Consider the following 61,504-nt stretch of genomic DNA (forward strand, 5'->3'; position numbering starts at 1 on the left):
TTTGGGGCAAAGGACGAACAGCCTTTGCCTTATATACACTGTCAACAGATGCAGTGTTAAATACAGCCAGCATTCACACTCCACCTCTTCCAAAAATGGGCTGGAATAAACAAGTCCTATCCTTAATACCCGGAGGCAAGCCTAAAAGCTTTCATACTGTATGGCCTGGCCAGAGTGCCTCCAGTCATGTAACATTTGCTACAAGAAACTACAGAGACACAATTAGAACAATCAAAAGAAGCAGAAAGCTCACCAAAGTATGCCTCAAAAGAGAACCAGTCAATCGCAGCAGGCTTATTGGCAACCAACTTGAAGCAACCATAAGATGCCTGACCTTAGATTATACACACAATTTCCAGAAGCAGGAAGGGTAGTCGTGGTACAATATGAAGCCCTGGCAAGACCTATTCTGGAATATTTAGTACAGTTCTAGCCACCAGTTTAAATTAATCTTCCTACAAAAAAGTGTGGAAAGGGTTATCGGAATGATCAGAAGAATTAAGAGTCTTACCATATGAGAAGAGCTTGACTTAGTCTAGCAAAATTCAGCTGGGAATGGATATGATTGATGTTTTTAATTATAAGGAGACATAATCATCAATGAGGAAGAAAAATAAAGAATACACATAAACTGCTTATGTTGAGGTTGAAATCTCTGCTCAGTACACATAAAACTCTGATCAGGAATAGCAAGATGGAATGCCTTAGGAGGAATGATAAATGACATGAAGTTAATAGTCAACCATGTTTGGCAGTTGTGCTTAAATTCACTGCAAGATAGTTGAGCAGAAGTCTTGACAACAGCCAAGTAGTCTCATAATTAAAGAAGTTACACTGCACAGCTTAAACCATAACACTTTCGTGATTACCCAAGACATGTATCAGGAGAGAAGATACAAAAGAAAGGCATGTGAGCACCCAGGAAATCCCCATCAATAAAAACCGAGGTAAGATTTCAGGGAAGGATGTACAGCTGAACATCTAATAAATATTGAACGCTGCCACAGGATACACAAACAATAAAGCAATCCCTAACCACACAACTGAGAAAAAAGGGGAGGGGGAGGAGGAAACTATTTAATATAAGCTGCCACAAACCAAGCAAAAAAAAGTGAAGAACCTTTCCAGCTTTAACACATGGCACTAATCTACATGCTGCTTACCATGACACACTGCAGAACTACAGTCTAGGCTCTAACAGAAACAGACCATATGAAGGAAAATTAGCATAAAATCAAAGATGCAGAATGTACCAATTCCTTCCTAAAAAGAAACAATCCAGTGACTTACAGTTTGAGAGAAAGGTTTCCAAAGCCCTCCCAAAGGAATTCCTCCTCCCTACCACATGTATTCAAGAACAAAATCATTAAACAAATGGTTCCACAATCATCAGAACAGATACACCCGACTTTCCAATGATCAGCATCTTTTGTTTGAAAAGTCCTTTGATTATGTCTATGCTACCTCTATGATCTGCACCAGTGAATGAACCCAATCCCTGAGCAAACCATAGATTGGTTTGTCTCCATTGGCTTGTAGGGTGCAAGTCCTGAAGCTGCAGAAAAGCAGCCTCTGTTCTGCACCAGGGCTCCTCCCCAAGAACACTGCTTATTCCACTCCTGATTGGAGCCAAATCAAACTAGTGTATGTAACATGGGCAACTGTGTGTTATGCTCTAGAGCCCTATAGCGAAATCGGAAGGGAGCCAACCTGACATTGTAGAAGTTTTTCCCGTGGTTGGGAATATATGTAGCTGTCTTTCTTGAATGTAAACTCAGGCTGCAGCTTTACCATAGCAAAGGCATTCAGATGGTTTCTTCTTCCCTTTTCCTGGCATCTGCTTTCACAAAAATTGTAGAAAGACAATTCTATTAAGACTTTTAGTCCTCTTTCAAATTTGTTTTTCCTAATCAATGGATCTGAAGGTTACGGGTGGAGAGGAAAAAAGGGAGGGAAAGGCACAAACATGATCACAGAAAACTTATTTCCATAGTAAATGAGTAAAAAAACTGCACATGAAAATGCAGAGTCAACATCCTCTGTTTCTTTTGCACCTGCTCACCAACACAGAAATTTAATTCTTCTGTGACCTTGAACAAGTCACTCTGCCATAGAAAAATAATTAAGTCCATCAGGAAGGGTACTCCTTTCCCTCCCTAGTCCCTGTGGATCTTGTTTTACTTCAATTGCCAAGTAGAGGCTTCCTTTTACTATGTGGTTTTTCAGAATTTAATACAATGCAGCCTTGATCTTGGTTGCAGCTTCTAAATACTACAGTGATCCAATCATAACATGGAATTAAAAACGTAAACTATAAGCAAATTAAGGCCTTTAATTAATAAGCAGCAAAATACAGATGAAACCTTAACTCTAATCTTTTTAATCCATATATCACTGGTCTTTTAATAAGATGATCTCCAAATGCAAGCTTTCCGCTAAGTAACCAGGAGATAAAAATCATATGTTCCTATATCTCCTTACTAGAATTATAGTTAAAGATTTGGGCTTTATAAAAGCACGGGAAAAGTTACAACATTAGAAGAGATCCAAAGCTGTGTATCAATCTTTGGCTTATGTGGAGATCAATCCAACATTTATATAATTTTCAGGATCTAAATGTTAAGAGATAACAAACTAAACCAGCAGTTCTGATATGTGGCTATCAGGAACATCGTATGTAGTCACCATGTACAAATAAATGACATGATTCCATTTCAACTCCACTGTCATACACTGAGAAAATACCTGAGTTTGCTGAAGGTGCAGGTCACAACAACAACAAAAATTTGTGACCTGCTTTAAATTGTGTACACCTGGCAAGATGTGCACCAGATGGCTTTAAACTGGCTACAAAAGTATTAAAAAAACCAGCTGTATAAGGCTTTACTATCATAACAAGTTTATAAACATATGATGTTCTTATGACAAAGTCATTATGATTTAAGCAGTTTGGCAAGAGATTCATTAGTACTTCTCAGGATTGTATTTTGCAATGGATTTATCACAATAGTGGTTTTATCTTATATAGCAGAAATTATTACATAGCAGACAGTTTTATGAACCCAGGTATCTACTTTGGTGGGAATGGAACAGTAGATGAATCACAAGACTTTCTTAAAGATAGTCAGTGATGGAGTTAGCATAAGAAAAGCACCAGCAAACTAGCTGGCTGTCAGTCATAGAAGTACAGAAACTTCAATTCTCCTTCTGAATTTTGAGAAGAGTAAAACTAATTTATATGTTGACTTGTGTGCAAATGATTTTTATAGTGGATTTTTACACTCTTGCTAATTTTAACCTATAGATTATCTATCTGTAGTCTCTCTTTCCACAGTGGATAAATGAAATTTCTATTTAATACTACAGCTGCACCTCAGGGGAAAAGATAGCAGAGAAGTTTGTATTGAGAAGGTGCAAAACCCACCAAATAGTCCTGCCTTTCTCTGGTGAAACTGATTCTGAAACTTTTTTTTTTTTAAAAATACAGTGTAGCATCCTAGTCTTGTATGTGATAATTAGAGTAGCTAAATTCATTAAACAAAACAGATACTTTAAAAGTGCTATATCTAGGTGTCTGCAAAAAGATGCATACAGGAGTGCCATTAAAATAACTCAGCACTTAGCGAGCCAAATGTAAAAGCCACTACGAGCCAGTCTCCCTAGAGCCACTCTGGCCAGAAGTTCAGTCCCTGTACTATTTCTGATCTCTTCGTAATTTCACAAAGTGTCTCAAACACCATGTGAGTGCCATCACACGAGCTAGAAAACTGTATATCAAATAGACACTTATAGCAGAGAAATCTATTTTAATGTCCTCTGAAATAACACAAGAAAAAAAAATCTAAATTAAGCTTTTGGTTTCATCTTAGCCAAAGAAGCCAGCACTTAAAAAAGAAACAGTCAGAAAAATGGAGAAGTGAAAGAGAAATTCTGAGTGAGATACTCTTGTATCCCAACAAAAACATATTTCTTAAACAAGTGTTGCAAATTGCTTCACACAAAACAAAACAATGCCTGAAACACTACAGCAGCACTAATTGGATGAAAAAGGAAATCCAAAGAGAGGTATACTGCCCAGATCTATGAACAGAAAATGCACGATAAGATAACTTATTACAGTGAACTCTGGAAAGTTTAAAGAAAAAATGCTACCAAAAAAAGGCCATGAACTAGAGGTGGAAATCAACAGTTACTACACATTTCAAACCCAAGAGAGTTATGCAAACACTGTGAAAAAATAAATTGCATATTCTTCAGTTTCAGTGTCTAAAAGCTTGTTCTAAACAATTTTGCTCAAGTATAGGTTGTAGTCTAAATGCATTAACACAGTACTGTTCTGCAGCTAATTTATCCTGCTTTTCAAGAGAATAATTTATCTTACCTACTGTGTTACCATAGCTGGAGTGTTTCTGATACCAAAGCTAGTAATAGTTCCTATCAGTGCATCATAGGACTGCTTTCTACAGTGCAAACATGCATCTTCACTGGACAAAAGGACTTACCAATTGCTTGTAAAAAGCAAAGCAGTTCAATTTTTTTCTAAAACAGTTTCAGGTTTCATCCAGGAGTCTTTCAGAGTGCAGTTCAGACCCATCTTCCTTTCTAGTATTTTCTCTCCCTCAGGAACATTCCCCTTGTCCTGACCTCCACCAAACACCTGAACATCCAGTCTCAGTACTATGGTACAACCAATATGAAAGATGGATCTCAAACTCGCTTCTTAAAACACACTACCCAAGGTCCCTGGTCTAACACTTCATCAGGTGGATTTATGGCAAGAAACTGAGGATGAAACCAGGTCAGGGCAGTGCATTTACTGCAGAAGACTGAGGGGTAGATTCTTAACAGTGTGGCTATTTGGGAAGATGTGAGACATGAATGATAGGTCAAAGAGTACTTGGCAGGCTAAAATTCAATTTCCCTGTATTGACAGGTACTCAGGAAAGATCATGGGGGAATTGTTTTAAAACACTATCACTGCAGGTTTCTTACTGCTTCTTAAAATTATTAAGCATATCTAGCACTGGTGCAGCGAATCACTTGTATTTTACTTATTAAATATTTATCTGTTTTGTTTTATTTGAAACAGTTTCTTGGTAAATAACAGCAACAATAATATTTTTGAAGGCCATATCCAGTGTCTAGAGGAAAGCTCTTAACCATCCAGTTGGGACAGAAAGGAAGAAACTTGTAGGAGTTCCCTGCCTTTTCGAAAGATGTGGCAAAGTTCTTTGGATTTTGAGATATAAAAAAACCTGGGAATGGAGAAAGTTACCTCACCTCTGTATTAAGTTTGCATTCAAACAGCATGCCACTTTCCTAAGCTTTGCTCTCTCACAATGCCCATGTGAATAATGGAAACCACAAAACATGGGTCCCCAAAGATCTTCACACTTTTCTCATGAGGTAGGCATAGAAATATTCTTTCATTAAAAATTAAGTTTGCACTGCTGAATAATGTATATTATAACTTTCCATTCACCAGCCACGTTTGCGTGTGTTCGCAGCCCACAACAGCAACTTACTGCGTCTCGCTCACTGCGTCGTAATCAATTTTCTTCTGTTCCTTCTCAATGTAGGTGCCATATTTCTTCTGTTTGCATGCCTCTTTCTCTCAAACACTTCCCTTTTCTCAATTTTGTTCCCTCTTTTCTGTCACTTTTACCCTAACACTGCAGAGTGGGTTTTCATCTCACACCAGGTCACTCCACTGAAGCACCATCTTGGGGCCTGTTTTTCACTCCCAGCTTCTCATTCACCACCCTCACACTTGAGCCCAACTGCCTTACTAAACACTAGCAAGTCTTTTAATATGCCCTGCCTTGCTTTTTATCCTGTACTTTGCAGTTAGGAGCCTCTCCTCTCCCCTGCCTCCCTCAGGTGAGGACAGGTCTCTCCCATACATCTTTCCCAGCCCTGAGTCATCTCTCCACCTCCCACTAGCGAGCTGCCTCTCTCCTCACAAAGCTGTTTGGAGTTGCCCTCCTGCTCTCTAAATGCTTCCTCACCTGCTTGGGGGAAGCCCCCTTTCCTTCTCCTCTCCTTTCAGCAGCCAGCTCTCCTTTGCCTCCCCCTTGGAAGCCCGCAGTCCTTCCCAGCCTTGCCCTGGCCCTGGCCGGAGGCCCCTTTCCCTCAGGGCAGGGGCCTGCCTCCCCTCCCGCCATTTTCCACAAGTGCTGGTGCACAGGCCGTCCCCTTCTCTCAACAGCTTGCTGATCCCCACTGTAAATGGGGACTCATCCCTGGCAGCGGCAGGCAGCGTCTGTGAGTGAGCTGAGGGGAGGCACCCCAAGGGCTGCCAGAACAGCAAAATAAAGATTTCAGCCTGGGCGGGCTGTCCCTCAGTGTTTGGGAGGCACTCGAGTTTACTTCAGCCTGGCTCTGAAAGTTTGGGGCTGCCCAGACAAGAGATTTGAGTGAGGATCAAGCTGCCATGTCTTTGGTAGAGGTCGAGTTTGGGCCCTAAATCAGTCGACAGCAGAGAGGGCCCAGCCTGCTCGCATGGCTCCCCAAGCCCTTGTGCTTCCAGAAGCTGACTCCAATCACACCTTGTTTGAGGTTCTGAAATGTTTTGACAGTTGTTATGGTATGTCCTATTTCCAGCTCGTACAGGAAGCAGACATGTTGAAATCACAGAAGAAAGCAAGCCTGTTTGTCTTGTATTTCTGGCTGAGGCTGGAAGTGGAGTGCCAGAAATCAATTGTGTCTCATCTATTGTACAGGGAAGTCTCTTGCAGCTTCTCGCATCGATGTGCTAACTTTGCGAGGAGCTTTGTCCTAATGAGATTCCCAGCCCAACCTGGAAGAGTCAAAGATAGTATCTTCTAATAAGCACTGCAAATTCTGTACTTGGTCCAAATGGATCTCAAAGGCCTTAGCAGCAAGTAGGGTATAGCGAGTGATGTGCCTGATAACTAAAGGCACCTGCAGTAAAAGACTGGTTGATATTTAAGCCTTGGGTTACATGCCATGAGAGGCTGATTCACAGATGTTTTGATACCATCATCCTTCAAAATATATCACAGGCCACCGTACGCTTCTGTCATCAAACTCTTCATGAGACAGTTTACAAAGGCAGTATGGTTGCGGAGACCAAATGTGGATGGACCTGAGTTACAGTTTCACAGATCTAATGAATTTTTTAATTAAATCCTCCTCTTAATGATATAAATATGTTGTCCTTTGATACTCTATTTATTAGAAACCTATGGTTTGATGAGTGTTCCTAGCCACTATTTTCTTCAAGGACAGTATAAGCCCACAGTACTAATGGTACTCTGGGGTTAAATGGAAAAACATAGCTAGTCAAGAAAACAAAATGAAAGTTGAGACATTAAAAATATCCCATGTTGCCTATGAAGGGTGCACACTTCTGAAATGCCTAGGAGCTAAGATTGCAACTTTGCAGGTTCAGATTAAGAAAATCTTTGTACATCTATGGCCATCAAACATTTTAACTGTGGTAACCTCCAGTGATGTAGCTCTGTGCACTGAATCAAGTTACAAGACTGATAAAAAGTGAACAATACCAGTTTAGGAAAAAAAAATTAACTAAAAATCATTATAAAATTAACATTTGAGTATTTTGTAGTTCAACTTCAGATGGAAGATTATAGCCAGAACTGGCTGTTGTTTTCCCAATCTTTTAATTGACAGATTAAAAAAAATGCTTTTCCTTTAAGAGACAGCGAGCATCTGTGGATTCCCTCTGTCTGTGTTTAATTCTGCTGAATAATAATAAATAATAATAATAATAATAATAATAATAGATCAATTAAAATATTCAAATTCAAACATTTACTAAACACAAACTCCTCTTCCTCCTGTGTGGAAGTGGAGTCTTATTCTGCATATGCTAAATCCGAGCTTTTACATTTTTTACTTGCATTCATATTTACATTCAAGGACTCTATAAAAATCTGATAATACAATCCCTGTTTTTCCTTCTACACTAAGAACATTATTTTTCTCTTGGCATTGCAGCTACTAGTGACTTCAAAATACTATTACAATTGTAGCCTGTGATATAGGAAAGCTACCAAAATCAGAATGCTTTATGTATAGTGGGCTGAAAAATCTTTATTATTCTTTATTATTTATTTATTCTTTATTATCAGAAGATAATCGGTCTAAGCATATTTTGACTGTCAATTCTCTATGGCAAGAAGTGTCTACTCTTCTGTTTACAAGAACAGTGGAGCTTTTTTTCCTGTGCCCTCACACATCATTGTAATTAGCACAATTGGTACAACTCAGTCAAATCTATTAGTAGCATAAGCAGTGGCATTTTATTGAATTATGTGTTCATGTCACAGTAGAGTTAGGCACTTTTAAAATTGTCTAAAGTTGTTCTTAACTGATGGAGAAAAACTTATGTCATGCTGTTATAAACAAATATAAATATGAAGTTAGAGGCTGTATAGAAATAGAGTGAGTTATGGTGATGAAAAGACCTAACAACAGTCCCTTGATAAACACAACATTTAATAGCAGTACAATATGAATTCCTTGAAATAGAGAGATGAGTCTACATTGGAGGGATTAGAAATGGTCTTGTTTGGAGAACGTGTGGGTGCACGGAGCCATGAACATGTGTCTTCTGGATTTGTAGAGGGAAAACTTGAAGGGCATCTCTAGGTCCCAAAAGTGCTCATATGTGGGTGAATTCCTCTATTTATTCAGAGTTTAATATTTTTGCTGATGGAAATTTTTACATCAGCTGACAAAACCCCCTCAGTCTGTCTTTGTCAATCTGAATCTTAATGCAGCCAACTGTTCAGTTCTCACACTACATTTGTGGTGTAAGAGTCTAAGAGCATGGTGTGTCAGCCATGGGATTATTGGTCCTAGATTTTGCAAAATTTCCCATACACACTTTTAAAACAACAGCAGATAATTATGAGAGTTGGCACATACCACAGACATAGTTGTTTTCAGCAGTTACAATAGATGTTTTAAAAACATTTCCTTATTCAAACCTTTAGTTAGTTCAGGGCTTTAGTTATCTTTAGTTAGTTCCTGTTGTCTCCTGCCCTCAGTGTATCCTCTGGATACGGCAACCAGCAGGACCTCCCTCTTTCTTGCCCTTCACCTGCGTATCTCACCTTTTAGATCACTGCTCCAGGTAGTTTGCTGGGCTGCCTCTCTAATCTGCTGCCCCTAGAGCTATCTGGCCTTTGCAAAGTCTTCAGAAGAATCATACATCGAAATAACTATTCCATCAAAACTGAACCACGTCTGGAAAGCTGGTTGAAGTCATCAACATTTTATTTCAAAAGGGAATGTGGATAAGAAGTTCCATTGGTATCAAAATGTCATATTTAAGGAATGATGATGATGTCACTGTCATTTTACTTTCCTTTTCTCCTGTCCTCTCAAACTTACCTGACCTGGGACTAAACAATCAGAAATGTTGTCACTGTAGCTTCTCATGCTAAAAAAGCACAAATAGGCTGACCTCAGCACACAACAGAAATGGTTGGAGTGACAAAAGGTAAACAATAGTACACATGTGATCTTGACCGATTCATTTATACCCATACCCCGCCTGCGGCACAAGTGGCCACACATCAGTGAAGTGATAGAAATTTTCCTTTCTTTTCTATCCATTGACTTCCCTACTCTGTTTACCTAAGCAGCAGGAGTCATCTTAACAGTTGTTAGATAAGATACAGAATCTAATACATGTTCTTGTCCCTCAGGAAAGACTTTTAGTAATTTTGGAATGAATGTCTTATTCTCTCCAAGATACTCTGAATGTAAATTTGGAAAGAGGAATTTCTCCAAATAATTATAGTTTGAATGTTGAATTCCAAATATATTTATTTCCTTTGCTTTTTTGTTGGCGCACATTGCATACATGCTGTAAGAGATTTCATTTTTGTGGTTGCTATGGTAAAAAGCAGTCCCCAGTCCTTTTACTTAAAACCCATGAACTGCAATTAACTGTTTAATGTTGTAACATACAACAGCTCTAGTAACACCTTAACAGCTTTGAGCATGATACTGCATCATCTCAGCAGATGGTGATTTTTGGCATTCTGTGTTTTCAGTTTATTCTTCTCCTTTATAATCCTTGCCATTATGTCTTTTGACAAATGCCTCTGCATTAATTGCAATTTGATTATACTGAGGCATTCCTCAGATCTTTTTGTATTTCTTTTAAAGATGGCAAATACATGAAAAAAATGTTTGTACGTATATTCCTGGCAGCAATTATAAAAGCAGATTTTAAAGTACCTTAAGAATGTTTCTCCTCATTGGTAGCCATAAAAATACAGTCTTGAAGTACCCTTAGTGTACTGTAGGAGCCCTACACCTCAACAGAGAAGGAGACATAATTGATTCTTTTGTGAAGAAAGAGCAAACCCTGAGTGTTTGTCAAGAGTCTGAATTAAATAAGAGTTACGAAATTCAACTTGTTTTACCAAAGGGAGTTGCTTTTTATTATTATTTCTATAGAGCTGGCGACTGAATTCCCCATGAATTTTGCTCATTGTTTTAAAGATTTATGACTCATATAAATCCCTTTTAACATGGAGTTTCAATCATATTTAGAAAAAAGCTGACTTTGTCCAGACATTATCAAGAGCAAGATTGTCTGGTGAAACTTTTCCAGCTACTTTCCCACTTTTACCCATATAATATATTTGTATTCCATTTCTAACTTTTTTTTTTTTTTTTTGGTCAGTTAGAAATGGATTCTTTGGATTTAAAAAAATCAGGACTGTTCTTCATTTTATGTATTAAGCAGGCAGGACACTTCAGATGTGTAATTCTGCAATACAGGACCAAGTAAACTTTTTTTTTGGTATCTTCGGCAACAGCATTAGCATTTCTTCTTCTTTAGGAAAAGAAAACAACAGGGAAAAAGGAAAAGAACAGTTTTCCCAGAATCATAACAAGATAATTTTGCAGCTTCAAGTTTTAAAATATGAATGTCTCATTCACAGCTATTTCCTGGCTGACTCCAGGTTTCTATGATTATTATTTATTCAGTGCTGATAGTGTGCTTGACATTGTGCAAATATAGAAAGAGATATTCATGTGGACTATCTGCCAGGATTTCCTAGTTGTTAGTGGCAGTGTTAGCCTCTTTAAGCAAAAGCTTGAGGCTGTCTTTGAAACGGAGATGCTTATCCATGCTGTCAACATGCAGCTTTATGCATATGACCGTGGGAAACGCTGCTCAAATGCACTCAGCAAGGCTTTGGAAGGATGGACCCAGTGAAGTTTAATTTAATTAGGACAGCGGCAGCGTGTGGTAGCTCTGACTGATCAAACCTTTAAGACCAGTCATAATAATTTCAAAAGCTGGAAATTTTTTAGGGAAAAGTAACTGGGAAGAATCAATCCTCCTGATTTGACATCTAAAGAATCAAAGAGAGACTGTTTGCCAGGATGATGCATGTTTGTAAAATCCTGTGTCTTCTGGGAAGTCCATGAACTCTTTTGTAACTTGTCTGTAGGACCTACTGACACCTTATGAACTTAATTCACCTGGACAGTGATGCTGGCGTCCCTCAAGTTGTTGCTGCCATTGGCAGACTGTGCATTGCCAGACTGACACCTGCCACTGGCTTTGTCAGAAACAGTATCTGCCAAATAGTTGCAGTGAAGGCTTTTGTCAAAGGCTAATTTCTCAGGTTAGTGGCATTTGACCGAAAAAAAATTATAAAAAATCTTAGTCTAAATGGGAGTATTGTCTCTTTACTAGAAAAGAGTTACCATCTTTGGATTTCCTCTCCAATGGAGCCACAGCAAAATCATTCTAATAGATGGGATCTGTAGTAACTGGTTCTTGACTTCATACATGAAAGAGCAGAAGGTTTGCTGTTTCATAAATGAAGAATATTTTCCTCATGATCGCTTAAAAAGATAACAAAGCCCCAGAAATCCCACAAAAAACCCCAACTTGCAGTGAGTGAAAAGGTGGAATGCAAATACTTATCCTTGTTTTCTCCCTGGCTAGGATGAGCATTTCATTATCTGATCCTTTCAGATATCCCAGCAGAATGAATGGATGATGACTGTAAGCTTATCTCTTTGTCTGAGATGGTGATACTACCCGTCCAAACTAACACTCAGAGGCCTTCATTAGAGCAACACAAGTCATATACAGGAGTCAGCATCAAAAAGCCCCATGTCCACAAATGAACACATCTGCCACGTGTTGTACAGAAGCAGCCAAACCAAAAAGCCTTGTAGAAAAATAAACAAACCTCTGAGGGATTTGAAAGCTGAAGTCAAACATATTGAGCTCAGTTTAGAACTGTGAAGAAAGTTAAAAAGGATATATCAAATCTAATGTATAAATTACAGTTCCTGTATTAGTCATAGTTATTATCTCCCAAATTTTGTTTGGAAAAGGAAAGGGAGTGCTCAGGTTCCCTTGCCTCTCCACTCCCCCAAAAAAGACTTCCCTTCGCTTGCAAGCAATTTTTTACACTAAGCAAAATGCCTGGTTTACACTCGGAGGAAAAGTTTAATTAATTCTCGTTTTACAAATCCTCCACAATATTTATTCTAAAGATTGGCAAATTCCAGGAAGTTCACCCATCCCTGAAAAAGAAGTTTTGTAAACAAATCTGGCAACAAATTTATTTTAACAGCAGCAGCCCTGCTAATCTGTCAAGATGTAGTTTGTTTCTGATACTTGATTAAATTCTTTTTGCTTGAGAATAGAAAGTAATTTGCTACAAATAAACCATTTATCCAGGACATGGTGACTGCCCCTCTGATACTTCACAGAGCATTTAATTCAACAGAAAAAAGCTAATAGTATGATGTTTAGCACTTTTTTTTTCTTTCTTTTTTTTTTTTATTTTTTAACCAGGAGCAAGGCTAAATTTCTGTATTCACAGAACAGCAACAACATTAGAGGTTTCAGGGTCTGTAAACCCATTTATGGTGTATCCTGCAACCTGCACCAGCATTATTCCACATCCTCTGGACACAAATGAAGGAAGTGTTTTATGCTGTGGTTCCACAGGCACTTTCTTGCCCAGACTCCCTATTTCCTGGCCATTTGTTCCTGGCTGTGTCATCCACTTGCCCAGTTCTTATCCAGCATCAATTCATGGATCCAGTTCCCTGTGCGGCAACACCAGTAGTTGTGCGGGCACATTAGCCTGAGGTAGCCCAGGCTGAGATCGCAGAATCACAGAATTGGTTTGGCTGGAAGAGACCTCTGGGATCATCGAGTTCAACCTTTGCCCTAACACCACCATGCCAACTAGACCATGGCACTAAGTGCCATGTCCAGTCTTTTCTTAAACACCTCCAGGGATGGTGAGTCCACCACCTCCCTGGGCAGCCCATTCCAATGCCTAACGACCCTTTCTGTGAAGATATGTACAGCTTAGGCTGGTTTTGTTAGGAAAAATGTCTGTGTCCAGAAAAATGGTTTATGCAAGGAAACAGTCTCAGAGATTTGCAAATACCAGTAAAGCAAAATGGCTAACCCCCCCCCAACTACCATTAGTGTCAACTGAAACAAAAGATACATAGGTGCTGCTGTTAAACATGTATGGACATTACCTTTCTTTGCATTAAGACTGTCCATCCAACTGGACTGCTGGGTGTGTGAACATTTTGGGGTGTCCACCTCTTGATTCTTAAAGAGATTTGGCGTGTCATCTGACTGCTGACCCTCAGCGTAGGAACACAATTTGTGACTTTATTTTATGTCATAGCTTCATAAAGCTGTGTGTGTCCTGGGGTAAAGGCTCAGCTGGTGCAAATGTCAGTAGAGCCATGACAATTTGTCCCAGCAGGTAAAATGTCCATCCTTCCTGCCACTTCCCCAGCTCCTTCAAACCTAAAATGCTGATCCAGATCCAAGTGAAGTCAATGAGAGCTTTCTCTCTCTGGATCCAGCTGTAGGCAAGTGTGCAGCCTCTTAAGTATGGCAATTAAGATATTGAGCTAATGTTAGTAATCCTTTCCGGCCTGCCTAGAACACCCAAACTGTCTGAGCTAGCCTTCGTCTCAGGCAAAAGCCTGAGGAAATCAGCTGGGTTTATGTTGCATCTGAAAGGTCAGTCTGTGTCCCCATGGACTAAGAGGTATGGGGGAATTCCAGAATTTGCTGCCAGCTTCTTGGTATTTATTTCTGGAAGCTGTTAGCTTAGATTTTTTTTTTTTTTTAGCTAATCTTAGTTATGGGGAACTAAGATGATAAGAGTGAGGGTTTTAGGAAGTCACATTTCTAAGTGTTTTAACATGTGTTTATAAATGTACCATCCATGCTTTTCAGGTTCCTTTTTAGATGGAATTTTAATTCAACATTATTTATGGACACTCAGGACAGTGCACATATTTTACTTCTTTTCTAATACCACATGTAAGGACTTTGCTAAGTGAACTTCCCTTTAAAGCAAAGAAAATACCCCTAAAAAATCCTGGCAGAGTTTGACATCAGTAACTTTATACACTACTATTATTGTGAGACATTTTATTACCTAAATAATTCCTCATTTGGGGGAACTTGTGATACACATTTTTTGCACCATATTTAAAATCAGTGTAGAAAAGGAAAAAATCCCCGTAAGGATTTATATTTGATGATGTAAAATGATAATTTTTTAAAATATAAGCAAATTAATTTAGAAGCCTCTTGCTTAATTGGGATTCGTGCTCTTTAAAAGAAAATGGAGTGATGTATGTCTCAAATATTCTAACCATTCTCAGGCTGAAAAATAATATTCTTTTACGTTACTGACTTTGATTCTCTCTGTGATTTAATCCTTTTCTTTATGTGGTCAGTGGGTAGAAATAGTGGGAAAGTCACAGCCACAAGTGATAACATAGCAATTAACTCAGAGGTACTGGTGGCACATTTAAGTAATTTTAAGTCAACATATGTAAACACTACGTTGCTGGATTGAAAATCTGGACATTGTTTGCAGCTGGAAGATTTGATTGCTTAACTGATTTTGATTTTCAAATTGTTTTTGAAAATTGACCACTGGTTTGAATCTGCTCCAGATGGGCAATGACTGAAAATTGTTATAATCTGGCACGTATTTGGTGGCATAGATAAGTGAGTTGATGGCCTCATTAAAAGTATCTCAAACATATGCACTGATTAAAAAATGCCTCATCTCTGGCTCAGCAAGGTCTTGGCTGAGGGGAACTGAACGGCTCTGTCACCACTAAGGGCTCTTTCTGGCACGGCAACAGGAGGAAGTTCATAATGCTGTTGCACACAGAGGTGAATATAAAATGTGTTATGGTCCAGTGTGCCTGCCTATCAGCGAATGCAAGATGGTATAGACCAGCGCTTGTTTACGCTGTGGTCAGTGGGAACTCTTGTGTGAGTACATGTGTCCCCCCACCTGAATGAGAATCACACAACTGAGATCATGGGTTTTAGGAGTCTGAAAGTGGTATTTATTTTTCCACCAACAGGTCATCAGAATTATTACCTGTCTGGTTAAAAAATGGTACAGAGAGAGAAGCATCCCGTCATTCTGACTGCTACTTGCTAAAGCACTGAGTACTTTTGCACTTTTTTCACAACCTCTGAACGACTGTGAACAGGGTCTCTCCTCCAAAGTGTTATGACTCAGTTCTCACAACACACTGTCATTTTTTTAAAAGGAGAAAATGTACCATTTTCAATAACAAGCTTGGCAAACACACTGACCAAAATGATGTCCCTGGCACATAATGTCCCTGGTTTTTAGTACGCTTTGTAAGCATTGCCTACACGAATTAAATGGCTCTTTTCTGTTTAGACAGCTGGATTTCCGTGTGGCACTAGATGGCAATATTCCCTCAGCTCCAGCTATGGTCAGGGGAGCCCTACACAGCAAAGGGACGTATTCTGGTCTTGTTTCCTTGTTATCACCCATGCAGCTCATATTATAACAGCCAGGTTTTATGTGATTGAGGTCAATCTGGGCTGCAGAAGATTTTTTTCTCTCTGTGCCTTCACCCACCTACCTTTATAGCTTCACAGTTCTCTATCAAAACATTTGTTGGACAGCATGCATAGTGTGGGGTCTTCTGTTCTTCTGTTTCATTAAGAAAGCTCTCTGTGATCTCAGGCTGTTGGATGATGTTGATGCTCAGATCCACAGGCAAGAAGTATCTGCATCTGGAGTATTGCACTGCTTTCCTGCTGCCTTTTGCGTATTAATGTGGCAGCAGACTCAGTCAAGTCATTACTAAGATACAGTGTTGCCTCATGTCACTTGTAAGTGGCTTATTTTTTTCACTTGTGTTTGCTCTCAGATAAAATAAGCATAATCTAAACTCAGCAACTGTAAAAAAGTGATTCTGTCTCTGTACCCAGATGAATTTGGCCCTGTCCCTGTGTGATGTTTCTAAAGGCTTTCTCTAGTCACAGAGCTTACAGGCAGCAAGGAACACAGCCAGTGATGAATATTGCATCTGTCTCCTTTGCATGATTCAGATTTTGTTTGCCTTTAGATCACTTTATTCAGGCCCAGGTTTATTGAAATTGCTCCTTCAAAATCAGGCTTGTCATTGATCTTTGTGAGATCAGGATTATTATAATTCCTTTCCCATAGCCTAGATGAAATAGTAGTGCTCCCCAAATGTAGAAAGATTCCAAGGATGGGTTTAGACAATATATGTCCCAGGCAAGATATTGAGGTAGAAACTGAAATTATTGTAGAAAACTTTTTTTTCTGTTTGCTTACTGTCATAGGACCACCCAAGCCTCCCCTTCAAGCCAATGCCTGCCACTTCCCATTCAGCCCACCACACAAACTTTTATCGAACTTATAAACCTATGTCTGTGCTGCCACAGCTGTTCTGCCACATGCTTCTTAGAGCGAAGACCCCAAAACCATATCCACCGCCTCCCTTATCATCTTATTGCACATCTCTGTGTCCTCAGATCAGGAGCCCAGCTTCAAATGCCCAATCTTTTTATTTCTTCCACTCCTCAATTTTCCCAGCAGAGATCCAACTTTTTCTCCACCATGTCCCTTCACTGTCTCATACGTCACAGTCCCAGCTTCAGTCCTCTGCCTCACTAGTCTCTGTCCTCATGTCCTCATGTAGCTGAGTAGATCATGGTACTACTGCATTGGGTATTGCTAAGCATCAGAATGGAGCAGAAACAAAAAACGATATGGTATCAGGCAGTATCAGGCTGCTGCATGCCGTCTGATCCATGGTAATGGTAGGACTGAGACTTTATGCATGCTGTGGTTACCATCAGTCAGTTGATAGGTAGTCATTTGATGGGGACAGAAGCTCACAAGAACACCAGAAGCACAGAGCCCTGAGCAGTCACCTTGCAGTTATTTAAGGTCCTGCATAAAAATGTATTATCCTCTTTCAGACACTTCAGTCCAACAGCCAGACTGCAGCTTATACTGTGAAACAAATGGGGAAGAGGGTGAAACGTCCCTCCTTACTCCCTTACACATGTCTTCTAGGTGCCAGGTACAGCCACAGAGGAAGGCAGAAGCCACATTTTCCCCTGGGGAAGCCTGTACTAGGAGGTATATGCAGTACTTATTTTTACCTTACTGGCTTTGCCATGCCAGTACCTGGAGGAGAATGTCCTCTCCCAGCTATGGCCTGCCGTTGGGCTACAATCTGCTGAGGAGAAATAAGTCGATTCAGCACCCTTTGGGGCTTGAGGCAAAGCTCACTGGAGCCCTGGAGCAATGAGACAGAAAAGGACGGAGATCTGGGAAAAGCAGAATCAAGTATACAGCAAGCAGCTGAGGTAGAGTTTTGCTGTTGTTTTGTGCTACATCTGATTGAAAAATTAAAGAAAACCCATAGGAGAATACACAGCTACTTCTGACCAGTGTCTCTGGGGAAGCAGCCATTGGGAGGGGCTGGAAGTGAACGAAGATGGCTATAATACACCATGGCACCTCAGGTCAGTCCCCACCACAGCCTTGGCAACCCAAGCAAGCCTGGAGTGTATCCAGAACTGCATGCCCTTCTCTCATCGCACACCCCTCCTCTGGTCCCCTGGACAGCTACAGAGCCCAGTGGAAGATCTCAAACTTCTTGAAACCATAAACAAACAAAATTTCACGCTGTTAGGAAGTAGCGAATTATTCTCACTCCTCCTGTTCAAAGGATGGAGGAACTTAGGTGTAAAAAACTGTCTACCTCCAAGTGAAACTCCAGCACCTGAGCCCTCACCCTGTGCACAGCCATGCTGTTTTCCGTTAATTGCATACTCTTCTGGTTTTTTTATTCCTAAGCCAACAGAAAATATTTTATTTGTGCTAAAATGCAAGATTGCTTTTGCAAAATATAATCAAAGCCCTTTTGCTGATAAAATAGATAAGATATAGTAGGTTTCATGATGCAAAGGCCTGTTTAAGTAATTCTTGGTGACACATTAAAATACTTGACTAAGTGAAGTGCATCATGCTGTGTACATAGAAACCTCAGAGTTTCTGTACCCATATTTGCCCAGAGCATTCTTTCTTGTTGCATTTGCATCATTTGCTACTTCACATCCTTGTTTATATACTTACCAATCAGTGCAGGTGGCCAAGCAATTACAACTATAGACAAATTTGTAATATACAGTAAATGCTGCATCATGAGGTACAAAGTATTGCCACATGGGTTCAGGCTCTGATCCAATATCCAGTAAACTCACAAAGAAGTCTTCATTGGCCTCGATACATTTTTCACTGAATCCTTGCTTGCACTACAACTTTTTTTGGAAGACAAATCACATGATTAAAATTCAAGCGATATATGTGACTGGTGTGGACAAGCGACATAATTTCTCACAGGTGTTGAATGTTCTATACCACCATACATTTTTGATCTTGAACCACAAAACACGAAGTAGTTGCTGATAACATCTACTTTTGCTTAGGTGAATGAATATTGAAGCCTGTGTTTGAATGACTTCCATGTTGTGTTAACGCAGAAGAAAATGTAGTATTTTTAAGCAGCACAAGAACTTCTCAAAGAGAAAAACATTCGGCAACAATGTGCTTTTTACAGTCATGGTGTCTTACAGTCCTCGTGATTGAGACTGGGAGTGAGACCAAGAACTTTGGCCTTTCTGGACTTTCTGTATGGCCTTGGAGAAGTCACTTGAGCTCTTTATAGGGAGGATTCAACTACATCTGGAGCTTTCTTGAACTTATGTCCTTGTAATCATTTGTCTGCCTCAGTCCACATTTGTCAAGATGGAGCAGAGGGAAAGTGAAGGATCAGAACAATCTCCCCTATCTTAATGCCTTACATACTCCCAATCCTCCTAAAATAAGTGCTCCAATTCTTTGTGGCAAAAGACAGACTCCCGGGATTCCTTCTTCTCTGGCAAATACTGGCAGAACTTGTTTTCAGGACTGACAACAGCAACGTTTTCCGGCTTCTGCGTGTACTTACCTAGATTTTAGGCTGTTCTTTACTTAAACATGGGTCCCAAAAAAAGCTCTTGGTATGATGGAATCACTTCTTATTAACAGACACCTCAAGTTAATTATCAAGGAGGTAACTAGTGGGTTTATGTGTCTACAAGTCAATGCTAGAAAATAGGTGACCCAGATGTCTATCCGGGACTTTTTCGCATAATTGCATGGGTTACTAACCTTGCTAAGTTGGGATCGCTGTAGGTGATTAAGGTAGCCTGGGTAGTAGTCGTGACTTTTAGTTTGCTCATGTCACTCACAAATGGTACAGAGGAAGCTTTTAGCTGAGAAATCAAATGAAATGGTGCATAAGTTTTTGGTGTAGGATGCTAAAATACTGGTTTAATATTTTAGGAAAATTTACCAAGGCTGTGGATGGAGAAGCTGTACTGTTTAAAGAGAGAGGAGATGCAAATAAAACCTGACAGTCTAGGTAATTTAATTCATGAAATAACAATAATAAATATACTTGAACTGAGGTTGGATCAGGTGTGTGAAAATTCTCCTTAGGCTGCTCAATTTTTGGTGAGTAATTACCACGGTGAGAGCAAAACGTCTCCTTTCCTGTGAGTTGGCTAAGCAGAAAAGAGCTGCTACTCTAGCTGAAATAGCCATTAATGGGAAAATTATGTCGTGAACCTCTGATGCGTTTGAAAAGTGAGAGAACATTTCTTTCCTGTTGACAGACTGGAAGTCAATTGAGACTTAAACACATAGAAAAAAGATTAATGTCCTGAATCTGCACATTTTGTTATGCAAGTAGACTACTTCTCTGAAGCTAGCCTCTGTTCAAATCCCTCACTTTCCTGAGGACCGGCAATTGAAAGCTTGCACAGCAAGTTCTGCTCTATCCCACCCAATATCCCACACTTCCCATGTTCTTTCTCTCTGCATCCCTAAGACCAGTGCAGTCTCTCACACTCCAATCTGTTGGTCTTTCCCCTGGAACCAAGGTTCTTTAATTTCTTCAAAGATGTGATGTAGCATCTTCCTCACATTCTCCACCTCACCTGATAATCCAGAAGACATTTTTTCAGAATTGCATTTTTTCTGCAGTACTCTAAAATGCCCAGATTTCAAATCATCTTGAAAACCAAAGAATGATTAAAAACCCAGTTTATTCCTTGACTTTTTCATTTGCTCCAATTAATTTTTCTTCCCTCTACTTTGCCTGCAAACTCCCATGTTGTATTCTTGCTTGCGCTGCCTTGACCTCTCTTCATCTAGCTGCTTTATATTCCCAGGAATCTCATGCCTCACCTTCCTGCAGCAGCAGAGCTACTGTTGCCAGCCTCACAGGGGAACTCCTGCCTTGCTCACCTTTTCCTAACTCATCTGTTCCTAACCAGCTCTATATTTGATGATAGGCATATACTTATTTCTACTTGATTTTCAACCTGTTTGGGGCTCTCTTTTAACTCTGGCTGCTTTTTCACTTTATTCCTCACAACCTGGCAGGATGAATCAGAGAACCGCAGAAATCCACTCGGCAGAGGAATCTAAGAAGAGAGGGATCTAAGGGAGGTACTGAGAGATACTGGCAGTGACTGAAGGAAGAAGAAGGAGCCAGAGCCCTTTCTGCTTGTACTCGCTCCACCCGTATGAGCTGCCCTCTGCACTCTCCTCCCTCACTGTGTGCTACATGGCTCTGCCCTCCATCTCCCTGGTCGCTTCTATGGTCTCTTCTCACAATGTGCTTGAACTGTGAGGCTTAACAGGAACTACTTGAAACACTGGAGGCATATTTAGAGAGAAAACAAATTAACTACTCCATGGATATTCACATAGCACCTGAAACAATTACCTGTTGCACTTCCAGGTGAAGCTGGGGAAAGGCTGGCATTTCAAGCGCACGTGTATTCCAGATGCATTTGCCATCCATGTCTCCCATATCCCTCTATGGCATCTCTATCACAAGATGTGCAGAGGAAAGTCTGATTTATGGATATGGACACTGAAGTCTTGCTGAAAGTAGATTTATGTAGATTCTCAGATGAAGGAAGGACAAAACAAAGAAGATGGAAAATATATTTTTAAGAACCCCCCCCCCCCAAACGCTGCAAAACCCCGGCCTAAGAAGTAAGAGAAAGAAAATAAAAGGCAAAAATTGTGACCTCTGAGTTCTTGAGAAGGCGTGTCTATTCAGAGCAGAGGATGGAAACAGTCCTATCACTCAAGCTAGATACTAAACAAATTTAAACATATATCTGAAAGACTGGCTACTTTAAAACTTGACCCAAATGTTTCTATAGTTCTTTCCAGATTAAAAGAAACAGCAGTATAGTGGGATAGATTATACATTGCAACTAAAAGGAGAGAATAAAGCTAACAGCAATTTTACAGTGTTCTGATCATTAGTGAAAGATCACAAGCCTGGTTCATGCCTGTGCACACAGACCTCATCTTTGTGAGATGTCCAGTCAGATCAAAAGCTTCTTTGTGGACCCAGGAAATGCATATGAAAAGATGGGCAATGATCTGGTAGGTAAAGGGACAGGCTAGAATTTTTGCCAATATAAATACATTTACATTAACATCTTATCAGCATAACTAGGTCATTTGAGGGTGAGGTTTTCCATATATTTTTTTACTAACATAAAGTCTAGGCACACATTTCCTGGGGCAATGGAAGATTAGCTTCCTCAGTACTACAGGTTGATGCAGTGTGTGCTCCCAGATGATACTGGTGTGGCCACACTCACTTTAAACCCAGGCTACATCTGGACTTGGCAAGGCCGTAGAAGCACTTTAAAACAGATGCAGGCCAACCATCAAATGAGTATTTCTTATGATTCCCCAAACCAGTATCAGATATGTAGGTATGGCTCGGTTCCAATCAGTAGGTTTTACTGGTGGATCTTTTTCAGTTTCATTATATCAGCAGAATCCTCCAGGGCACATATGTGTGGTAGTTTAAGGTACACCTGCAGCAAGCATAGGCAATGCTCGCCCCAGTGTTAAACTAGCTGTTCATGTTCAGCATGTTCAATTAACGTGCTCATACTACACAAAACACAGGAGCATGGGACCGAGCTTTCTGAACTACTGCCAGCTTTCACTGGGACAGCCACAGAGTGTCATGCAGAACCATCTAGAGATGCTAGTTTAGCTCACAAATCAGTGTGGTTTCTCGAGAGCTGTGTTAAACCCGAATCTCTAAATTCTACCTCGTAGCAGAGCTGTTAAGTGTGTGTGAAGTTGTTTGAGAATTAACTAGATGAATTCCTGAGCAACCTGGTCTAATTAAGCTTGCTTTCAGCTGGGTGTTTGACTAGCTATCCTCCATAGGTCCTTTCCAACCTAAATTATTCTATGAGTTGAGGCTGATGCACCTACATTGCATCCAGTTCCAGTATTAGTGTCACCTCTATACTATGCTTGATGAAAAAAAATGATAGGACTGCCCTTAAATTAAAAAAAAAATAAATAAATTTACATGGGTATATTGTGGGCTAGCTTGCTAAATGCCTAATCTAAGGGAGCCAGTGCACTTTGCATAGTGGTCCATGCTGTTCCTGAGACAGCTACAGCAAAGCTAACTTTGTCATGTACATATACTGCAATCTCACCTCCTGGTATGCAGCGTGTGTAGTCTGAGTAATTCTCTGATAGCCAGAGAAATGAGAAAACTTCAGGTTCTTGGATTAAGTAAAAAACCATGAGTATTTGATTCTGGTGTGTGAAGAGAGCACCTCATTTGCCAGAGCGATGAAAGCAGCATGGTATTTCCAGAATTAGAACATACTAGATTCTTTTCATAATGTTTCAATAAATAAGATGATTGCAGTGAAAGGACTATTAATGACTATTTTCTCAAGTGTGACCCAGGTCTGTGGATGAGGTGTCAGCAAGGAGCAATTCTCTGACAAGCAAACAAGCTGATGTGTTTAGAAACTCCCTTAGAGACACGGGTCCTTTGTTTCGTTTCTCACTTCACAACATGACAAAGAGGAAGAATTAGGTGGAGCTGGTGTAAACTAGGGAAAACACACCATGATCTTCCTTCAGTTTGCATCCTGGGAACATGAACGACAGGATCATAAAGACAATGAAGAGCATGCTCCTTCTCCTCATTTTGCTGGCAGTAGTATCTGGTAAGAACATGATTTCATTACGCTGCTAAAATTAGAACACTGTTGGCTGTTATACTTTCTCCTGGGAGGGATCAGACATGGATGGAAAAAATCAAGTAACAATTATTTTCCTACTGAAATAGATTGAGCTCTGTGGTTACAGCAGTAAAATGAAGAAGAGAATTTGACTCCTTGCTAAGACACTTTGCTGGATGAGGCACTTCATGTGCAATAGCCACTGCTAGTGTGACAGTGTTGGAGTGGGAAAAGAGGTCAGCTCTCCAAGAAACAATATCTGGTATTAATCCTCCAGTATTCTCCTTTCAAATGTCAGTAACATTTCTTTTTGATGAAGTAAAACAAGCAACCAAACAGGACCAAACAGGAAAACACATGTGGGGAATATTAGTATGGTAATATCACTATCTTTGCCCAGTGTGAAAATATGGGAGATTTGCCAATATGAATGTGTGCACATTAGCAACTTAAAGTAGATCTTCAAACTGCAGTCCATGTGGTTCATGGAGCACTTGGTGTTGCTTGTAGTAAGCTGGCTGCTCAGGTAGGGTCACTTTGCTCTCAAGGAACTGAAAGAGTTCTGCCAGCCCTCAGGAATCTGTCAATATTCAGTGGTTTTCCTGATGTCCCCAAAACTGTGATCAGGACACTGCATATGAATCTCAGCTTTCCTTGAAAAATAGTGTTTTTCTAACCTGCGTGGTTATGGAGAGAGAAAATCTTGAAGGTGTGACTCAAGCACACTGTAAATACTAACAAATCACAGATAAATAAGACTTAAATATACATATAGTTCTCAAAGCCAGTCTCATGACTGCTTTGTCTTGGACTCAGCATTTTTCAATGTTTGGGGTTGGTTATTCTGATAAATAATGTATTAAATTGCTTCAGGCATGTTTTGTTCTCCAAAGTAAGGAGATAAGCAAGGTCTTGTGAATATGGAAGGAGGACTTCTGTAAAATCAGTTGGAAGAAGAAGCAGCCGTTTAGATGCAGTACCAAAAATACAGTTAAAAATAAAGAGCAAGAAGTAGGAACTTGTGATTTAGAAAGAGAAATCCTGAATAAACAGCCAGTGAAATCTTTAGAGATAATATAAAAATAGCAACTCTTTTCTTTCTACATTTCTAAATGTTATAAATGATTTCATTGATTTTATGAATGGTTTCCATTAATGAACTGTGGCTTGCTGAGGGAACTGGAGTCATCAGGTACTGTCCACAGGAGATTATATTCAAAGTTCAGCTCCACTTACAGAAATGTATTCCCAGAAGACCCTCTCAGCCCAGTCTCATTTGCATGGGCATTTTTTGCTGATGATTTTTTTCCAGAATCTATAAGAACACTGATAAAACCTCAGTCCTTCGCAGAGTCCTGCTTTCACTGACATGAATCAGTAACAGCTCAGCTGAACTCAGGCCTACCAGAGTGTCAGTGTGACCTGCTCAGATTCACTCTTACAGGCAGTTCCCACCTCGCAGTCTCCCACATCCCAGCCTGTACCTCATCCACCTACAGAGCATCTCCAAGGCTTTTTTTTCCCTAAATGCCAGAGTAATCCCAGCCAGATTGATGACCCATGGACCCGCTGTATCTGGAGTGTGGGAGCATGGAAACCTCCATGCAACTGTGGAGAAGCTCCAGGGTAGTGCCTCAGCTCTGCCTCCTACCAGTGAGACCCTGTGCTCAGAAGAGATCTTGCCAGAGGCACACTCTCCCACCACAGCCTAGTATGGCTGGTTACGGGAACAACACCCCCCATGCTCCCTCCTTCTCCTCCCCACAGTGCAGTGAGTCTTGCAGGCTGCAAGAGGATGAACTGGAGGTGTCTGATGGAGTCATGCTGCTCTAAGAAGTGCTCCAGGAAAAACCGCAAGGACAAGTGCCTCCTAGGGTGGGATGCAGGAAGACAGGAGACCATGGGATTCCATGCTTTGTCTTGTGGACTCATTTACTGCTATTAGTTTTGCCTCTCATGTAGCAAAGGCACTGGGATTCTAAGTCTTCTCTGATCCTATTTGAGAGGCCAGTAATGGGAGCAATGTCTATCACACAAAGGCCATATATGGACTATCCCTAAAATGCTCCACATTTTTTTAGGGATGTAGGGAGACAAGATTTTTGATAGTTTGGGGAAAAAGTCTTCTAATGTCATTGGAAAGTGTTGGAGCTGAACTCTTCCCCTCCACATTAAGGTCTGCTGCCATTGGAGGAATGGCAATTAAAGTGCTTCTTTGGTAGCGGATGTGGGCCATCCTTCCCCAGCCACATGAGAAGGGGCAAACAGAGATGGTTCTGCCCCACACCACAGAGGTATTGCAAAGCAGCAGGTTTCCCTTTGGCATTACGTCCCCGAGCTCCAGGGCTGAGCCTGAGCATCCAAGCGGAATCATGCTGCAGCCCTAATGGCCTCAGCCTAGTTCCCGTAGCAGTTTTTTACCTTGCAGCTGCCCAGCAAAAATAAAGACTTCACGGAGCTTTTGCTACAGTAATTGCTGGTGTATGAACAGGCTGGCCAGGTCCCTTGAGTGAGCAGTATCTGCCTCCCTTTTGGCACACAGTGTGTGGGAGGTTTGACTGAACATAGCCAGCTTTCTTGGCATGTGTTTTGGACAAGCCAGCGAAGCCCCCCCCCCCAAGCAACAGTCAGCCCTGCCATAGTCTCATGTGGAGGTACATAGCCAGTTTAGGGATGTGAGGTTACTAAGATGTTGTTTCTGGACATGCCCTAAAAGCTGTCATGATTTATGTTTTCTGGACACTCTTCATGAGATAAAGCACAACAGGGCTTTCTTAAAATAACAAAACCCAGAAGCTAAGTGACAGAGCAAGCAAAGATTTTGGTTTTGGGAGTCCAGAGGTGGGATTGAGAAGCAAGGAGCTCATGCAAAGCTGTTGGATGCGACAGCAGTCTGTGCTGCTTCTGGGCAGTTGTGAACCATAGGGTGCTTTTGTGGGTCGGCATCTCCTCCAAGGACTGGACGTTACTCTTCTGCGCTCAGAGCAGAAGACACAATAGAACAACACCCAAAGATGTTGCTAACTCACACTACTCACACCAGCCAGGTGTGCACATAACTATCCTAGACAGAATAAGAAGGGGGAAAATGGAGGAAATTGGCACTGCAGACGGCGTCACAAAAAAGATTGCTTCTTTAACATCCAGGTCTGTGTGATTCAAGGTGCTCTTTGATGTGATTAGTGCACAGAGGCAGCAATTAGCACAGGGGTGAAATTAAATAATAGAAACATATTTTGTTTCTTTGCTTCTATATGAAAGCATATATGAAGGCAAAGAATGCAGTAACAATACTACCTTAACAACTGCCACTCTAGATGATAACAATATAGTACTGAATTGGAGAAAAGATGGATTCTTTTGCCATTAGCACTGGATTCACTACCAATGCAATGCCAGCATTCATATGCAAAAAGAGAATCAGGCCATTTTGTGCTCATTAATGGTAAGTCTTGGCACAAGCTGTGTGCTCCTGCTAGCCTGTGATTCCCAGAAGTAATTTTACATTCATTTTCATCTTGCAGGAAGAAGAACCCGGTTGCTTAAGGGCTTACCTGCAACAAGCACTGTTGAAGAAAATGCAGCAGCTGGTGTTTCAGTTTATACCTTTAATGTAACTGTTTCTCCATTGTCTTCTGAAGGTGTTGCAATACCTCCTACCATAGTAAATTCAAATCCACTTACAGAGGCTTTTGATATTGAATCAAAAGGAGATCTTGAATACAGGGTGAGTTTTACGTTTAGCGTGAGCAATGTTCAGTCATGTAGGCTGATGTTTCCTGGATTACTGAGCACTGACAGCGCACAGTATCTCATCTTCTAATCAGAAAAGAATTGCAAATGCAGACTGTGGTAGTATTTGGACATGCTCTAATAGATACGACAAATGAATAGCAATAGTGATTATAATTTTTAATTGTATCTGGGCAAAATACACCAATCACAATAATTCCATTTATTCTGTGATAGAAAAAATGTGATTTTTGGAAAATAAAAGGTGAATAAGGACATTTAGGACCTGCTTCTGTTTTGAGGATTTGTCCGTAGATTTTCAATTTAATTTATATGAAGTCACTGTAAATTTAAAGTGGTTTAGTTAAACCACATGCAGTTTCTGTTTGGCCACTTTCACCTAGCATTGAAATGAATTTGACTTATTTCCCAAATAAAGTAAGCTGAGTCAGGTCAAAGTTGTATTTAGTTCTGAACGAAGACTGACACATGAGGAAGTTATCTTGAGGTAAGAAGTTATCACACTTCCACATATCTGTGATCTATTTCTATCTATTGTGTGCTCTTGTCCTATGGCAAATGCAAAGCAATTTCTATTACTTCAGGCTAATTTTATTTGCTGGGTAAATTAGCAAGTGTTAGCTCACATTTGTCACTGGCAATGAGTGTTCAGATGCATGAGACCTTGTCATCCCATTGTAACTCACTTGTATGTCTGAGCCTAAACAGTGACACTGAAGAGTGTCTTTAAATGATACGGATAGACACTGAGTAGCATCTTAAGAAGTTAGCTTGAATACATTTTTCTGGGTGTTTCCAAGGAAGTTTAGGTTTTCACAGAACTGATACAAGAGCTCTTTTCTCTTTCTCTTTGCTGGTGTTTCTGGGAGAAAATTTTGGGAAAGTAAGACTATGACCCCAGGCGGTTGCGGCTCATTGATGTGACCTGCCTGTGGGGAGCTGCTGCTGTTCCCTTGCTCCTGCCTCCCAGGAGAGTACAAAGCTCCGTTGTGCCAGCTCTCCCAGTTCTTTAGCTGCTCCCCAGCCAGATCAGTGAAATGGTCAAAAAAACTCTCAAAAAAGCCCTATTTCACCTGTGAAGCATGTGGCTGCACACTTGAACTGGGTCAGCTGAAGGGATGTAACAGGCAGAAGGAAATGTATACATCCCTTAAGCTGGCTTTGCTGACAGCGAATTGATAATTTGGGACTGCCTTCCTAGGCTGTATTTTGGCATTTTGAATTAAAGCTATCCCTTCTGCTGCAAAACATAGCCCTTTATTATACCTGCTTGCCCCTGTCCCATGCTATCTCTAAGCTGTGCAGCACAAGCATTTTGTGTTGCTGCTTATTGAGTGGAACAGAGAAATTCATCTGGAGGAAAAATAACACTGCAAATAGATAAAAAGTCTCTTCTTGATTTTTTTCATGGCAGTGATGATGGAGAAACTCTTGTTCTAGCACAGCGCAGAGAGTGACACAAGGATGAAAATGAATGGCCAAGGAAGATGTAGGCTGGAGACTGCTGCTTCTAAAGTGACAGTTTATATTCATTTCATACCACAGCCCTATTACCAGAATGGCCTGTGAGCTTTTGTATGTCTTGCTTGAACTATGGCTGGTTTCAGGGTTTCCTAACTCACTCCAGGGACGAGAACAAAGAGATTGGGCCGATGAATATCAGCCATGAGAAAATCATAGAGAAAGCTACATACAAGTTCTGCAAATTAGCAGTTGAGTGCTAATTACAACTCATAAGGCAAGGATAAATACATGAGTGTTCTTAGTTCATTTATTTGATGAGCCTTGCTACTTTTAGTTATTTATGCTATGTTGTAGGAAATCGGTACAATGTTTTGTAAAAGTGATGTGATCCAAAATGACACATCTCAGCTCTATGTATTGCCATTAAATCTTTGCTAAGATGTACAAAAAGGCAGTATTTCATCTATGTATTATGCGGTTTGCAGATTAGCTAAGTACCTGTTAGCACAGGCTCTTCTGTATTTATGAAGCACATTTACTCCTGTTGCAGCAAGCCAAAGCAATATCACATTTCTTGATACGTTTTGAGATTTCTGAGAAAGCCACAGTTTCTGAGATCTGAGCCCTGCCCATTCCTCCTTGCCTTACTCTTGTTTGAAGAACCCCATGGGCAGAAGATGTGTTGAATGCATGCAAACATACTGCTGCCTGAAACTACCTCGATGCTGTTAGTGATGCTCTCTCTACATCCCAGGAGTGAAGGGGGAAGCAGGGAGCAGTGAAATTCTCAGGTGGAACCAGGGGTAGACAGTTATGGGGTGAGTCTCAGCTCCCTTTCACGAAGTCTGCAGCTGTTTGAAGTGTGTACAGTGCTACCTTTATCAGTAAGCATTGCTCCTGCCTGGAGGAGAGGTGAGCTGTGGCTCACCGCCTGCGCTGGTGGCAAACTGTTCTCAAAAGCAACCTAGGAAGAGACCATCTAGATTCACATCTTCACTCGCAAGGTCTCTGTAAAGGAAGGTGGAAGATATGTATTTAGGAAATCTGGCTGTAGTTATAACACCAATGAAAATATTTGGCTGTGAGCTGGAGGAGTAATCCCCAGAGCACATAATTTCTGCTTAGAATTGGACAGTTTCCCATTTTGAATTCATTACATCTGTTTACTGTATTTAGGTGTCCAGCAAACATTCATTTTGGAGACCAACCTTCCCACTGGTGTTACAAGTTTTTGTGGAATGTTTTTTTCACAGTTAGCATCCTTTTTATGGGAAACTTCTATTTGTGCAATATAGGAAAGAAGGAGACCATCCAGGACACAGTTGTTTTCTTCTGCAATATTGTAACAAAAAGATCTACGAGGTTCCAGAGAGCAGCTGTTTTATGTACCAGAAGTCATAAAACATTTGTGCTTCTGTTCACTCTCCTCCAACTGTCTTTGTTAATGGGCTGTCTTTTGGCTTCTGTCTTCTAATTGTGCTGACAGTACTTTTGTATTTGTCCTCTGACCACAGCACCTCATCTAAAATCAAGGATTTATTTCATTGTTCTCCTTCTGCATCCTCTTCAGGCACGTCCATTCTGCAGTAGTGTGAATACACTGACACGCTCCTTGTCACACACACTTGTGAGCCCCAACTCTTCCTCTCCAGTTCCACAGCACACCACTACTGTGTTCAAGCTTCACAGTTTTTTAGCTACACAGCAAATTCAACCATCACCTTTTCCTTTCTTCTCCAAGAAAGGAAAGTTCTTGTTTCCTTATCAGCTTCAGCAGTGAAGATGGAGGCATGCAGCTTTCAGCATCCTGTTATTGCTCTGGACTAATTGTAAATCCAAAATGAATGTATTTAATGTTTTTTCATGGAATGTCAGTCTTGTGCTTGTACACATTCTGTGTTAAGAGGCAATATGCAGAGCTGGAAGCCTTAAAAAAAAAACCAACACAAAAACCAAAGCAAATGTTTGCCTTATCAATCTTGCAAAACTTAAGGCCTGTGTTATTTTTTTAATTAGTTCAACATTTTCACCAAACAGTTCTGGTCCCTCTCTCATACAGTGCACTCGTGCAGCTCCCTTCTTCCTGTGGTTTCCTGCAAGTCTTCTCTCAGACACAGCTTGTACAAGGAAGACGCTGATACCCGTTAGACTGTACGGTCTCCTTCCCTCACACTCCTTATTGCAAGTAAAAGATCTTCCCCGTCGTGCTCCTGACCCAGAGGAATAGTGAAGCTGCCCTTGTGTCCTGCAGGGCTTCCTCCCAGTTTTTGGTCTTGTCACACCTCGACTGTTCCTGGAACTTGTGTGGGAAGGTGAAGACTTGGCACAGACAAGTACCTGCAAGATGTAGTCCTGACCTTGAAGGCAAAACATTGCCTGTGAGGCAGGGCAGCTCCTTCCAGGCTTTCTTCTCCTCAAACTGTCCCTCACACAAGAGGTCCTTGAGTTGCTCCATGAAGCCACGACATTTTGGTCTTTCCACTCTGTTTTTCTCACATTTCTGTCACTGACAAGAAATGTGCCAGCAAGTAGAAGATGATCTAAAATACTGACTGCTTACTGATGGAAGGTGTCCCCTTACTTGTATTCACTCGTATAGACTATAACTTATATCTCTTGCATCATGTGTTAATAATAATTTTTTCTTTTCAGGTTGTTACCACTGGAAATCCTGTCCTAGATTATGAAACTATGCCAAAGAGCTTTGATTTACAGATTTTCGTTGAAGATACAGCTGGGAGAACTGACCTCAACATACTGACTGTTCAAGTAACAGATAAAAATGAACGTCCTGTATTTCGAGGAAATATAGCAATTCAAAGTAAGATAATGGTGGTATTTGAAAAGAACAATACTTGAAAAGATGACATCAGATTAAAAAAAAGCCCTGTAGCTGCATACAGTGCCTGTAGCTAAAGTGGTTTAAGCATTTTCCTTTAGGAAAACAAGGGAGGAACAGGACACTGTTTTTATCAGAGCTTGAATTTACATAAATATTTGGTATGCTTCATCTCTGGAAATGCCCTTTTATTTTTCTTGAAGGTTTGAACAAAAATGATTTAACCATTTTGAAGCACCTGAAGATTTAAAAGACAAAAATGTTTTTTATAGCAATAAATATGTATATTCTTTTTCTGATGAGATTAATAGCTCCCTAGAGATATGTATTAGAAACTTGAAGTTTGGTGGGGATATAACCATTGAGTAAGGGTACCTGTTTCAGTAGTATGTTGAAAACTGGACTGATTTGGAGAAGCCAGATAAATTTAAATACATGTATGTTGTGTATGTGCAAGAATTTCTGAGGGAAAATGATAAAAACATTGCTCTGCCAATGTTTTACACCTGTATATTGCATTTGCACCTGCACATGGGAAATTAAGTGGAAAATCAGTTTGAAGAGTGAGATCTCAGAGATTGTGATCTGTGGTGATGCAAATGGAAAGAGGCAAAAAGTTCTGTCTCCTGGGAGGGGCAGATGGTGTTAACCAGGTTTACTTTCAGACCACGGGCAAAGCTGCAATGGGGAAGAGTGTGCAGTAGCCTTAGGAGTGAGGCTGGAGTGTCTGGACCCCAGCTGTCGTCAGTGCAGGCTTTACATGCCATGCAGTACCTAATACAAATGATGCCACCACCGATAAAAAGGATAGGAAATAATTGTCTTACTCTCTGAGAAATCTTATCTTGTTCATTTACTAATGAGAGGGACCTGGAAAAATTGTACCATGAGGCGACAGAGTATAGTGATGTATTTATTACATGTTCACACACAGACAGAACAGTTCAGGTAGTGAGTAAAAATATGCTCTTATTTTTTCATGAGGTACTGAGAGCCTGTTTAAGTCTTGATATTCTAACAGCAATGTACAGAAGAGCATTCAATAATTCAATATTCAATTTTTTTTACATCTGAAAATATCAAACTGTGATCCGTTCATGGCAGGTATTCGGAGCAGGGAGCTGAACGCCCACCCCCCCGTCCCGATCTGGGCTCGCAGCAGTACTATGCGGGCTGTGACTCACAGCCCTTGGTGTGGTCAGCAGCGCAGCGTGGCCATGGCCTTGACTTCTGCCTGCTGCAGCCGGCAGGGCTTGGCTGCCCGGCTGGGTTCAGACTAGGCCCCCTCAAATTCAGCCCACTTCAGTAATGCCTCCTAAGCACATTGACGTTCCTGCTTCCATACAATACTTAGTTTGCAAAGCAAATTAGCTTCCCCTAGGGAAGAGGCTCTGTCATCTTCTCAGTATAGCTGGTGTCTTGCATATCATGGGTGCCGCTGGAATCTAATAATAATTAAATGTGACGCTTCAGGGGATCGGCACAGCATGAAACACACTCTACGTGGGAGCTTGTTACAAATAAGAGCATCAGCTTAACTCTCAGCTAGAGCTGCCATAAATTGGTGAGCACAGATGTCTGATCTGTGTGGCTTTAGTTAACAGTACCAGCTACAATTAGACACTAATTGTGTATTCACTGGTTATGAAAAAGCATCTCCCTCTCATTAAACTTTATATTCATATTGTTGTCCTCTGGGAACCACTCATTACGCTGCTCTGGGATTCCCACTGCTTTGATGAGAAGCAGCAGTCAGCAGGGGTCACAGTGGAAATTAATAGTCCAGAAACAGCAGGTCCAGCAAACACAAAAGGGCATAAAGCAAATCATGTGATCTAAAGATCTGTTGTTCTATTAATTGCTCTACCCAAGGAGAGAGAAGCCTGTTGCCAGTGGCCCAGTACGGGATAGCCCAGCTGTGACAATTCCTGGCATGGAAAGAAATACACCTTGCACTGAATTAGCACGCTTAATAAGGCCAAAATTTAGATCAGTGCAGACCATCCACTGTTTATTTACCTCGCAGGTGTAAAGGAAAAGCAAAAATGAAGAGAAAAGGCTCTGAGCTCTCTGGGCAGGGGACATGGGGTGGACAGGGAGGTGATGGCAATGAGGACCTAGCACAAGGCTATGTTCTTCCCATCTGCATAGTAAAGAAAGGCACGGGTGTAGCCCAAATGCATAATTTTATTCTGTACCCTGTTAGCAGCTCAAGATAGGCCATATATAAAAATCAGTCTTTCTCCTGATGCCACAATTTGTATTGCACCTTGCAGTGATGGTTGCCTGTTTACAGATATGCAGTTGGTTTCTTTTAATCTTTTTGAGTATTTGTGCTCTTTGTGATGATTTTGGAATTACACTTGTGAAGTGAGAAGACACAGCAGGCAGAAATATGTCTGGACAGCTTCAGTGTATCAGTATGTTTGCTGCTGTGGCCTTTATTCTTACCCTTTTAACATCGAGTACACTTATATCCATGCAGCTGTGACGATCTATGTCTTAGAAGGCACACCTCCAGAATTCATTTACCAAGTTGATGCAGCTGATCCTGAAAATGCTGAACTCAAAGTAAGTTGTATCAAAGAAAAAAAATCAAACAGAAATTATATAATCCACTGTATCTGAAATGCTAATTGCCAGCATCTTTCAACAACTTCCTTCCTTATCAGAAACACAGGAAAATGTTTAGTCAGAAAAAAAGAAACATTTTCAATAGTAAACTAAGAAAACCCAGCCTCAATATTTGGACACAAATTGTATTTTGAGTTCTCAGCCCACCAAAATTGAGGGAAATTGAAGGCAGAGTTTGATATAGTTAATCAGAGATACAGTAGAAGTTGTGTCTTTTTTTTTTTAAATCGGCTTGCAAAACATTTCTTGTAGATCAGAGTGAATAAAATTTTTAACTTTCTGAATCCCAATGTAAATTCTTTTAAATGAGACAGTAAGGAAATCACTTACAAGGCAACTGAATCTCAGCTTTTTGACAATCCCAGAGCAAACTGTGACCATCAGTTAGGAAAATGTGTTAGCTGATCCGAAAATACTCTTGGTATCAGCAAAAATTTCTGGAAAGTGATAAGTTTGCAGACAGGGGAAAAGTAATGGCACTTACCTAAGAATTGTGTTGTAGCTTTGCTTTATTGGCTTTGGCTTTATAAAAGACAACACGTTCCAGAACTGAGTCTGCTGCTGCTACTTCAATGTGTAGCATTATTCAAGAGAGCAGTTAGCTTGAAGTCCATCCTCAGGCTTTGCCCAGTCAAACCAGCAAACTCGAGCTGGTGAGGAGGGAAGCAGAAGCCTGGGGGTTTAGCTCTGCTTTGTTTCTGAAAGCAACAGGAGTGAGTTCCACGAGCCTTCTAACCCCTGATGAATCTCAGGCATAATAAGAAGCTGCAAATATAGAAATGCTGGGCAACAGGTAAAATAATAATCCAGAGAGGGAATTTAGAAGGGTTAACTAGCAAAACATTGTTAAAAGAATTGTAATCACCTTGCTGCTTTTTAAAAAGCAATTTCAATTAAAGCTACCATTGCAAGAGGCAAGTTGTTTCACTCAGCTCTCTGTACCTCCTGTTTTTTTTCCAGAAGGTAGCACTAGAGCAGTTGCATCCCCTGGACAGATCTGCTCAGGGGATTTTGCAGATTACTTGTATGGTGCATGACCCTCTGATGTTGCATACTCCAGAGTTTATGGGTATTATTAGCACCTGCGCTAGCAAAGGAAATGTCCTTGAAGGCTTAGTGGTGATGGCTTGGCATGGAAGATAGTGGGGAGGACATGGTAGGTATGTAGTACCTACCCTGTGGGCACAGGGAGCAGCGTGCTGCCTTTCTCCCTACTGTGCGCGGTGTTGGGGTGTTCAGCTCCCTCCCACACCCCTGCACTCTTGTGGTAGGCATTTGTGTTGTGCAATGCACAAAGCGGCTCCTGCTACGTGCTACCACCGAGCAGCTGCGTTAGTGCTGGGCTGTTGTGAACACCCTTCAGTCTCACACCCTAATGTACTCTGTGAAAGTCTGTCCACTCTCCGCTCCTTGCCCTCTCCCATCATCTGGACGCTGAGACTTCATTGCCTCCTCCGCAGCTCTTATGTCCCCCAAATCCAGTCTCACCCCTTCTTCTCTCTCTTCTCCTTTGTGCATGTACTCTGCCACCAGCACAAAGCCGAGTGTTGCCTACGGTGCTGTGGCTCTGCTGGCTGGCCTCGATGTTAAATTCTCATTGCAGACCTGGAGTTCACAGAGGTAGAGAATAGTGTGGGCTTTGATGTAGTTCAGTGTCTGTGACTCTCCACTGACTGGCAAGCAAAGCACGTACGACCAAGTGTGAGCTGCTTCTGCTCAGATGATCAGAGCTTGTGCTGGCATCTGTACGTCAGCGTGTTTCATTACGTAAAGTTTGAGGCAAACGCTGTACTATAATTTGGCATGTTCTACAAGGCAAGGAACAAATGGAGGGATGTTTAAAGGTACAAAGATAATGCCTTGCTCTCTTCATTTCAGTATTCAGTTCACCCAGCACCGGTACCATTCTTGGTCTTGGAAAGCGGAGCCATTTTCTCCACAAAAGAATTTGATTATGAGAAAGATCCACACTGGTGAGAACGTATTTTATTCATATGTGCTATTAGCGTACAGTAGGCAGATAAATGTTTTCCTCCATAGCCATAGAATGATTCTTGTTTTGTTTTCTTATTTAACAGTTACTTTTTAAATATAACAGTGACAGATCCAGATGGACTCAAGTCGACTAAAACAGTGAATATAAATATAATTAACATCAATGATGAAAGACCTTACTTTACCACGTGAGTGAAAAACTTCTGTTGTACTCAAAATGTAGATGTTTTCCCAACTTTACTGCTTTGGCACCAATAGGAGGGTGTAACATAAGGGCAAGTAAACATAACAACCAAAATACTACTGAAAATAGTATTTTAATTCTGTTATGATTCCTGTTCTTTTGCTAGAAAGCTTTGCCCTCATTTCCCTCTTTTATTCTTATATATGTTCTTAATAGTTTCAAGTTTTCCAGGCTCTGCCTTCAAGTTTTCCAGGCTCTGCCTTCATGCTAAGGGCAGCCAAACAAGCTTGTTGTACTTGTTAGCATTTAGAGAGGTTAAAGCTATGCAAAGACCTTTGGACAAGTTGAGACAAGGAGGTGAATTTTAGTCTGTGTGAATATATTCATATAGAATTTACCCCTCATGCAGATGTGCATTTCACCATAATGACGTTTAGTCATACAGAAATGTCTAGACATAAAAAGGTCTCACTTTTGATCTGTCTTCCTCTTCTTCCCAGACACACTTGTAAACAATCTCAGTGATCTTTAAAACATTGTTGTCTCTTACTGTGTCATAAGCAGGAAATTGTGTCATAACACACAAGTCAGAAATAGCTTTTGAAGACTAGTGGAGTTTTAGCTGGAATCGGGAATATTGTTGAAAATTTGGAAAAGTGGGAAAGAATATATGTGTACCACCAGGAGGCTGTTTTGCAGTGGAAAGCAAGATGGACAATTGTTTCTGAAGCAGGAGCTTGACAATTATTACAGTTGATCTGATTCTGTTGTTGATTTATCTTTATCACTTGCATGACACACTGGTTGCTTTCAAGACACTCCATTATGTCTCCTGATCCTGAGGCTCTACAAGGTCCCAGCTGAGAATATTTATGATGGCTGCTCTCCTGCCACCTATGCAAAGGACAAGACAGTGTAGCACCTGGGCCATGCCAAGAGGTTTCCAGCCACTTGTTTGGAGCAATATTCTGGGTGTCTGGTGGAGCCAGAGCAATGCAGGGCTCCGGGGCTGAGGCCAAGGATCTGGACCTTGCTGGGTAAAGGTGTGGAAAATCTGAAGAAACAGAAGAATGAAATGTTAGAAACAGACAGATTTTTTTTTCTTGTTACTTATTTAATACTTGAACCTCATGTCTGCAATAATCAATAAGGTTAACAGCTCACTCCACATTACTGTACTGCTACAAGCAGGAGGAATCCTCTTCCTAGTGCCAATGGTTGCACATTGTGTGCTGTACTGATTATTTCCCCCAAATGTTGCCATTTCTGTGTATTTATCCTTATGTCTGGAATGCTAAAGGAGCTCTCTTAAATATTTACTTACTTGTTCAAATTAGTGAAAGCTGTAGTGCCTTGAGCATCCATAACACCGAAGATCCAACACTCGGTTCCCATATGGCACAAATAAGACCTGGTATTTGTTTGAATCTTCTCCTTTCTAGATTGACACTACAGACCAAAAAGAACAGCTCAGTTTGTAAAAAACTTTAGATTAAATTACACTTCATGTATGTATGGCCTCTCTCTTTTTAAAATGCGAGCTGCAGGCTGGGGCTACATACTTTCTGACAGTATAATAATTAGTGCTGGGATGGGAGCTGGAGACACTTGATGAGTTAGCAAACTTTCTGTATTTTCTCCCGATCAAAGCTGTCAAGAACAGAGTTTCAAAGGGTCTTTTTAATTGTTCCCATAGTATATGCAAACACATCTGTTTTTGGTGTTCACAACACTACACCGGCATTCAGCCTTTTGAAATTCTGGCTGTTAAAATCAATGGAAAACTTGTGGAGTCAGGAAAATAAAGGAGAAGACGAGAAAACAAACATATGCTTCCTTTGCAATTACATTGCAGTGTCTAAAAGGTCTGCTTGAGCCATCCTGTAAAAAGCCACTGGCAGGTGGCAGACAGACGGACAACAGGACACAGCCCAGATGCAGCTGCGTAGGAAGCGGCCCCCAGCTCCTCCCCAGCTGTACTGGTACTCGGTGCTACCGGGATGTGCTTGATAATATCCTACTTCTTTCCGAGAGATGTGGTGGGGACAGGACAACTGCCTGTGCAGGGTGCAGGAGGGCTGCTAGGGCTGTGAAGCTGGAGTTGTGGCGAGTTTGCTGTCCCCAGAGAGGTTGGAGTTGTGGTCCCTGTGGGCATAGGGAGTTCCCTGCTTTGAGCCAAAACCAGTTAGAGCTGTCCCTCTCATATTGCCCAGTGATCAGAGAGGCATTTTGGGGTGACATTTTGGTAGCAGTGAAGGAGATCTGTTGCTATTTGTTTTGTTTCCGAGTAACTCTGGAAGCCACAGGACAACAAGGAAGGAAGAGGTCCAATGCCAAGAATGAGATAGAAACTTACCAAATACACTGACTCTGCAGCCGTCACAAACTCCTTGTTTACTTCTGGCTGTAAGATAGGTGTTTTTACTGGGAAAACCCTATGTGACTTCTCTTCTGTATGCTTTCTTCTTTTCATATGAGCTGACAAAACAGTTGAAGATACTGTGTCTTAACCATTTTTAAAATTGCAAGTGGAGACCTGGAGGCGTGGGATCTTCTGTTTTGTCTCTGCAGTTCTCTGTTCCAATTGCTAAGTGCCCCATGATGTTGATTTTCAGAGGACAATGAAGGGCTCATGCTTTCCTATACTGGGAACTATAGACTAGTCAATTAGCTAAGTGGTGGCATAGGAAGTCTAAAATGTGCAAAAAAGATTCAGTCTTGAAACATACTCCTAATAATTTTCTGAACTCTTGAGCACCTTCAGCTCCCTTTGATTTCTAGAAGCAGGAGGTGTTTGTGTGTGTTTCAGTAATACAAATCAGCCTTCATAAATTCCTTGCACGGTTTTTGTGTGCTTGCCCATGCCTGCTTTTGCATGTGGTTCAAGTGCCATAATTGCATACCTGAGTACCCACGTGAACATGCAACTGCAACCATTATAAGCAATCCGGCACAACTGCCTGCCAGACTATAGCTGAGCTATAAAACTCACTTAATTAATGGCAAATTTGAGAGCACTGGTATACCAAACGGCAGCAGTAAAGAACCCTTTTCTTCATGTAAAATGAAGCAGACAGATGTTGCTGGGAGTTTGGAGCACGTTCATCTGTTGGGCACCCACAGGACTGCTCCTCCCTGCCTCCACCTACTGCAGGGGCAACTCAGCTTTTTAGTAACACTGTGGCCTCCCAAAGCCTCCAGCATTCATTCCAAAAGATGATTAATCACATTACCACTTCTATTTTTGTTTTTCTCTTGCAAAATGAAGGAACTAAAGCAAGTGGCTTTACAAGCTGGTGGCTCTGTAGGGAGATGACTTAACAGCCCCTTCCATCTTCAGCTTCCATGATTCTGTGAAAGTCAAATTGTTTCTACTGTGAAAAAGTTACAGGGGAAGGACACTTATTTGTGCGGCTATGTCATGCTTTACGACCACGTACCAGTTCAGCTGTTGCTACACGTCCAGCTGGCAGAACCAGTGAGTGGGATGTTTACCCTGACGTGCAAATAGCCATCTCTGAGCTCAGCGTGCCCATGGCTCTGCTGCTACAATTGACTGCTCAGCTAAGTCTGTGATCAGCTGCCCTTGCAAACACAGATGTGTGCTTTGCTGAATTATATTTTATTTTATCTTGCAGAAAACAAAGAATTTACAGGATTCCAGAGGAGCAAAGCCCGGGCACCATTGTTGCCAATATAACAGCTGAAGATCCTGATGATGAAGACTTTCCCAGCAGGCTTTTCTACAGCATCCAGTCTTCTCACAGATATTTCTCCATAAATCCAAGTGAGACAAACAAAAACGTGTCTTCTGACACCCCCAAAAAAGAGAGTGGCTACTTTGGAGAAAATGTTTTTGCCTTAGTTTTAAATTGACTTACATTATTCTGTGGCTACCCCCAGAAATAAGAAATGCTCAGTATATTATTAGGGTAAAATTCTTTGGTCAGCTGACCAAGATTCAGTAAGATACATTGAAGAAAGTAGACCAAAGGTGACTTCTTGACAAATACTAATTTATGGCTGGAGGGTGATGGTCCCTTGGGTGGAAGTAAGATTAGCTGCTGCCTTTTTAATCTCTGAGGACCGCAGTGATCCTTCTGAGGCTCTTGAAACAGCCGCAGCAGTTGGACCGTAATGTCCTCTCTCCTGCATGAAATCTGCTCTAGCATTGAGGTACACAGCAAATCTGCATCTCAGCTTCATTACTCAATTCATGACTCTCCTCAGGCAATGCCATCCAAAAGAGTCCTCTCTCTCACGCTGGTACTATCTCCTGGTACTCTCTGGGGTGCATACACCAGTGCCCTGAAGTTTTTTCTCCAGAGCTGGCATTCAGTGACTGCTTTGCTCCTTGTCTGCTATTGCTTTAGAACTGCTTATCACAGCTGTAAGAGCTGCCACACAACACAGTGCTGTGGGGGATCAGGATGATCCTTAAATGCTTTGGATTCCTTATGCCCTTTGGCCGTATATTGCCACCTGCCCCCTCAATTACACTCCAAAAGGCAAAGGATAAATACACTGTTCCTTCACCTCCTTCATGCTCTGGGAATAGTATTGTGCTGTGCCATAAAAACCTCCTTTTTTTGAACAGAAGCTAACAGAAGTGAAAAAAAAAGTATTAAGTGAATGGCTGACCAGAGCACTTGGCACAATCTGTCACAGCTAAGAGCAGCTCAGTTGATGTGTGAGTAGATTTAGAGGTGCTGAAGGATGCTTGAACGACAACGGTAGAAAGTGAAGCGGTCTTACTAGCTAGAAAGCAAGGACAGCACAGCCATTAGCAGCTCATTGTCCTTGATGCTCTGTGAGTGCACTCAACTCTGGCTTGCACTAGTTCTTTGAGAGCATAAGGGAAATGTAACTGCTTTCCAAGCCCTCTGCTGAGGCCACCTATGGCGTATTTTTGAGCAATGGGTATCTGTCCATTAAAGTCTTATGCAGAACTTTCAGAGTCATTTTGTATCATTTAAAAAAAAAATAAACCAGTCATGATTTGCACAGAATAGAAAACTTTTTATTCTGATACCTGTCTGCTGAGCTACCCTTTCCTTTTGCATGTACACGGTGAGTGTTTGTTACTTCCCCCCATGGTGAACATCTGATTTCTGGCTGCTTTCTGCCTAGCGACTGGAGTGCTGCAGGTGACCGGGAGAATCGACCGAGATGCCCTTCCACTGCGGCTCCATCCTAACATCTCATTGATAGTCCGGGTGGAGGACAGTCCCAGCAGTGGTCATGCCAGTGAAATGGAGATCACAATCATTATTGATGATATCAATGACAACCCACCAGAATGCAATCCGTCTACCTTCAGGTATTGAGGCTCTTCATTGCCTTAGTGCTGCCTTGTTGCCCCAGAGCAGTGTGCAGTCTAGGGCACATCAGTTAGGTAGCGTCCCCAGACCTATAGCTAGAGGTTCATGTGGACATTTGTTATTAGCCTTTAAAGGTTAGTGTTCACTCTAAGTGTCTTAGGGAATAGAACTCAATTTCCTGACATGTTCAACCTGGAAATTTGGACTAAAAATATCTCTGTATAGTCAGATAATTCATTTATCTTTCTTTTAGATACCTTCAGATTCTTCTCTTCTAAATCACTCCCTGGTGACCTGTATGGTTTTTATCTAATGCAGTCTGTAAGGCCTTCAGAGCCCAGAACACCTCTTGTTATAGAGTCCTCTGTGCATAGTATCTTAGTCATGGACTTTGCTATGGCTATGAATGCTTTGAGACCTTTGTGATGATGAGGTAGTTTGTATTTGCACATGAGGACATAACATTAACTCCGTTTTACAGATGAAGTGTGTCGTAGAAAGACTGAAGTAAAAATTGTCCATCTGAAGTGTTTGGTATGCCTTGGCTCTGATCTTTCAGAGTACGCCACATTGCATAGTGCAGTTCTTCAGGTGCACTTATGGTAGTTTGACAGTGCTGCAGATAAAAATCCAGCATCTCAGGCCAAGAAGCTATGCAATGAGGAATTCCCAGTTAGTGGGTATCTGTTTAAATTGCTTGCTCACTATCTAATAGAAATGTCTTGCATTTAAATCACATACTTTTACGTACTGGCAGGAAGAGAATCCAATTCTTCAGAGTGCTGCTTAGTGACAACATCCATGACAATAACACAACAGTCTCTTTGTTATCTAGTGAGCTTAAATTTTGATCTGAAAGAGGCAAAAATCTTCAGGGAAAAAATAAATAAAGATCAAATAAAGAACTAGTCTTGTAGGGATTGCACAAGGGAACAAAATGAGGGCTTAATGGTATTTCAGTTGGTTCTCAGTGTTTTTGTATTTAATTGTCTTGATTAAAAAAAATTAAATCGACACCCTCTGCCCCCAGTTCCATCATGTGCATCACAGGGAGCCTCACTGTCAACAGGGCCAGAAAAGCTAGTTTCACAAAACAGAGGAATGGTCCAGCTATTAGTTAAGGAGAGAAGAATGAGCTTCTCATCAGGAGAACATTATAACAGACTGAAGAAATGACTGTTGTCAAGCTGTTTTAAAATACTAATTATCAGTTGAACTAATCTTGAACATTAAGATCTCATGGCAGCTTCTGAAGTTTAGCTGAGCTTCAGGTTTATGATTTGGATCTGGCTAAATTTTTACGTCCTGCCCATTATACAGGGCTATTGTCCACCACAGCATATAGATCAGATTCTGGGTTGCTTCATCAACTTTTTCCTATTTAGATCTAGGATTTCACTTAGAAAATAACTGGAAGCCAATGTTTTGGCATGTACTATATGAAGAGTTCAAGAGGAAAAATATAAATTGCTCTGATGGGAAACATGTTTGTTTTAAACAGGAGAGAGGCAAATGAAAATACGACTGCTGGGACATTTCTTCTTGATCTTAGAAATTACTGTAAAGATATTGATGTTGATCCATCACACAATCAATTTAATTTCACTGGATTATCTGGTTTTGGAAGCAATAACTTCGCTCTGGATTCCACTGTGTCTGGAAGACTTGTGGTCAGTCGCTTGTAGCTTTGTGTTAGATTGTCCCATTTCAGAAGTCAGCTTATGAAATATTATAAGTTTTTTGAATTCATTGTCTGTAAAAGCAAAAAATAATTACTGTAATTCATGTCACAGCAGGTATGATGTGGAGAATGACTGTTGACTGGATGTGAACTACATGCCCTTTGATAGGATGCTTTCTATGGATTCTACAGAATTTGGTGAACAGAGAACTGTTTTATCCAGTTTTAAATAAATGTGCTAGATATGATTGAAAAAAAAATCCTTTTTTAGGGAGTGTGAAGCACCAACTTTGATATGGATAAACAGAGAAATTTGACGCTATTTCATACCCATTTATTCATGACAGACTGTGGAAGATCCTTGCTATTCAGCATGAAGAATTGAAATACTTGAGAAATCCCACACTCAGTAACTACTTCCCAGCTTCATTGGTCAGAATTGTAAAACCACTTTGAGTGGTAAATTTTCACAAAAGTGTGGTGGGATTTGCACTTGTGTGATTTTGCGTGTCAAAATATAGGTTCCTTATGCTGATATTAAATGCTGGCATATTTGCATTGGCCAGAACCCCCACCAGTTGCTGGGCTTGTGCAATGGTGGTTGTTTCATTGCTTTAAAAAGAAACATGAACAATTACAGAAAAAGAGAAACGTAACAAAAAATAGACAAAAAATAGACATTCTGGCTAAAAGACAAGAGTGCTACAGGACTAGTTTTGTATGGCCTACTTTAATTTTTGATCTGAAGTATACATGTCAATGAGCACTGCCCTTAGCTGCTTCATCTGCCAACATAAAGAGCATTTTCATTGCTGCACAGGATATGATTGTTGTCAGCCCTTTGATCACCATGTATGTATAATGTAACAGGCTATCTGAAATGTCCTGTTCCTCCAGGAATTTCCCTGTAGACAATCAACAGTGGATACCTGTGCTGTAGTCCTACTGCCCCAAAGTTTATGAGGCTCCTACAGAAAGGGAGAGAGCTCAGGAAATTAGGATTTAAATCCACGTAAGCCACCATTTAGTAACAACTTTGTTCCTGGATAAACACTTGTGGCTGAATCTGATACCTTTAATACGTGTCTGCAGGTGTGAGCTCAAGGAGTAACTATTAGTATTTAGCAACAGCAGATTCTTGTTGAGCCAACAAAGGGCAGAGTAAATAGCTAGCTCATTACATGAGCTTTGAATTAACTAGGTAAAAGGCCAAGACCTTATGATCCAACTGATAAAACTTCCAGCACTTAAGGTGAAGAAATTATGTTGGCAGAAAGAAAGAGTTTTGAATTTCCAAGAAACACCAGAGCATGAACATGTAGAAAAAGCCTGTAATTCAATCCTGTAATTGATTAATAGCCTATATTACTCCTACAGAGCGATTCTGCATGTCTGAGGGGGAGACCACACTTACAGAATGCTGAAAAAAGTGATTTCCATTATGTGTATTGTGATTTTATGTAAGAAAATATAAAACCAATTGTATTTCTTTTTAATTTAGATGATTGAAAGTATTGATTTAGAAAATCCAGCTAATCTAGGAGTTGAAGTTTATTCTTTGACTGTCAGGGTGCAAGATATCGCCTGTCCTAGCTACTCAAGCAAGTATCCCTTTTACACTTCTTTTGATATTTTCCTGTGCTGTAACAGCATGGAGAGAGGAATACCATATGTATTTTGAATATATGCATGAGAAAATTTCACAGCCATACTTAACTATGATTTAATCTTCTGTTATATTTCCAGATATCATCTACATTTACATCAGGATAAAGCCAGTGAATGATTTTTTCCCAGTCTTCAGTAATTTATCATATGTATTTAATGTTCCAGAAATTACTAAAGGTACAGTAAGTAGCACCTACTTAACAGAAATAATGTTGTCATGTTGATAAGTACCCTTTTGCTCTAAATGGATTTTTATATATTTGAATGAGGAGAATGGCTCAAAGTTCCAGTTCAACCAGGGTCTCACCACAAAACCGCCTACTACCCTTAAATAGACAAAACTGGCAAAAACTCGAATTGCACAGATGGAAGCTGAGATACAGACAAATTCAGCAATTGCACAAGAAATCTATGGCAGAGCCAGGAACTGAACTCAGATGTCTTGTTTCAGACCATCTTTCTGCTTTTGCTGAATTAGCCTTTTGGAGGAACTGCGGTGGTGCAAAGAAACCATTATAGACTGACACAGATGAGTGAGGACTCCCTTGGCCCAGGCATAGTGCAGGATGGCCACCCTGCTGTCCCCTTAGACCCAGCTCACCTTCGGTGCAGCAGGTGCCCTTAAGATGGGGTGGGGGTGGGAGTAGTTGGATGGGGAGGCTACACTCAGTCAGACGGCAGAGCAGCTCCTCGTGCCTGGAGCCAGGGTCCTTCCTATTCCTGCAACAGCCCAGGACCAGCAGCTGCAAACATGGCCTTAAAACTGAATTTGTTGAAACTGTTCACATGCTTGACTCCCATCTCAGCACCCTTCCTGTCCCCTGGTGAGTCCTGCAGCACATGTGTTTGCAGAGCAGTGCTACGGCATCTTGCCTTCTTGATAATCCTTGTGTGTCAGATGTGACCACCAGCCAGCTCTATGCTGTGCTGCTCGGTGCGCAGAGGACTTGGCACGGGAATGGCATGTTCCCTAGCTTCAGCCTCTCCCTCATATGACCCGATGTACCAAACACAGGCCTTCTGCCCCAGGACCTCACTTACTGGCTTTATTCTCTTGGCTGAGAAAAAATTGAGAGGTATGTTAGATATATGCTGGATAAGTCTTGACCCTCATTCTGAACTTCCTAGGGTCACAGAAAAATTGAAGGCATAAGGGACCTCTGGGGATCTCAAGTTTAACTTGTGCTCAAAGGAGGCTAATTTCAAAGCTAGATCAGGTTGCTTGTGGCCTCATCCAGTTGTGTTTTGAAAATCTCCAAGGATGGAGACTCCACAGCCTCTCTGAGCACCTGTTCCAGCTGAGCAACCTTCATTCAAGATAACTTTACCTTGTACCCAGCTGGAATGTTCTGTTGCAGCTTGTGTCTGTTCTCTACTGTCCTTTCACTGTCCCCTTTTGAGAAGAGGGTATCTGGGTCTTCTGTATTATTTCCCTTTAGGTAGTGGATTACAGCAATTAAATCCTCCCTTTGCCTTCCCTTCTCCAGCCTGAACAAACCCAGCCCCACCAACCTCTCCTCCTTCGTCCTCTGCTCAACCCTCCCCAGCCTTTCTCCAGTTTTTTAGCATCTCCCTTGTACCTAGGCCCCCAGACTGGTCACAGGTAGCTTTATGAGTGCTGATCAGAGTGGATTAGTCACTTCCCACCATGTGCTGGGAACACACTCGTTAATCCAGTCCATGTGTGGTCTCCGTTCCCCTGAGGGTGTCCTGGTGGCTCATGTATATCTTGTCCACTAGGACCTCGGGTCCATTCCTGCAAAGCTGCTGCCTGCTCTGTCAGTCTCAGCCTGCACTGATGCATGGGCTTGTTCTGACCCAGGTCGAGGAATTTGCATTTGTCTGTGCTGAGCTCCACAAGTCCTGCTGGCCCGTAGCTACAGCCTGCCGGGTCCCTCTGAACGGCAGCTCTGTCCTCTAGCACATCCAACACTGCCCCAGGCTGCTGTTACAAATCTCCCCCAATGGCCACATCACCAAGGAGGACATCCAAGTGCATCACTGCATCTGAGTGGGACATGATGAAGCTGCCCATGAAACTCCAGGTGATTTAGCAGCCAGATAATCTAGTATCTGCTTCAATTCATCAAATTATTATAGCCACAGCAGGCTTAAAGCACAGGTGAAGGCAGCTGTGGCTATGGTCAGCAGACCTGTGGGCTCTAGGGTGCTTCTGTGTCCATTTGCCTAAGCCAGGAGGCAAGGGGTGGCGGGGAGGAAAAGGCATGCTTCAAACAGCCCCGCCATCCTTCCCACAAACTCCTCTCCCTTGCCATGGGCAAAGGAGCAAGCCCAAATTTCCAGCCTTCACCCTCAGCTCTGTTTTCTTGCTTCTGTGGTCAGGAGGATCCTGCCAAGGTCCAGAGGTCTGCAAAAATCACTCCTGCCTGCCCTGTGGAGAAGCCGTCATCGGCCACTGCTGAGTACGGCAGAGCTGCAGCTGGCGTGGGGATGCATGGCTGGGAGGGAGCTGGAGAGACTGGGGAGGCTGCGGCAGGAGGGGCTGCCTGGAGAGGAACCCTGGCAGCACTGGCTCCTGCAGAAGCCAAGCTGCCAGGAAAGCAAGGAAGGTTAAGGGGGGACAAAGAGGCACAGGATAGCCACTCAGCAATCAGAGGACCCTGACCTTCAGGTATTCATACCTGCATCTTGCATTGCTCAGGAGCCTGTTCTTGCCCAGCTTCTGCTTCTATTTCTATGGTGCATGGACGGAGCTTGGCTTTCTACGCTGTTTCCCAGTGGGCATGATATGGTGAATTTTGTAGCATTTTCTATTCCGTGTGTGTCTCCTCATACCACTAACGTGTATCTTAGCAATGTAACACTTGAAACCCACCTGTGACATGGTTATGTTGTAAAGCTCTCCGTGTCAGCCACAGAACTTTGCTGGATACTGAAACTGTCAAGAGAAATAATATGTTTTTTCCAGCTCAGACTGCCTTTTGTTTTGATCTGAGTTGATGTTAACAAGGTGCTTGCTATTGTTGTACCAAACAGGAGCCAACAGTTTGCAGTAGGGCTGGAGTTCACAAGGTCAGGAAAGAAAAAAAAAAGTCAACCCTTTGTTTACATCCTCCTTCTGTTTTACTCTGTGCATGTGGACTATTCATCCTGTATATCCCTGGGTCATGTGCATCCACTTAGTGTTGAATCAATGTCTGCAGAGATGGGCGTGCACAGTCCCATCTTCGTTCTCACAGTTTAGAGCACTGCCATTTATAGTTTGCTTCGTAAATGCTTGTCACGAAGGTAATTCAAGCCACTTTTCAAACACCTCAGAAGGAACAGCAGCAATTGCTTCTCAAGGCAGACAAAGAACCTTGTTCCTCCAACCAAGCCAGCACTCGGCTGCCGCAAGGGGGGAGTTTGTCCATGTCAGTACAGGGCTTGGGGTGGCCCTCACCACCAGAGCACTTCTGGTGTGGTTCTCTATAGACTCCTCACGTCTTGGTATTTATTGCTAGCAGGCAAGGGGAACCATAGCACAGCATGGTGAACTAGTATTTCTCACACCTTTGCTTTACTTTTTTGGGGTGAAAAACTCTAAACCAAATCTTTAGTTCATTTTCATTAAGTTTTGATTGGAACAAATACTCTTTACTTCCTTTTCCTTAAAATGTTAATGAAATACAGATTTTCTGTCTCTCAGTTGGATCCACCATTGGAAGAGTGAATGCTAGAGACAAGGACTCGTCACCCAGTGTTATCACTTATTCCATTGTAGCTGGAGGAGGCACCAGGGATTACACAAATATCTTCTGGATCAGCCCAACAAGAGGAGATGTGAAGATTTTAGCCAGATTAGACTATGAAACAACTCAGAAACATATTCTCATAGTACAGGCCTCAGACCAAGAGAAGACTGCAACAGCATCTGTGAGTCAATCCACTCAACTTCTCCCCTTTTATCTGCATTTTTCTCTCTTCTTCCTGGCAAGAACAGTAAGACATTGGGCAAAGCACCTTGGTCTCTACAAGGCAAGTCCACCCCTGCACAGAGTCCTATATTAGTCAGATGAAAGAGGTGGTGTTCACTTAGTCTTGGTTTATTTTTTACAAAAAGGATTAAAGTAATATTTTTATATTTTTAACTCTGTGGTTTTTGTTTCTCAGTCTTTTTTTCTTATTTTACTTGGGCAGTGAAATAGTTTTCTGTGCCCTAGACACTTTAAGATATTCTTTATGCCTACATACGTACCGGAAAATAGAAAAAGGACAGGGTCTTGAGGCCAGGTAGCACAACCTAATTGTAGCCATGCTTAGTTCCAAGTACTTTTTGGAGCCTGTGTAGTACCCCTTGCCCTCAAACATACTTTTGATTTTGTATGTGACGTTTTTTCACCACAAAGTTCCCAAAGTAATGCCAGAATCATGTTGCAACCCATCAGAGTTGTGTTGTCATGGGGTGGCACAGCGAGGATGTGCTGCATACCTTGGGGATGGGATGATGGCTTGGGCAGCCTCCTGGGATAATGTCAGAGGACCCAGCCCAGCACGGCTGTGTCCACATGGCCTATCGGAGATGAACCCTTACACATGCCTTCCCTTGACCATGATCTAGTTTTGTGCCTGATGGTGCTATCCGGCAGGAGCCAAGAGCATGCCAGGGACCATGATAACATTAAACAGTAGGGTTGTGCTCAAGTTTGCTGCCCAGAGCTATTTTATTCAGAAGAAAAAGTATAGATGATATATCCACCAAGGTATTTTATAGTGACTTCTTTCAAAGAATACCAATGTCCTTCACATACAGACTCCTTTTTACTCCTTTTCACGTCTTCTTGCTTGTGCCTTACCTTTGGTTTTTGCACATCTGTTGTGGGGGATACAAGCAGCCAAGCACCACCCATAGAGATGCTAGGTGGGAGGTACTTAATCTCTTTATCACCTATAATATTTCAAGGTGATGATTAAGGAAAATTCAGCATCAGGAGCTTTTAATAATGACAAGTTTATCTGCTGCCTGCTAAAGACCAACAGACATTAGAGGAAAGAGCTTTGAGAATGGTAACCTTTTTCTCTCAGCCAGCTAATCCCAGCTGACATAAAGCACATCTGCTGCTGCCCGGGGTGCTCCCAGCCATGCAGAAGGCCATTACCAGCATTTCTTTCTCACTGGGAACAGTCTATAAGGACTCTTCCTTCCTTCCATGGATCATGCTCTGAATTATTATTAAATATGCTAAGAAGCCTAACTAACGACTGTGAAGCAATTTGAGAGGTTTGAAAGGAAGTTTAATGAATATGTGGTAGTATTATTATTTCTCATTCTAACTATGACACAATTCGGGCGATTCAAACAGTCAGACACATCAACTCGAAAACCCCACAGTTTTGGAAAATGGTTCAAGTTGAGGAACCTGTATTCAGAAGATCAGTGTGTGTGTGAGTGCTGATCACAAAAAGAATTGAAGATCAAATGATCACAGACATTTTCTAGTAGAAACTAGATTGGAAGGGAGGTTCATTGCTCCTCAACTGCTGTTGATCAAAAGAGCAAAATGGGCAAAGCCAAACAGTTTCTGAAGTTAACAAAATTCTGGCTCAGCACAGTGGAGGACCTTCAGCTTGCTATTGCTCTTTTCTTTCAGGTAACTGTCAATGTTTTGGAAGTAAATGATGAAGAACCAGTTTGTTCACCCAATTTCTATTCATTTCAAATCCCAGTCAGCTTAGCTGTTGGGACCAATATTAATGGCTTCAGGATTGAATGTCAAGATCGTGATTCTGATCCCAGGTCTTTTCGTTACTTCATTAATGAAGGTACTGTGTCATGGTGTGTGAGCTGAGAGCAGTGCAAAAATTAGTGAATGTTGATGGTTTGCTTTGATTTGTAAATAAATCATATAAATTAATGTCCCCGAGTCATTAGCTCTCTTCTGGGGACCTGTTCAAAGGCCTCTGCCTTTGGGCAGAAGGAGAAGGCACAGAGAGGGGCTGGAGGGGCCTCTGAAGACACTGGTGGTGCCCATGTGGCCTAGGGGCCACTCCAGGGACACCCCAGGAGCGGAATGAGCCCTGCAACACCGCAGGGTCCTCACCCTGGCTGGGTGCTTCTGCTTCTGGGTGCTCTCCAGGCTGTAAGGACAGGTCATTCAGGTGACCTCTTGTGTGTCCTATGGCTCTGAAGTGTTTCCACAGCCTCCTCTCAGCTGTGTCCCCATAGGGGGTCTTATTCTATATTTGAATGCTTTTATAACTGTATTGTTTTAAGTTATTTTATATGGTATCAGGAAGATCAAGGAGCCATTTTTGTCAATGATATTTCACCACACAGGTGTGTAATGATCCATAACAAGTTGTCAACAGAAAGTGATCTTTTTGCTTGCTCCAGCCTTTGCTTTAATGTGGGATCAAAGTAAATTTTTTTGGTGTTTTGATGTCGATTTTCTGCAGGCAATGTGAACAATCATTTCACCTTTTCACCAAGTGCTGGCTCCAACACATCTCGGCTGATTCTTGCATCAAGGTTTGATTATGAAAGCGGACTTGATACAAACTGGATTTACAGACTGCATGTCTATATAACAGATGACAATTTACTATCTGCCAGGGACAAAACTACACGCCTAATTAAAACTGGAACGGTGACTTTAAGCATCAGAGTTATCCCAAACCCAACGACTGTCATTGCCATAACGGTAAGTTCACTGAAATTTATGTCCAGTTCTGCATTTCTTTTATGGACTAATCTCCTTAGGAGTGAAGAGAAGAGAGTACATGTATAAGAAAGAAAAGCAAAAACTTACAGTGGGTCCAGTCCTGGGAAGTGCCAAGCCCCATGCTCTTAACGTTGAAGCCAAAGGTGGTTGATGTGCTTAGTGTCATGAAGGATTGGTCCCAGGTACAGAGTCATGACATATGTTTTGTATTTTCATTTCTAAAACAAAAAGGGCAAGTAGCCAAAGGACTGGGCATACTGCCATTACCATGCAACTGGAAAGTTAAAGATTTTGGCAGCTTTATTAATAAGGAAAGAGCAGGGGTTAACCTTTGCCTGGAACCTTAAAATTACCTCATGCATTTTGCACTACCTTTTTTTTTATTCATAGCTATTCACTCCCCAAGCTGCATTGCACTTCTATGTGCTTCTTTAGCAGTGGGACACATTAATCCGTGGCTACCAAAGTTGAAATAGGCAACAACAACAACACGAAATCCTCATCACTTGGAAGGGTCTTTTTTTCCATCCCTGAGGTCATCGTCATGTAAAACTTTGAGCTGCCTGCCAGGAACTTAAGCAGTTGTGCACATCCTCAGTGTGTTGCTGAGATTTCAGACAACAAATCCAGAGGAGTGGCATGGGTCTTTCCTGAGCTCTCTGCCGACATAGTGCTCCATAGCCGAGCTGGGGAAGCCTGCACAGCTTTCGGCAGCCAGGGTGGGATCTGACCTTGCAGAGGCCGTGGAGCTGTGGGCCTCCGTCCCAGCAATACAGTCTACTCCTCCGCACAGCCGTCCTAGGTAAGCTCTGGCTCACCCGTGTTGTTTTGGAGCTGATTTCCATCAGGCTGATGCAGCACATGAGGAGAGCTTGCGTTCATCCTGCCTGCAGAAGCGGCACAGCCTGAGGGTACAGACCACTCGGTCCCCAACCTTGTGCAGGTTGTCACCTTCATCCCTTGCTGCACCATCTCTCTGTCATCCAGAGTCCATCCATTTTCTGCCTGCCTGCAGATGGCATTACCCTTTTTTCTCTTGCACACAGGAAAGAAAATGAGTGTGCTCGTGAAGGGGTAAAAGAGCTATCGACTGTAAAATCTATCTGGATCTGCTACGGGCTACTGGTAACTGAGCCAGAACCAGAGGATCCTGCAAACAGCACATGCAAGTCTGGATGCTTTGCTATGAAAATGCTTAAATCCAAACTTGCAGACTGATTAATAACCCTGTTAGTATCTAATGCTCTGTTGGGAAGGAATAAATGGTTTACTCAGCCTTCTCCTCCCACTACTTGATGTGGAAATGAAAAGTTAAGCTGAATAACAGAACTTATTCTGTATTTCTTTACTGTGCTTTACCACAAATACAAACAGTCTCGACCACATACCACAGCATTAAATCTGCCTCCCCAGAGATATCAGCCTTCCACTTTCAGCCTGTTTTCCAGAAGAGCACTTCCATTACAGCAACTTCTCCAATTACTACTCCTTACATGTGTTCAGTGCAGCAGCTTGATGCTGGAAGGCTGGTAGTGTAGAAAAGAAGCCCCGTCACAAAAAGTCACTTGTGACTTCAGTCCCAGTGAGGATGGAGTGGTGGTGGTGATCTTGAGATTATTTGAGAATTTCTGTAAGGATTGGATGTACCTTTTTTTGCAAGGCTAAATAGGCTGTTTTACAGGTATCCTTAAACAGGAAAGAAATAGGTACCCTACTAAATTTCATATGCAATATGATTACAAATGTCTTACAGAAAATCAAATAAAAACTTCAGTAGACAATCAAAACTAACAGTACCACAGGTAGAGCAAATGAGTAATTTCTGATCTGTGTGAGGATAGTTTCATGATGGGACCTTAATGAATGAGTTGCTAGCACCAAGTGATGTGCCAGCTCAGAGATGTGTCTCCTGGCACTCAAGAAGATGTGGGAGATTGCAGCTGCTCAGGAAGCGTGGTTTTCCCTTCTGGAACAAGTCATAGGGTAAAAAAAGGAGTTTCATTTCTTTTTATACGATAACCCAATTCCTTGGGGATCAACTCCTCTTATGAAGCGGGCCGAATGATCGCTGCAGTGAAGATGACCTACTTCCAGTTTTGCTTTAGGTAACAAGAAACCATTATCTTGGTAATGGCAGTATTCCCTGAACTTGCTTACCCTCCAACAGTGCACTTGCAGCTTCTCAGGCAACCTGAGGCTTTTAAACCCCACCATGGCATGCTTGTTTTAATATAAGACATTGAAACATGATCTGAAACCTCCTTTTTGCATCGTGGGTGGGCTCCATTTCACCTGCCTTTGGTTGTCCCAGGAACTTGGTGGTCCATCTCAGTCACCTGAGCTGCCTTGGCAGTCAGCAGGCAGGTACGTGGGATGAATCACTGTCTCCAGCAAACACTATCTCCCTTTGCCCATCATCTGCAGAGCCCCAGGGCAAGCTTGGGCCAGCTGCTTCAGTGCGGAAGTTCAACCAGATGAAAGGTGCCGTTGGAGTCAGTAACCTTACAAGTATGCAGCCTTGAGGAACTTTTCCTATCTTGTTTTAAAAGCCTGGCTTCACTGTTGTGACGAAAAGGGAAAACCTTTTCTCTGAATCGGCGTGGTACGTGCCGTTCGTCATCACCCTTGGCAGTTTGCTGCTCCTCGGACTGCTGGGGTACCTGGGGTTCCTGCTGGCGACGTGGGTCCGCACCCGCTGCCCTCCGGCAGGCAAAGCAGACGGCACGCCTCTGTGAGTCCTCCCAAATGTCACGCTGGGGAAGTACCCAGCAGCACCTGGCAATGACAAAGATAAGTCAGGCCTTTCAGCCGTAATGAAATCTACACTTTGAATATTTTATAGTGGTATGCCCTTCCCTGTAGTAAATGCTATTACCAGCTACAGTGATATTGGATGTTAATGATATGAAATCAAGGAAAAATGTCCATGGCTTTTTTTTTTTTTCATGAATTTACTAACATTAGCATTAGCTGAAGGTAGCAGTGGAATTAACAGTTATGACCTCTAAAGGCAGCTGTGCTCGTGAGGCACAGTCAGAGTCTGTGCCTGACTGTGCTGACCAAAAATACAAACGCGTTGTTTGGTTTGTATTTGGCTCCTGCTCCAAGGGAGCTCCCATCTAGGTAGTTACTGGACGCATTTTCCTCCCTCTTAGCTACAGATCCCAGACTCCTTTCCAAACCTTGGTGCTCATGCCAAATTCTTTGTTCTGGAAAAACTTCTGCAGATTTCCTGGAGTTTTACCCAAGCCTGTTGCAAGGCTCTGGCCCATAAAGCTTTGTGGTACCTTTAAGTGCTTGTGCTTGGCAAAAGGCATGGAAACACCTGGGACTGGCTCTGGTTGATTGTGGGAAGCGGCAGAGATCCCCACTAGCTGCCTTCTCAGCGGGCTGGAGCCAGACTGCCTCTAAATTGGCTTTTTACTCCACAAAACAAAGATAAGCAGGTCTTTAAGTGGACTGGGATTAAAAAAAAAAAAAGGATTTCTATAAGTGTTCTCAGGATTTGGACCTAAATTTAGAAATTATAGTAAATGTAAAGAGGTAATATATGGCTGTGATTATAATTCCAATGGTGTGTGCAAGGGATTTAGCAATTTGTGATAAAAATGATGAATCTAGTGGCGTATAACTTGGCTATTGTTATCATTTATTAATAGGGCAAGTGATTCATCGGGAGCCAGGCTCTCCCATTAAAAAGCAATTTCTATATTTTCAAAAACATTTACAACCTTTCACATATTTTAAAAGGTATTATCTGAGCACATCAGATCCAAAAAATGGACCTTCCTCCATGGAGGAAGATGGAACAAGATGACAATATTTGAAAATATATTTTTCTAGATTATATAAATCCATCATGCTATCATCAATAGGACTTTATTTTTTTAATATCATCCCTTCTTGGGGAAATGTTAGAGCAATGCTCAGGGCTGTTTTCTTCTTTGAAAACAGCATTAAATGATGTGGGCTTTCAGTGAAAGCAAAATCAGACACCAAACAAATCAAGCAAATCTCAGAACTCAAGGAAGCACATCTTTCTTGCCAAATGAAAGAAAATAAAGCATGATATTTTTATGTAGACAAAAGTATGACATTTGTTAACTACGCTCTTAATCTTTTTTCCATTACAGGATAAATGCTCCAGGTGTGTACCTCTTTTCCATATTTTAATATTTCACAACAAGACCTTATTTACAATTCAGTGTAAAATTTGTTAATCCATTTTTAGACAAATAAATTTGATCCAGTACAAGAGTACTGAATCAGACTGGCTGATTATGAGGCCTTCCTAAGTGATCTCATGGTCCTTTTGGTCTTCAAATCTATTAACTGTTAGGTAAAAACCAAATTCAGAGTAGCCTGGTGTTCTGGCATGGATGCTAAAGAATTACCATATTTTTCACATACAATTCATATGCTATCTGTTAAAAAAATAATCCCATCCCTGTACAGCACCTTCAAGAGTCCTCTCCACTCTAATTCCCTGTTCTCTGATCCCTTCATTTGCTCCCTTGACACCATTACTTCATGTATCTGAAGATTTATTTTAAAGTATTGTTGCTTTTAAAGGGATTTGTATAACTTAGCAGGGGTATAAGTTGCTCATAAAAAATTGGGTTTTTTTAAGCAGTCTTGTTCCTTTTAGTCCCATTAGCTTTGTGCTAGCAAGCATGGCTCATATGGGCTCAGTAAGGCCCTGCGTTTATAAGTCCCTCTCCTCAGTCAGTATCTCCTAGCTTGAAAAAAACAAATGACTAACAAAACCTGAAAATTAGCTGTTCTCTTGGTTGCCCAGTTTGAGACATTTCAGCATTGGTTGGTTTCCAAACAATGGATGCTTGGTGCTTTCTGAAAAACTGGTTCCCAAATGCTGGGCAGCAAAGGCCAGAGAGAACAGGTTTCCCATCAGTGCTCAGGTTGAGACCCATCTGCAGCACTTCAGAGTATTGCACACCCGGTTGCAAAGCCTGTTGGTGGCCAGGCATACAGTTCTCCAAAGAAAGGACATGACACAAATTGGCAAGGAGCAAGCAATAAGAAATCATAGCAACTAGTTGGGTATCATCCACAAATTCGTGCTGTTGAGTTGCCCGTGGCACTGCTGCTGTATTTGTTTGCATGTGGGATGAGTTAATAGTGTGGTAAATTCACACATATCCAAACTGTTCTTCAATCTGAATTTTACTTGACTGGATCTGCAGCACTTCCCTGTTTTGTCTCCAAGTGCATGTTTGAGTGCACAAGCCTTGCAACTACAAACATTCATGGAAAAAAAATCTACATTTGTAGTTCAAATATCCCCAAATGTGAATTTCTATATCTGTTCATATTATTTAGAAATGGAAATTTGTTAAAGAAGCCATTGTTATTTATTAATTACTGAAGGAATAAGAGTTTGCAAGGTTAAACTTTTGATTAGTCATTGGCAACTGTGGATTATCACTCCAAAATACTATGAAGGAGTTCGCTTTTCAAATAGTACGAGGGATCAGCCTTTGAAAAGAAATAAGGCTCATTTGAAATGTCTCAGAAGTTGAGTACCAAGAATGTCCATTTGTTTGAGGAAATCTTGGCTTTAGTGCCTATAGTCACTGTCAGAAAAATCTGATTCTTTACAATGTGCATTTTCCTTTCTGTAGAAAAGAAGAAACCTAAGAAAGAAGTGGTTGTGGTAAGTACTGCCAGCCTCAAAACAAACCCCAGTTTTCCCCAGCCCCATCATACAATATGATCGTAGGACCCTTTCTATGAAAAGTGTCTGTTTTCCAAAGAGAATATAAAAATGATAGGCGAAGAAAAAAGGATTGCCCCCAAATGCAAAACACTCCAGTGCCCCAACGGGCCTCTGTAGTTGGAGGCAACACTGGGCGTGATGGATACTCCCCCATGCTGTGGCCCCTTTGCCTGCAAGTGCCGAATTCTGCAGCCTCTCTGGCAGCCCCATACTTGGGGGGCCAGAGCGGCTGTGCCTGGCGTGGTGACAAGGCGACTTGCTGCAGCCGCGGAGCCAGCATGACAAGGGCTCCGGCTGCACTGATGGCAACGTTGGGCTGCTGGGACACTTCTGACCGCTGCAGGTAACCCTGACCTGCCTGAGGGCAACCAGTAAGGTACACAAGTGTACCCAAGTGCTGTTGTTACAGAAAGGTATGTTGTATGTCAGTGTCAAGACATACTTTTCTGTGACTTACAGGTGGTATTTACAAGTGGTGTTAAATTGTAATTACTTCCATTTCTTGAGGAGTTGTCTGGATCCTCAAATATATTTGCAGCAAAATGCCGTAGTTGTTTTCACTGCAATAGATGTTTCTTTGCTTCTAGATCTTGGGCCTCCTTCCTTTTTCATAGCCATAATAGCATAAAGGCTGCAAGGTGCTTTCATTAGTGTACTTTCCCTCCCCAAGTTCTTCAGAGGGGTGACCCTCTTGTGGTTACACACGTGGAGGCATTTAGCATGTCAGACCTTATTAATCCTTCTTTGAACATCTAGTGGCAACATCCTACACCACAAATGGCTTTTGTTGCCATTTTTGATTAAACCCAGTCTACAGGAATGCAATATGCAGGTCATACAAATCCACCTCCATCCATGTAGGTCACCGTTTTCAAGTCACTGCTCCTCCTTCTCACTTAACTAATTCACAGGATTCATATCACATTTTGTCTCTCTTCACAGACGATGACAAAGCTAAATACTGCCTTTGATGGAGAAGCCAGAGATCCAGGTAGTAAAAAGCAATTAACAGTGGATATGAATATTTGGCTGGAAACAAACTGGATTAGTTGATTTAAATATCATTCGACATTTGCTTTTCATATTTCAGGTCTGCTGTTTCCAAGGAGAATAGGAGCTATATTTTACAGATAGTGAAAATGAAGACGGTGCCCTAGTAGCATTTCTTATGGTAGAATATACTTATGGCCCTTGAAAGCACACGTCCGATGGCCAGATTATTCACAACTCCTCTGCTAAACCTAAATGTATGGCTCTGGTATAGGAAGGTGGGAGGGGAGAACGAATTTGATGCAAGCCTCCTGCTCTGGTGCTGTCATGGCTACGTGGTTTCACCCTTCCCATATCTGGGAAATGGCCAGCAGATTGATGTAGCTGCAGATGTACTGACTTTGTCTCTTAAACCTCTCCCTGGATGCAGAGCGGGTGGGCGAGTTATTCACTCCTGCACAAACCTCCTCCCTTGCAGCAACAGTGTGAAATTAAGGTGAAAGCTAGGAAAATCAATGTTATGCAGGAGGTGTAGTGCTTATCCCCTTCCCCACGTGACAGCCACTGTGCTCTGTAGCAGGGTTCATTACAGAAAAATACTTTTTTTCTAAGGGTTGATCTGCCTTACCTCATCCCCCCTGAACCACAGCCCCTGCCTGAGCCCCGCACCGTGATGCTTGGCCTCGCATTAGGGTGCCCAGCCGCGCATCTAATGGCTGACGGCCCCCAGCATGGAGAAGGTGGGGCTGCTAAAATGTGACAGTCAGTCAAAATAGCTCTTTAACAAATAGATCTGAAAATAAGTCCGAAACAATAGGTCTAAAAATTAGCCAGAAGAAGGCAGGCTTGTTTCCAGTCTTGGATTCATCTGGCCAAATTTCCACCCAAGTGCCTGTACCTTGTGTTTCTTATTAGCTGGCTCAGAGCTGTCGAATGCTGTAAGCTAATGGGAAACACTAGGCATGGGGACTTCAGTAGAATTTGGGCAAACAAATGGGACCCTACTGTGCAATTAAGCCCATCCACAAGGCTGCTCAAGGCCACTTTGGTCCAGGTCCAAGCCCACCTGCTATTCATAAAGAGATCTGAAGGGATGAGCTCCAAAGTCCCTGCCTTTTCCCTGTGTAACTGCATTTGTAATATATTAAACTTGGATATTCTCTAGGCCACTGCAAGAGCTGCTTCCCGGTGTTTTTGCAGGGCAGCTGGTGGCTCCCTTCCTCAGCAAACCTGACCACACCAGACTTAGAGATATCTGAGTCCATCCAAACTGCCCTCCAGAGCCATAGCGTTTGTGTCATGCCTGACACAAACAGTAAGGTATAACACAGCTTTGTGGTGTCAGCAGAGAAATGTGTGCTCCCCACTGCTCCCCTCTCCCCTCCATGGCACATCCCAAACCCTAGAGGATCAAGTGTTGGTGCTTTGGAAATGAGATTTAATAATTCCCAGGACATCATCTGTTGAATATGATTAGGAGGGATGGTCAGGAGCTGCTTCCTGATCTGGGCTGCTTTAACATGCCCGCCTTGTAAACAGTTAGAAAAAATAACATGTAAAGAGATCCAGTTTCAGCTTTAATTGCTCCCATTGTGTTGATGTGTCAGAAACCATTAATTCTGATACAAACTGTAACATGTAGTAACATGTAACCACCATTTCTTAATGGTCTTTTGTTTGTCTCATATTGGTAATGTTTAATTACAAGAAGTGCCACTATAGCTCCTGATTCTCTGTCTGTTTAGCAAGAGACAGTTTTTATAGTGATAAATAGCATCTCCCCTGAGTGGCCACCACGATGCTCAGGTCTCCACACTCACTTGCAGAAATGAAGCTTTTCCTCTCGGGGCTACCTCTCCAGCTTGCCGTTTCTCATTTCAACCCCATCCTGAGAAGAACTGTCCTGTCTTAATCTGCTAAAGCAGGAATTAATCAGTTGTCTTTTCTCCCTTGCAAGTTACTGGCAAAATGTATGAATTCAATACACAGTCGGGGGCCCGGAGGTGGAAGAAGAGCAATGAGCCCCTTCAGCCAGTGCCAGCCGTGCAGGTAACATCCAGTGCCACAGACGATGGTGGCCAAGGGACAGACAGAGCAGAGGCACAAAGCAAAAAAGAGCCTTCACAGAAGAGGAAAGAGCTGACTGCAGAGACAAAACCAGCTGCCAAGGCCTTGGCAGGGCAATCAGAAACCTGGCAACCAGGCCAGGAGGGGGTCTCCTATCCCTGCTGAGCAGCAGAATGGGTGAAAAGCACATCAGGGTTGAAAAGTTTGCTGGCAAAGGCTAAAAATAGTTTCTTTTCATTCAGTATTTTATTTCAGCCTTTCCTTGCCCTCCCATCTTGCTGTAGAAAAGACCATGGCTTGAAAGCAGTTTTGGAGTGGAGAAAACCCACAACTTGTTATGGTATCTCAGGCTGTCATGTCAACGCTTTCAGCTTATTTCTCTTTCGTAACACTAGCAGCATTAAATATCTTCACCTTTGGTATTTCCTCTGGCGTGTTTAATGTTTTACAGAATCAAGTGGAATACACTCAAAAGAATAATGACTGTAAACACATGGGGTGAAATAATCTTTGCCAAGTGTGGGCATGTATAATGTAAGTGCTGTCTAAGAACCTGATATAAAACAAGCAAAATCTACAAGATTGCAGAAAATTATTTTAATCTGAAGAAAATTAATTATAAATGATGACTTAATACTCCATGTCTTGGCTTCTTTTCTTTCACCATTACAAACAAGTTTTTTGATGGCAAGGGACTGATATCAGTGGCAAAAGAAAATACTCAGTTTAAGTTGAGCAGGGACAGTCAATGAAGATTTTATCCAATCTGTCACATGCATTGTTTTTTGTCGTACAATGGAGGACCTGGAGGGAGAGGCCCAGGGTACTTTCACTGAGGATCCTAAGCTTTACAAAACCACCCATCACAGTGCTGTGACTCTTTGCTGTGCTCCAAAGGAGTGGTTTGGCTCAGGAACAGCTTCCCTCCCAAACACCAAACGTCTTCAGTCAAATGCCATTTCATTGCACAATCAGAAACCCAGCTTCACGAACACCACAATGACAGAGAGAGGAAAGA

General features: G+C 41.7%; 1 protein-coding gene across 1 annotated transcript; it reads left to right on the top strand.

Moving 5' to 3' along the window:
* The first annotated feature begins 23,430 nt into the window (after nt 1-23,430).
* On the top strand, nt 23,431-60,651 carry CDHR3 (cadherin-related family member 3). Its single transcript, XM_009707685.1, has 19 exons — nt 23,431-23,476; nt 27,016-27,218; nt 31,361-31,529; nt 34,033-34,118; nt 36,060-36,154; nt 36,260-36,364; nt 39,999-40,147; nt 41,491-41,680; nt 43,183-43,351; nt 44,864-44,963; nt 45,109-45,207; nt 48,680-48,906; nt 50,622-50,793; nt 51,427-51,671; nt 54,242-54,423; nt 55,826-55,839; nt 57,335-57,366; nt 58,372-58,420; nt 60,377-60,651. Exons 1-19 carry the CDS (start codon nt 23,431-23,433, stop codon nt 60,649-60,651), a joined length of 2,607 nt encoding a protein of 868 aa, XP_009705987.1.
* Nucleotides 60,652-61,504: the final 853 nt, after the last annotated feature.

This window comes from Cariama cristata, unplaced genomic scaffold, assembly GCF_000690535.1.
Source record: "Cariama cristata isolate BGI_N322 unplaced genomic scaffold, ASM69053v1 scaffold32489, whole genome shotgun sequence".
NCBI lineage: Eukaryota > Metazoa > Chordata > Aves > Cariamiformes > Cariamidae > Cariama > Cariama cristata.

Coding starts and splice junctions, on each gene's coding strand:
- CDHR3 (XM_009707685.1), top strand. CDS start 23,431: ATGAAGAGCATGCTCCTTCTCCTCATTTTGCTGGCAGTAGTATCTG. Junction 36,365..39,998: donor GAAAGACCTTACTTTACCAC/GTGAGTGAAAAA, acceptor TTTATCTTGCAG/AAAACAAAGAATTTACAGGA. Junction 41,681..43,182: donor TGCAATCCGTCTACCTTCAG/GTATTGAGGCTC, acceptor TGTTTTAAACAG/GAGAGAGGCAAATGAAAATA.